The sequence below is a fragment of the Euprymna scolopes genome, chromosome 26 (genome assembly GCF_053919585.1).
Source record: "Euprymna scolopes isolate OS-2025 chromosome 26, ASM5391958v1, whole genome shotgun sequence".
Taxonomy (NCBI): domain Eukaryota; kingdom Metazoa; phylum Mollusca; class Cephalopoda; order Sepiida; family Sepiolidae; genus Euprymna; species Euprymna scolopes.
Window position 1 is genome coordinate 103,659,436 of NC_136507.1, and position 72,089 is coordinate 103,731,524.

The following is a 72,089-nucleotide window of genomic DNA, read 5'->3' on the forward strand; positions in this document are numbered from 1 at the left end:
GTGGTTGTTGTGATAACACAAAGTCATTTGCAAAGTTTATTGAAAGAAGTGGAGAGCGCTGGAAGTCTGGAGACTTGTTGTCACCCAGACTCCAGGGAACACCACCTGTTGTTATCAGTGAGTAATCTCTTATGATGACCTGTGTGAGAACTCCAAGTGAGTAACAACAACAACAACAATAATATGTTTTATTGATTGCACACATATATAGACGCACACATATATAGACACACACATATATTTTTTTTATGGGCATCATCACATTATCAAGGCCAAGAGGCCACTCGAGGATAAGGGTTAAAGAGTGTACAGTAGACATTGGACAATATAGTAATCATTAGTAATGAAAATTTGGTAAATTTGATAACTTATATGGAACGGCTCATCAAGAACTTATTTACGTTAGACTTGAACACAACCATATTGTAGTCAGCCGGAAAGCAGGAAAACGGAAGACAATTCCACAGGCGTGCAGTTCTAAGAAAGAAGCTTTGTTCATGGAATCTACGTTTAGGTTTAGGCACAGATAAAGAGTGGGGGGAATTATTGATAGTGTTTACAGCTAGACGAGTGTTTCTTGTGAAAGTTTGGCGAGGGGGGACTGTAGATTGAAGCTCAGTCGAACACTTTCCATGAAAATAACGATACATCAGAGACAAACTCGCAACATCTCTTCTGTGAGATAGAGGTTGCAAGGAAGAGAAAAGGACATCTCCTACGAGCTACGAAGTCTATTTTGAACTCTATCAAGGCAGGCCAAGTCCTTTCTAGCAGCTCCTGCCCAGATGTGGCAACAGTATTCCATCCTTGGACGTACCTGGCTCTTATATATATATATAGACGCACACATATATAGACGCACACATATATAGATGCACACATATATAGACGCACACATATATAGATGCACACATATATAGACGCACACATATATATGCAACAAAATATTCATACATTACATTCATATGGCTTCAACATTCAGTAAAATTGACATTCTAAGTAAAATTCTTCTGGAGGTTAAAGGTTCAATTCCAAGTGTGGGTAATACTAAGAATACAACTGTGAATTGCTTAAGACTTTTACCCGGTCATGACTGATGTAATGAGAGCATGCTATCCCCGTGGATTAAATAAAGGGTTCTGTTCGAAATTACGTGCAGATTCCAGAGTTCATCAGAATAATTCTAGAGTTCAACAGAATAATTCTAGAGTTCAACAAGATACATTTGAAGAAGGCTGCAGGTTATATCAACCAAAACATTGTGCAAATAACACTCAAGATGAGAACAGTAGTCCAAATAATCCAATTTATCAATCTCCATTTAAAAAATTCAGAAACATAAGACTAGGTCAAGGCAGTGATCCTGTATCCATACACCCGGAAATGACGTAAAAAAAGTTCGAAATGGAGGACGTAGAATCCCCGAGGATAGGTCAGCAGGAGTGATCGATATTTCAAACAATGTGTGGTAGAATGTTTTGATGTCATCCATGCCAATAAAATAGAGGCAGCAGACAACGATGAAGAGAAGCAGCGACAACAGGGAGAAAATTAACTCTCTGTCATTCTGCACACACACCCAACCTCACGACCCCACCATGTTGTCAGCGTTGTCACTAAAAAAAAACAAAAAAAAACAGTATTTTCGAATCATTCATTTCTGTTATGTATTATTTTAAAAGTGCAAGAGACTTTGTTTTGCATTTACATCTATTGTGGAGGCACACCTAAACTGTACAGATTTCAAACAAACCCTAATTAGCAATCCGGCAAGATTTTGAATAGCACAACAGACTCTAATTTTGGTGTCGTGACCAGGATCTGACTGACTTTTCTTTCACTCATCTTCGCAAGCCTGGACAGTAGACCGTTCATATCTGCCACCTGTAACTCCCCTTCTCTTTGTAAGTGTGATGCTATAGAACCAACTGGATTCAAAACCAGATTGTCAGTAGACCTCGTTATTCATTCCACCACCGTTACCTCCATTTTATGCTAAGTTTAGTTGTTTTGTTTACGGCATATCAACTCTTTTTTGAGTATTCAATGCTGAATTTAATAATTTTGGAAAAAGGTTTAATGCTTCAAGTTCTTTATATTTCTAACTATTTATTCATGGAGTTTGGTTTGAGTGTTTTGTTTTACAGCATATCAACCCTTTTTGGCTTATTGCATGCAGAATCGAGTAATTGAGGAAAAAGGTTTTGTTCTTCAAGCTTTTTATATCTTCAAATATTTATTCATAGAGTTTAGTTTGGTTGTTTTGTGGAGGAAAATCTTTACTTTTGGTTTTGATTTTGAAGAACATGATTGAGTTTTGCAAAGGTAAATGGGAAGAAAAAGAAAAGATGTTTCGTTGAGGATGCCAAATCAGCTACCACCGTCTAGAAAACAGGGAAAGTAATGCAATAATGATATGTCTTGAGGAATATGCCGGAATGCCCGCAGATGTTAACACGAGCGATAAAAATATAGTTTTTAATCTATTTTGTTGTTAAAACATAGCTTTAAGTAACACTGTTGCCCGGAAATAATCTCGGGTACTTCTACAGTTTATCGCCAAAAATGAAGACGCCATTTTTTCGGGCACTTGTCGTCAAAATCAGAAGGAGAAATCAGTATTTTAAGCCATGACCGAACCATGAAATAAATTTTAAAAATTAAACTAGACAATGATTAGTTAGTAGAAAGAACTAATTACTACGTATCCCAGAGTAGTATAAACACCCCCAACCTCCCCATGTTAAGAACGGCTTTCAATGTTGGGAGGGGGTGTTTATTCCGAAAGCCGTTCTTAACATAGGAGGTTAGGGGTGTTTATAATACGCTGAGGTACATAGTAATTAGTTCTTTCCAGAAGTAATCATTATTTAGTTTATATTTTTGTTATTTATTTCATGTTTATTGTTTCGGTCATAGTTTAAAATACTTCTCCCTCTGATTTTGACGATAGGTGCCCGAAAAAAAAAATGACGTCCCCCTACCTAACCTCGAAAGAATGCCAAAACAGATTTCACTCTGCATAATTCCGGTGACTAAAATAGGAAGTTACCTAAGTAAAATAATTGAAAACGAAACGTTATTCAATAATTAATAAACGCCCGGAAAAAATTACAAAGAGGATTTTTATCCTAAGACACCGGAAACTTCCGGTTTTTTGCATTCATCACGCATCGTATTTCTCGTGAAACAAGACGATTCACTTTTCTATATTTGTTTTGATATCGAAGGGTACGAGCAACAATGTCTGAAAGAAAGGTTTTAAATGTAAGTGAGATAACTTTATATCATTTTAAAACGTTTAATTGTTGACATTTTATTTGTCTCCGTCATAATTTTTTCTCTTTTATGATAATTTCTCGTTTTGTTAAAAATATCAAAAATATTTTTCACTTCTGTTATTGCGAACTCAATTTCATTTGCATGTTTAAGTGAATTAAACACTTTAGTCGAATATTAACGTAGTAATAATAACAATAAACTGAATATTTAGTTTCTACTACGTTTTTATACACAAACTATTTACACTGAAGTATTTGTGACACTGAATGCCTATATATGTCATATAATATGTCATCCTTCATGCCGGCCCATATTGGCTCGATTTTAAAACAAATTACGATGACAACCAAAAGTGAACTGTTATTACGTTTCTAAATTTTTGAGATGATGATTGATAATTCATATTATTTGCATTGTTCGGACTATAGTCCTCATCTATTCCGTCAAATTTCTACCGTCATGGCTGACGGCACGAGAGCATGCTATTCCTGTGAATTAAATGAACGGTCCCATTCGAAATTCCGTGCAGATTCCATTCCCGGGTTTTACAGAAAGATTCTCAAGTTCAACAAGATACACCTGAAGGAGATCGGAGGTTACATCGACCGAAACGTTTTGAAAAGATTTTGTTGAATTACTCCCGTCTCCAAATCGGGTTTCTCCCCCACCCCATCTATTTTGGGTTGTTTAAAACGAATTTGTTATTTAAATCTGTGAGAGAAATAAGTCTACTTACATGTTTGAGTGAGTGGTGGTGGTGGTGGTGGTCAGAGCGAGGTCGTTTTCCTTTTGGACTGTCTAAGTCAGGTAACTGTCGAGACCATATTTTTATACCTCCTACCAGAAGGAAGTAATTTGCATACGTTGGTTACAGTTTACTTAAAGGCATTGTTTTTTTTCTAGAGGTGGGGCTTTCAAGAAAGTTTTTGTGAATGTTATGTTACTAAAAGTTTTTTTCTTGCCGTGGTTACCTTAAGTTATTTGACTCCTGACAGAGTTAGGGTCGTGATTAAGGAATATTTCGCAATTTATTACTCCTGAACCTACTCTGATTTACCGAAAAACCCTTAGTGTTAAAGAATTTTTGACAAATCTTTGGCAAATTATTAGTCTGCAGGATATATTGGTATGTTATGACGTTTCTAGTGTCGGTGGAGTGGTAGGACTTATGGCTAGTGCTATAGTTTAAGGGATTTTTGTCGGGGTTGTTTCTGTATAAAATTAGCCCCCTCCCTCCTCATCCTGACTTTTTCTTTTTGTGATGCTAGTAATTGTGTATTTTACGAAATAAAAATCTCTTGTAAATGTCCGCTCAGACTCAACCGATACCTGACGTTGCCGTCGGAATATGCCAAGCGAAGCGCCATTAAAAACGTTCAGAAACCTGTTCACATTATTGTTTTTTTTTTTTTAATAGTATTTTAAAAGTTAACTTCAATTTTTATATTTTTGTTTATTAAATTAAGTGAAAGTAGAGAATAGTTACAAAACACCTTCCCATATTAAGAATGACTTTCTAAATGCTATTTTTGTGCCATAACATAGATACACAATTACCCACCATAGTTGTGTCAATACTGGATATTTACGAGAAATCTGGTTTATAATATGCAACAGTAACAACATCTGATTCGTACAATGCATCAAATTTTTATAAATAATTATAATCCATGTTTTAGTTTCACTATGGCAAGTGCCAAGAAGCAAAGGAATCCTTGCATCAATGTGAGCAAGATGTTCCAGCCCGACAACAACAGTTTCCCAATATATATATAGTTTCACCAAAATATTTGAGACAATAATTAACCAAGCTCTAGTCCATCACCTTACAGATGCTAAACTTCTGACTGACCAACAATATGGATTTAGACAATCCCGTTCAACAGCAGACATCCTAACTGTAATCTCAGAACGTATATACCAGTCACTGGACAAAGCGAATGAGGGTAGAGCGGTAGATATATTTAAGGCTTTTGACAGGGTATGGCATGAAGGTCTTCTCAGGAAAATCAAATCATATGGTATCACTGGAAAAATACATGACATAATTAAATCCTTCTTAGATAAGAGAAAAATCCAGGTTGTCCTCGACGGTCGTAAATCTAAACAATACAATATAAATGCTGGAGTGCCTCAGGGATCTATCCTTGGACCTCTGTTATTCCTAATATTCATAAATGACCTTCCTGACGAAATTGCCTGTGAGAGGAGCATATATGACACCACACTCTATAACAGACACAACAGGAAAACAAATGAACACATATCTAAAGAAACGGTAGAAGCACTAGAGGATGACCTGATCTGTAGTGGAATGGGGTCACATTCAATGCTGCCAAGACTAAACTTGTTTCCTTCAATAATTACAAGAAACCTGCTCTACCACCAATAGCAATGGCCAATGACTCTTTATCTGAAAGTACATCCTTTAAACTCCTCGGCCTAACGCTCTCAGGAAACATGAGTTGGAACAATTACATCGAGAGTATCATCAGGACTGCTGCGAAGAAGATAGGTTCTCTCTACCGTGCTAGAAAGCTACTAACGCCCGAAAGTATCCTGTACCTCTATAAGGCCACTATTCGCCCATGTATGGAGTATTGCTGTCATATTTGGGCTGGTGCATTTACCACTAGTCTCTCACTCCTAGACAAGATTCAAAAGAGAGTCGCCAATCTGATATGTCCTGAACTGTCATCTAAACTTCAGCCCCTGTCCCATCGACGAAATGTTGCAACCATCTTCCTTTTCTACAAGTATTTTAACGGTGAATGCTCTGACAAACTGCAAGCACTTGTACCCCCTCGACCTAAATACCCCCGACCATGTCTAACCATACATTGCTAAACTTACAAAACTATATCTAACCATACATTAACTCGTCTCTCTCGATCCAATACTGTAGCAAATTTAGCTGCTTCCACTGCATGAATTTTTACCTATACCCTCTCCCAGTAAAAATGAAAATGGAAAGCATAATAATGCCCTTTTTTAACCACGCTTGAGGAGTGAAAATTTTCTGTTGAAGCTAACCTAAATGCCCGATTTTTCCAGGAGATATTAACCTAAATAACCAATAAATATTAACTACCCATGCGGGGTCGCAGAAATACCTGGATTAGGACCCAGGTGCGGGGCGAACCCCCTCGGAGCTGATGGACCCGTAGGTCTTCCCAGGCCATCCGTCTAGGAGAAGGAAAACTCTGAAACTAAACCTAGGGGAGGGAGGCCTCTTCAGTCCTGGACGACAACCTTCCTAGAGCTGGTGACTCAAACAAATCACCGGTTAGCAAACCTAAACTGCTTAAGGAGGAGATAGACTCTGTCTATCGCCCGGCTTTCATACTCCTTCTTTGCCTATTGGCCAGGCGTAGAGGTACTATCACAGGGACTTGTCTGAATCACCCAGTGGTTGACCTTGTTTCCTGACTAGGGCAATGAACGCCGCTTTTCCCCACTCCTGCCACATCCCATCCCCCTAAACTGGACACAGTGGGGTGCTTCAGTGCCATATATGTCGGTGCAGTTGGACTGGGCTGGCTTTGCCTAATGGATTGAGGGTACCGGATTGACAGTTCCTGGCTGCTGTTTCCGACTGATAGTACAGGAGCCCTAACTCTTTGGTAGCGCTTAGAGCGGCTGCTCCATCAACAGTTGTAAAATATCGGGATGTTTGTAGTGCCATGTCGCGCATGGAAAGGGACCCTGCACTCATCCCCGGTGGGCTTTCCTGAGGCCACAATCCTGTGGGTGAGGACAGCTGATGGTCTACTTGTATTGCATGTCTGGTATTCTGCACAACTACTTGTCCAGCACCCCCTCACTCATCCACCCTAACTGAAACTTTTAAATAAAATAAAATGAAATGACAGCTCAAGCAAAAGTTACGTTTAAACCAGGACCAAACTCAAAGAAAACCAACCCGCCTCCTCCCTTGAGGCTTGCATTTACTAATATATGCGGGCTTAGAACTAACCTAGATGATGTTGAGTCATTTCTCCTTGTAAACACCCCGGATATCTTAGCATTAAGTGAAACTAACCTTCACTCCTCCATTCCCTCTAACCACTTTAACATGCCTGGTTATCTCCCACTCTACCGTAAGGACTCGGACAGACATATGCATGGACTTGGAGTCTATATTCGTAACACTCTCCCCCTGACTAGAGAAATAAAACTAGAATCAGAGGGCCAGGCCTTTATGTGCTTCAGACTAAATATGCAACACAATATTAGCTACTTGTATTTTCTCTACCGCTCTCCCTCAAACTAAGACTGTACCCTAATAAACAAAGTCTCAGACAGCATAGATATAGCACTCTCCCTCGATACTAGCGCACAAATACATGTATTTGGTGACTTCAATGTCCACCACAGTAACTGGCTAGGATTCTCAAATCACACAGACGTAGCTGGAAGCGCAACTCATAGCTTCTCTATATCTCATTCCCTATCTCAGTTGGTTACATTCCCGACACGTTTCCCAGACCAGCACGATCAACATGCCTCACTTCTAGATCTCTTTCTGACAACGGTTCCCAATGACTGTACAACAAATGCCCACAACCCACTCGGGAATGCTGATCACGCTGTGATAATGGTAGAAATCAGCCTAAATTCTCGCCCTAAAACTGAAGACCCACTTCTCAAAACAACGAGGTATTAGAAAAAGGCTGATTGGGAAGCCATCAGGGAGCTCATCAGAGATGCCCCATGGCAAAATATCTTTACTCTTCCAGCGGAACAGTGTGCAAATGAGACAACTGAATGGTTCAAAACTGCTATTGAAGCACATGTTCCCGCACGGAAATACTATAGCAAGCCCCACTCTCCCCAATGGTTTACTTCTGCTTGTGCAGCTGCCATTTGTCAAAGGCAGCATGCGTTCCGCAGATTCAACCGACATAAGTCCAGCTCAAATAAACAGAAGTTTATAGAAGCTAGAAATAATTGTAAGAGAGTGATAGACACAGCTAAGACAGATTACTCTGAAACCACCAGAAAGCGCATCGAAGCACAGAAATTAGGAACCCGGGATTTTTGGAAAATCTACAACAGCCTAGTAAATAATGGACAGTCAATTATTCCCCCACTAACAAACAATCATGAGGTTGCTTGCACGGCAACTGACAAGGCTAATCTGCTTGTCAGTCGGTTTGCCTCAAACTCCACACTGAACTCGGTACACTACTCACTCCCTGATTTTCCTCTGCGAACAGACGCCACACTTGACGATTTGAAAATCACCCCTTCTCAGGTACATGCTATTATAAAAAACCTAGACACCTCAAAAGCATGTGGACCAGATCTCATCCCGGCTGTGCTATTAAAAAAATGCTCTGCCGAGGTTGCTCCAGTTCTGTCGAAACTTTACAATAAATGCCTTAACGAATCTTGTTTTCCCGACTGCTGGAAAACCGCCTCTGTAGTACCAGTCTTCAAGAATTCTGGTGAAAGAACTGACACACTAAATTATCGCCCCATTAGCCTCCTCCCGCTTTTCGCCAAAATATTTGAGTCCTTAGTTAATCAAGCCCTAGTCCAGCACCTAACAGCTGCTAAACTCCTGACTGACAAACAATATGGATTCAGGCAAGCCCGTTCAACAGCAGATATATTAACTGTAGTTTCTGAACGTATATACCGTTCATTGGATAAAACAGAGAAGGGTAGAGCGGTGGCCCTTGATATATCTAAGGCTTTTGACAGGGTATGGCACGATGGTCTTCTAAGGAAAATTAGATCATATGGAATCACTGGAAGAATTCATAATGTAATTAAATCCTTCTTAAGTAATAGAAAAATCAAAGTTGTCCTCGACGGACATACATCCAAACAATATGACATAAATGCGGGAGTACCTCAGGGGTCTATCCTTGGACCTCTATTATTCCTGATATTCATAAACGACCTCCCTGATAATATTGTTTCGGAGATGGGTATATTTGCCGATGACACCACTCTCTATAACAGATATGAGGGGAAAACACATGAACACATATCCAAGGAAATGGCAGAAACACTAGAGGACAACCTCCAATCCGTAGTGGAATGGGGACAAAAATGGATGGTCACATTCAATGCTGCTAAGACTAAGCTTGTTTCCTTCAATAACTACAAGAAACCTTCTCTACCACCAATAGCAATGGCCAAGAACACATTGCCTGAAAGTACTTCTTTTAAACTCCTCGGCCTAACGTTTACAGGGAATATGAACTGGAATAGATACATTGAGAGCATTGCCAAGGCTGCTGCAAGGAAGTTTGGCTCCCTCTACCGTGCTAGAAAACTACTTACGCCTGCCAGTATCCTATACCTCTATAAGGCAACCATTCGCCCATGTATGGAGTACTGTTGTCACATCTGGGCTGGTGCATCTGCTGCTTGTCTCTCGCTCCTGGACAGGGTTCAAAAAAGAGTCGCCAACCTGATAGGTCCTGAACTGTCATCTAGGCTTCAACCTCTGTCCCATCGACGAGATGTTGCATCCCTCTGCCTGTTCTACAAATACTTTAATGGTGAATGCTCTGACGAACTGCAAACACTTGTACCTCCCCGACGTAACTACCCCCGACAAACCCGACAAGCTACTAAGTCTCATCCCTTTACAGTAGAGATCCCTAGGTGCAAGAAAGCCTTTTACTGCAATAGTTTCTTCCCCAGAACTGCGGGTCTTTGGAACTCCCTTCCGGGATTCTGCTTTCCCAACTGCAATGATATGCAGAAGTTCAAGTGTAATGTTAACAAACATCTTTCTACTCTTCTCCCCTCATAATGACCCCGCTAATTAATTCCCTAATAGTAGCCCCCTGCTTCAAAGTGGCACTGTGCCTTGTTTGGGGTGAAAATTGAATAAAAAAAAATTTAAAAAAATACCACCCCTTCACAGTAGAGATCCCTAGATGTAAGAGAGCCTTCTACTCCAGTAGTTTCTTCCCCAGGACAGCTAAACTTTGGAATTCCCTTCCGGATCCCTGCTTCCCTAACTGTACTGACATGCAGAAGTTCAAGTGCAACGTGAACCGACATCTTGCTGCCCTACTTCCTACACAGTACCCCTGATGCCCATGTCCCTGATAGTAGCCCCCTACAACAAAGTGGCAATATGCCTTGTTTGGGATGAAAATGTAATAAAAAAAAAAAAAATAAAAAAAAAAAAAATTCAAGTACAATCGGACAACCTCACAGATTGGAAACTCTACCACGAAGAAGTAGGCAACCTTGTAAGCACCATGCACTAGCAGTATCATGAATAAATAAAATACTCAAATTTAAAACAACAAAAAAATATCACTTATCTGTAAATTTACCGGTAAAGTCCAAAATGTAAATCCTTCTTTTTTCGATAACCACGTGTTTTTTTTTTTTTTTTTTTTTTTACGTGGAAGCTTAATTTTTGTTTAGAATTTTCCAGTCAGTGTATATTTTTATATTTAATTCCTGGTTTCCTTTTTTTCCGATATAAAAAAAAAAAAAAGACGAAACCCTATAATGCAGATTTATAGTATAATAAATAAAAAATTCAGGTATTTCTTTAAGATATTAAAAAAAAAAATAACATTGCATATCTTCGTCATTTCGTAATCCGTGTAAATCCAAAAATGAAAAATCCCAGTTTTCATGTACGATAGCGTAAAGGCGCCCACATTAAAAAAAAGGACGATGTTATCTCCCTTTATTCATATAGGGTCAATATGAAGCCACTCTCGAAAATTCCTTTAAAATTACGGCCAAATCTGTTCATTGCAATGTGGCCATAAAGTGGGTGCCCATTTGACGTAACATCATTATAGAAAAGTGACCCCCACTTTGTGACCATTTGTAAAATTTTTTCTCTTGGAAACTACTAGTTTCGTTTGCCGTATATATAAATGGTTATTTCCGTTTTCAGCGCCTCCAAAAACCTTTAAAAGTGGAAAATTTGAAGGAATATAATCCAATATCGAGATAGTGTTTTTTTACACTTATAGGCTTCCGTAGATAAGAAAGTGATAATTTTAACATCCGGTGTCTTTACAACTTTCTTGAAAGACACGCGTTGTCGCGATATGTGTTGGAAAAATCCTTCCATTTAAAAAATACATGGATTATAATACATAAATATGAATAAATTCTCATACAGGAAGATTAAAAGAAAGCATATCTTACTCATTAACCAGGTAAGTTCTTTATTTTGCCGTTAAAATAATTATCGTAAGATTCAAGTAATGTTATTGTTCGACAATCCGTGTAATGTTAAGTGAAGAAATCGAAGGAAAAATAAATAAAATTGTTTATTTCTCTATTAAAGCTTTTATGATATTAAAATTTGGTCTTTGCTCGTTTTATTGAAATAAAATTTACGGGTTTAAATTACGTTTTCATATTATTAAAATCTGATAGAAAGATAGGTGTCTATTCAAAATGGCGACTCAGCTGAAAATTCCCCCAAAATTCTGATACTGCTAACCATGCACTGCCTCATTTTGCTCACCTTTGGGAAAAATATTTCAAAGTTACATACGTGGTTTGAGAGAAAATCTGCTGAGACGGATCCTCTCGTTAAAGCCAAGCAAACCACACTTGCAGAACAAGGAAACCTGTAGATTTTCCGGTTGCCAAGAGCCAAACTCTGTGAACTGCTATACACTATGGACAGGTATGCCACATGCTTGATTCAAGACTCCCAAAACAGCTCCTTTATGGTGAACTGTCCAAAGGAAAAAGACCCACAGGAGGATAGTGGAAATGGTTCAAGAACAATCTGAAGGTTTCCCTCGTTTGGTTTGTATTCTAACTCATGGGGAAAACTAATCCAAGACAGATATACCTGGCGCGCTGATACAGAATTATTCCACAGGTTCCCAACATGCGGGAAATACTTCAGGACTCAAATCAGTTTAACAAGCCATCTTTAAACCCACAGAACAATTGCATGATCATGGTCATTTTTGCAAGCGATGAACGAACATCATCATTATTGTCAGAATTTGGTAAAATCATTCGGACAGTAGTAATTTCAGGGAACATCAAAAAGATGTCATATGTTGACATGAATATGGAAATGAGACCAGTGTAGCTTTTTTAGGTTAAACACTTTCTTTTTTTCTTTCTTCCTATTATATTGAACCAGTTGCCAAAAAGAAAGAGGAAGTCATCACAGATAAAAGGCAACAGATGAAGAGATGGCGGAACACCTCTACTCCAGATTGAATGTTATAACAACCGCTGCTCTTGATGCTGTTGAGTGCTTGTCTGTGGTAAAAGACCTTGATCCTGATCTGACCATAGATTAGCTTAGCAGGGCCATTGATAGGTTGATCTCAAGGGAAGCTCTAGCAATGATGAGATCTTTTCTGACATGATCAAGCACATACAAAGCTACCCTACTGCTTTCATTGCATGGTCCTCTATCAGCGCTGGAAAGAAGAGGTTGTACCTCAGGATATGAGGAATGCTGTGGTCATTACTCTCTTCAGGAATAAGAGTGAATGAATCAATTGCAACGACCACAGAGGCATCTCACTAATCAGTCTTGTAGGCAAAGTTTTCATTTGGGTCCTTGTGGTTCACCTACAGAAACTTGTTGAACGTATCTACCCTAAGTTGCAATATGGTTACTTAGCTGAAAAATCAACAATAGTCATAGTCCTAACTTTTCGCCAACTCAAAAAAAATGCGGAAAATAAAAGATCCTCCTGTACGTCGCCATTATTGATCTCACCAAGGTGTTCAATTTCAGAAGTGTGATCACGTCCTTTCATGGTGATATATGAAGGACTGAGCAGGTCAATATTTTGTCCTTCAGTCCTCGCATTCCATAAGTGATGTTCCTGACAAAGGGAGAAGAATTGGTGTTTTTTTTTTGGGGGGGGGGGTCAGAATCTAAACATTTAACATTTATCGTTGATCTTTTTTTTTTTTTTCGTACTTTTAAGTAGTATTATATCTTTTTAGTTCCTTAAAGCAAGTACCTTCATGCATTGTCTGGAGCGATTTCCATAAAAAAATAGCAACACTTCTGACCCCTTCAACATCAGTAGTGGAGTCAAATAAGATTGTGTCCTCGCTCCCACTCTCTTCAGGATCTTCTTCGCTCAGCTTCTGAAACATTGAGCAAGTCAACAGAAGAAATTTACCTGCTTATGAGATCAGATGCTTCACAGCCAGGACCAAAGTGTGTAAATCTCTTGTCAAAGATGCAGCAGTGATGACGTGTACTTAATGCAATCTTCAATTACTGATGAATTATTTCTCCATGGCATGCAAAGATTGTGTTGACCTTTAACCTGAAAACAAAAACATTCTAAGACAAGGTACTGAAATATCATCAGTGATCACTCTTAACACCCGTGATTGACGTGGTCTGTCACTTCACGTACCTCAACTGCACTATCACTGAATATCTTTCTTAAGACTCATTGATAGTGGAATCAGGAAGGCAATCATAACCCTTGTGTATTGGACAACTGCATGTTATCAATAAAAACCAAAATGGCAGAGTAAAAGGTGCTCGTTAATACAGTCAACAGATCAATTTTTTAAAAATATATTTTAAGCAAAAACAATATTATGCACTTAATTGTTATGTCGAAAATAGTAATATATCCAAAAATTACAAAAAATCGAGTAGAAAATTAGTTATAGTTAAAAGTATTTTCTTCGAAAAATTGGGTAAAATTGCATTTTTCTTAGACGTTATAAAGTAGACAGTAGGAGTCTTCACACAGGGGACATAACTCTGAAACCAGTACTTGTTCATGGCTGCAATATTTGTTGTTTATAGCGCTAGACTTTTTTTTTCACTAAAAACGCAATAGCAATTGTTGTACTCAATAAATTTTCGTAATTTTTGGATATATTAATATTTTTTCGGCATGACAATCAAGTATGTAATATTGTTTTTGCTTAAAAACAGTATATTTTAAAAAATCGATTTGTCGACTTTATCTTAACAAGCACCAAGTAAAATGTCTATCATGTATGACAGTAAGATTTGGAACACATACGTTTGGCAAGAAAAGTGTCTGAACACCTTCCACTTGCGAAGCATCATCTGTATCACAGGAATAACATGGAAAGACAGGATTCTTCATACTGAGCTCTCTAGCAGATCCTTCCAGCATGTTTGGGTTAGGGAATGCAGACGACATTGGTTGTGCTATGTCCATAGCATGTCATTTGACCACATTTCTAAAGATCTCTTGTATAAGGATCTGGCTTCAGGAAAGAGACTCGCCAGACAGTGACAGCTGTCATATTGCGATGTCGTGAAGCATCATCACAGAGCTTAGCAATCAACAAATCTAAATTAAAGAAACCTGTCTGAGGAGGAGAAGCTGACACAAGTCATCACAGAGAGGTGAACTCCCAGAAAGTGGGCCCTGTCGGTGGGGCGTTAGAATACACCGACTGCCCCCCTGCAGAGGGTAAAAGTCCCTCAGTGGGGGTCCTGGATATGACCTTAAACTATATCCAGTGGTGAGTCCCCAGCTTGCGGGCTTTGGGGAGTGTGCAGCCACCCTTTAATTATCATTGCTCCCAGGTCCACTCTGACCCGGAGTGGTAGTACCTGTTAGGGTCCCAACTATGGGTTAAACAGAAAATGACTTGAAAACAACAAATATATTCTATTAAAAATTTTTTTCTTCAAAATCTTTGGATTCGGCATTAAATAACCCGAAAAGGGTTGATATGCCGTAAAACAACCAACCAACCAACCCAGAAAGTGCCGGCTTAAGCAGACTGGAGACAGAACACACATCTAACCAATACGGCAAACACTGTCACTGTTAACCTCCACAGCCACAGGCATCGATGCTCCAGCCAAACAGATGATTAGAATGCTACTCGTAGTCAACACTGAATGGTGGAGGTCGATTTGACTATAAGGTCATTCCATACTTTTGATAATCTCAATTACTTTGTCTACATCATCTATACCTCTCCTCCCTTGATGCACATAAATGAAATGAAAATGAAATTGTGGAACTCACCAAAGATGGGATTAATCAGCTTCTTCTGAAGGAGGAAGTTCCATGGGAATATGAAATTCACAAGTGGTCCTCAGTCATATGTATATCCCTGTTGGGAGAGATGACAACATTAGATTTTTGCAACTCTTGCAGGAACGTGTCGACGTCCTCCTACATACAGTGCCTGTTATTTCCAAATTAATCACCTATCTGGTACTGACCAGGCTCGACGTTGCTTAACTTTTGTGATCTAGTGAGAACCGGTATGTCAATGTGATTATGCCGTTGATGATTATGATAAACTCATTTTCTTTTCATTTTTAAACCAATTTCTGTATTATTGATATATCTACATTCGATTTTCTAAACAGAAATACTATCCTCCGGATTTTGATCCATCAAAAATCCCAAAGTTACGATTACCAAGAAACCGGCAATACAGTATCCGTATTATGGCGCCTTTTAATATGAGGTAAGTTTGTCTCTTTCTTACATATTTTTTTCTCTGCATAATTTATTGTACAAGAAATAATTTTGAAAACATAACTAAGTCCTCAAGCACCAAAATCCCACCCCTTCACTGTTGAGGTCCCTAAATGCTGGAAAGCCTTCTACTCTAATAGTTTCTTCTTATCAACTGCTAGACTTTGGAATTCCCTCCCTGCTTCCCTCACTGTACTCACCTGTAGAAGTTTAAATGTAAGACTTGCCTTAAATAAGTTTACAGACTTTTTTTGTACAGGAATTTAAAATTATCGTAGACTCTTGAAAATTCAGTATGTTATTGCTATACATCTTATGAAATGACTGACGAGTTTTTATGATTTCAGGTTCAAATGAACAGCTACAGCAGAAATTAGAATACACCCTATTACAGCCTGATTGTCACAGCTGGTGAATTTGAAAATTGCAATCTGCACGTGAGGACACTTTAGAAGAATGATATGCAATAAAATTCTGTTTTTAAACTTGGAAAAAATGTCGCAGAAACATATGGAATGTTTCATACTGCTTTTGGTTCATCTTGCATATGGTGACTTGCAATGAAAGCTGGATCTCCGCCCCCTTAATTAAACACTTCATCAAATCTCCACACTAACGTAATGTACTTGCAATAACCCTTATCCCTGAGTGGCTTCCGGGCCTTGATAAGTGGTGATCACTGTGTAAAAAAAAAAAAAAAAAGATATGACATAAGAGATACAAGGAAGGCAGGGAGTCTGTAAGGATGATGAGAAGTTGGGGAGCAGTAAAGAAGTAAAAATACGAGAGTTGATTGGTCAAATAAAGAAATTCATGAATAATGAATAATAATCTATAGAGACAATAAGTACACAGTTGATGTCAGTGTAATTATTTGCAAGGAACTGAAGATGTGGAAGATTTAAGTGAAGTTTGTCTCAAGGATGCTCAGAGAACATCAGAAAGAAAGACGTCATGACAGCAGGGAGATGGTCTAGCTGATCAATTCAGATCCCACAGTTCTTGATGCTCTGGTGACTTGCAATGAAAGCTGGATCTACTGCTATGACCGAGAGACCAAGAGACAGAGTTCCCAGACCCAAGAAGGCCAGACAGAGGAAATCCACCCAGAAACTTATGATGATCTCATTTTTGACAGCACACACTGGGTTCCCACTGGACAAACAGTCAACAAGGAATACTATGTTGAGGTTTTAAGGGAGTTCAGGAAGAGATTCTGTTAGAAGAGGCCAACACTCTTCAAATCAGATCAGTGGCATTTCTATCAGGTCACTGCACCAGTCCACAACTCCATCCTTATCACAGACTATTTAACCAAGATGGGCATCAAGACAGTTCCTCACTCTCCCTATAATCCAGACCTTGCTCACTGTGACGTTTGGTTAACTCCAAGCGCAAGGAAAACCTTACAGTCTGTTATGAGACAGTTGAGGAGATGGAAGAGGCTATGACGAGGTCATTGACACACTCACACAAGAAGACTTCCATGGGGCCTTCTTAACGGTACAACAAATGCATTACAGATGGAGGCGATTACTTCAAAGGGGATTAGAGTTTCATGTGTGTACTATTCATAAAAGTGCCCATATGAAAAAAGTCTGAACTTATTGAAGGCATCTCATAATGTGAAAAAACATCTTGCTCATCTCCTTACATTTAAATGTAATGTGAACAAACATCTTGCTCATCTCCTTATGTCCAAGTTGCCTTGTTTGAGGTTAAACAAAAGTTAAAAAAAAAAAATTATAGTTTTTTTCATTTTTGTTTGTATTCATACATTCTTATATTGTCATTGATTTTTGACCAGCAAGGCTACCTGGTGTTGCTTGCGTTCATGTATAACAAAATAGCAGAGTTAGAAAAAAAACGTTTGTCTAAAATCTTTCTTTTAAAACTTCTCTTTACATTTTCTTCTGACAGTTTTCCCCTCTCTCTATCTCTCTAACTGCACCTCTCTTTCTTTTTGGCAACTGGTTTAATATAATGGGAAGAAAGAAAAAAAGAAAGTGTTTAACCTAATTTCAGTATTGTTTTTGAAACAACTGCCAGTACAGATAAAAAGGAAGTCATTTTACCCCCTCACCATTCCTGCATGCACTAATTTTGTCCCTGGTGACCCTAAGGGGATAAGTATTTATTTTTTCTCTATATCATAACCAGATTAGGATCAAAGTGAATCTGTCTGATTGCTTATGTGTATCTTGTGTAGTTTCTGACTTTTAGCCAAACACACGCATATGGACGTAAAGAATTATGAGGTTCTTGGCCTTCGGGGTCAAGATCAAAATCTCGTATCTGTTCTTCAGATACTACGCTTCAATTTTTTGTTCTCAGTTAGTGGAGGAGAAATCCTTCACGACTGAGACAATTTTTAATCTTTGTTCCTTTCTCCACATTAAAAAATCCCTTTTTTTGTTGTTTTTTTAATCAGATGGAGAAAATGGAAGTAATTAGTTTTAAAAAGAAAAAAAAATTCTTGTATTTTTTGCAACCAATATTAACGAAAAAAAATCTGAGATACATGGGTAAAAGTATTATTTTATTTAATGACCGGTGGTCTAAACTGACCAAACCTGTGGTCTAAACTTCTCAAATCAGAGAAAGCCCCCCCCCCTTTTTTTTTTTAATCAGACGGAGAAAATGGAAGTAATTTTTTTTTAAAAGTAAACAAAAAAAAGCTTGTATTTTTCAACCAATATTAATCATTGACTGCTGCTGCTACTCCCACCGATTTAATGCCTCTCACCACCACTTTGCCTAACGGCTGCTGATGCTACTCCCACCAATTTAACTCCTATCACCACTACTATTTTTGTCTCTGCTGCTACTCCTACCGATTTAACTCCTATCACCACTACTACTTTGCATTTCTTTTGCATTAAACATGGATATAAATACCACTAAAACATCCGCTGGGCCATAAGCTTCATTTTGGTACCTAAATTGCCTGGGTGGGTTGCCTGTAGGCTGACTTAAACTGCGTCACACACACACACCCACAGACAGACAGTACAGAAATTTATAATAGGATATATATAAATATTATTTTAAAAGTATTTTAATAGAATGTGCTCTGATGAACTCATTGCACTTATGACCCCTCGACAGACAAACCCCAACAAACCCGCTTAGAAACAAAATCACACCCCTTCACTATGGAGGTCCCTAAATATCAGAAAGCTTTCTACTGTAGTTTCTTCCCTTGAACAGTTAAATCTTTAAATTCCCTTTCTGCTACCTGCTTACCTGATTGTACTGATACGAAGAAGTTTAAATGTAACGTAAACCAACATCTTGTTAATCTTCCCTAGGCATGGTTGGAATCTATCCATCTGACACTTATTGTTTTTGACATTGTAGAAGTTTTTTTGTTTTTTTTTAAGCTCCTTACATCAAGTGGCTTCGTACCTTGTCTATATTCATAAAAAAAAAATTAAATATTTTCTACTTATTCTATTTACTTGTTTCTTATAATGAAATTTTTTTTTTTTTTTACATAGATGCGACACTTGTGGCGAATACATTTACAAAGGTAAAAAATTTAATTCCCGTAAAGAGACAGTTGAAAGTGAAGATTATTTGGGCTTAAAAATATTCCGATTCTACATCAAATGTCCGTGTTGTGTGTCAGAAATTGCATTCAAGGTAAAGAAATTTCTTAAATTCTTTTTAAATTATTTTATTGTCTTTTTTTTGTATATAATTATTCAATCAATAATCTGCAAAATGTTTTATTAACAAAATTTTGTAAACGATGTTTAAAATGCAAATATTCTTTGTTTTAAATCAGATTTTTTTTTGGTTTTGACTTTTATCTTTTTCTTATTAATTTTGGCGAACAAAATATTCATCATCAGAAAAAGAATGCTTCAAAAAATTAAACTCTTTTGTCATTTATTTATTACTAGTGGGGGTACCTGGCGTTGCCCGGGTATTTGGAGGTGTGTTGAGCATAAAAAAAAAAAAAAAAAGTGTTGGCAGACAGGCTCAAATCCGTGACACGAAGGCAGAAAAGAAAGTGAAAGAAAACGTGACCTCTTACCACTACGCTATCAAACCATAAGAAGTAAAAAGCGTTCAAATTTAGCGATGTCAATCAAAAAGTTGACTTTTAGCTAAGTGAATGAGTTCATGCTGGTGCAGAAATGAACGTTGGCTGAAGGCCAGTTAAATTTTCCGCCGTTTCATTTATTTGTTTCCCCACGATGTTGGGAAAACCAAGCTCCCCCCCGAAAAATGGAGAACTCTCAAATGAATAGCAATTGTCTGATATGAAGGGTTTTCCCCACATTGATCAAAGCTAATTGCTTTCAAGATGTCCCGGCATGAAAGGTCGCTGATGCCTTTGCATCAGTGAGTTTCGCTTTATTTATACGAAAAAGACGAACAAACACGCGAAAGGACGGAATAGCGGGAATTTTATAAAAGTCGATCAAAATAAATGTAGACACAACGTGTGTTCGCAAATCGTAGATATTATGATCTCGGGAGTATATAAAAAGTTGTAAAAAATAGTAACCCTCTCGAGACCCCCCCCCCCTCCGGCGCACGCCACTTTTGCATTATTTTAAAAAATTTTGTAGTGTTTCTGTCAAATGTTTTTTAAATGATGTATAAAGAAGAAACATGGCTTATTTGAACTTTTCTGTAGCCCATGGATACTATAGTGCAGAGGTCTCCAAACTACGGTCAGTGGGTCAGATCCTGCCCGCCAAAATTTTAAATCCAGCCCGCAGAGTTCTTCAGAAAAACATAAAAATATCCAGGAAAATTTTTTTATGGAAATGTGTGAAAATAGTGTGGTCGTTTCTCTTTTTGTTCAGAACATAATTAAAATAATGTTTTCAAGCTCTAAAACTCGGCACTATGGCTCCACCTCGTTTGAAAATTCTATAGTGTAATAAAATTAGCAGTAAAATAAAATTTTACAATAAAATTTTTAATTTAAAAAAAAAAAATAAAGGCTCTACCTTTTATTTTTTTTTTTTTTCACAATTAGTAATGTCGTTTAATTTTTTGAAAAACTCATTCTCTGATCTTTTATACAAAATTAATAATAAAAAACGTCAAGATAAAAATAAATGTACTGATATTTAAAAAAATGTTTGCATTGTAAACATAGCTTTACAAATGCATTTTGTCTATTTTTTATTTAACATTTTAAATATTTTTATTTAACATTTTAAATGTGTTTTATTTAACATTTTAAATGTGTTTTATTTAACATTTTAAATGTTTTTTATTTAACATTTTAAATGTGTTTTATTTAACATTTTAAATATTTTTTTATTTAACATTTTAAATATTTTTTTATTTAACATTTTAAATATTTTTTATTTAACATTTTAAATATTTTTTATTTAACATTTTAAATATTTTTTATTTAACATTTTAAATATTTTTTATTTAACATTTTAAATATTTTTTATTTAACATTTTAAATGTTTTTTTATTTAACATTTTAAATGTTTTTTTATTTAACATTTTAAATGTTTTTTTATTTAACATTTTAAATGTTTTTTTATTTAACATTTTAAATGTTTTTTTATTTAACATTTTAAATGTTTTTTTATTTAACATTTTAAATGTTTTTTATTTAACATTTTAAATGTTTTTTATTTAACATTTTAAATATTTTTTATTTAACATTTTAAATGTTTTTTATTTAACATTTTAAATGTTTTGAAGGTAATGAATTTTCACCAATTTTATTAATCTCTATTATACAAATGGAACTTTGTCTGTACGAGTTTGTTACCTATGGATTCAGAAACGGCTGAACCGATTCTTTTTAATTTCACACAAAGGCAATCGATGTATCTGGGAGTGGTCTTACATAGGAATGTATCTGATAAGTATCAACAATCGAAACAATCCCACTAAAGGAGGAAGTCTGATTTTAACCAAAGTCAACACTTTTATACAACCTAACATCACAAGTGAATTTAAGAAGTTTTATCACCATACAAGCAGAAAGGCCTAGCCTATAAAATCAACTTTTATAAGACAGGGGAGCGTTCATAATGAATGGTTTTTCTTTTTAGAGCACAATTGAACCATGATACTTGACTTTTGTATGTTTATCTTTAATTCAAGTGATTATGTAAAAATAGTTTCATAAAATCAACAGTTGGTTCTTTGATATGACAGGGGCGCATTCGAAATGAATGTTTCTGTTTAGAACACAATTGAACCATGATACTTGACTCTTGCATTTTAAACTTTAATTCAAGCCATTATTTACAGATAATTTTATAAAATCAATAGATTCTCTACAGTGCAATGTAGACTACAATGTATTGTAGACTGTCACTGTGGGGAGCAGGCAATCAATCGATTTGATTAAAAAGTGGACAATTTCACCAATTTCAATGACAATAAAACAGATTGTGGAACATTTGTTGATTCTTATTTAATCCTAGACAATGTTGGGTCACCTTGCTAGTAAATAAATAGAAATAACCTGTATTTTACACTTAAATAAATGTTTGTAACTGTGTATTATAATTGTTTTGATGAAATATCTCCTGCTAGAATTAATGTTGCATCGTTGAAGATGGCCAACGTGAGTTAGCCCTTGCTTTGACTCAACTCTTGTCTGATTAGATGATGATGAAGATCATACATGTAGACGATCAAATAAAACTTTCAAAGAAACAACAACACCTCGTCTGAGCTCCAATCTATGGTCCCCCCCCCCCCTTCGCCAAACTTTCACGAAAAACTCTTGTCTAGCTGCAACCACTGTCAATAATTTTCCCCACTCTTTATCTGCGCCTAAACCAAAATGTAGATTCCATGAACAAAGCTTCTTTGTTAGAACTACATGCTTGTGGAACTCTCTTCCGTTTACCCGTTTTCCATCTGACTACGATTCGGTTGTTTTCAAGTTCAATATAAACAAATTCTTGATGAACTGTCCCCTTAAGTAATCCAATTTACCAAATTTCCACTACTAACGATTACTACATTATCCCACTGACTACTGTACACTCAGTAACCCTTATCCTCGAGTTGCCTCCGGGCCTTGATAAGTGGTGACCCTTATGTAAAAAAAAAAAAAAACAACACCTTTTGTATAGTTCACAGGTTTATTCTATTTTTGTTTTAGGATAAAAGCCACTTAAAAAAAATGAACTGGAGTTGTTTAAAGTATTTTTCTGTTAAACTTGTTTAACTATTGAGACATATTTGCTTTGGAAGAGAAGGAAAATGGGAATGATCTCTCTTTTCTTCCAGTTCTCATGTAATTTCCTATGACAATCATCCACATTGACAAGTAAACAGCTTGCCGTATCCTACTTATAGTAAGGGTCATGATGCACAGAATCCTCACAGTTAGTAGCAGGAAAGGAACTGCTGACCGCTTCCAATGTTAACCGTCGTAATTTGTCTGTTACTTCAGCTTTGTAAAAAAATTCACATAAATGTTATAACTTAATATTAGAAATTGACTAAGAGCAAACGTTATAATCTGTTGACAGAACGAATGCTTTATGCCAAATTGATGGTTGAATATTCTTAAAAATTTGTGCTAATTTTTTCATTAAATAATAATTGCTATTAATCCCTAACTGTGCATCGGACAGATACCATAATATTTAGTTCGTTGCACCTTATCACAAAGATCTGTACAAAATTTCAGCCAGATTGTCTAGTAGTTTCCGATAAAAAATGGAATGGACAGACAGACAAATAGAAATACAATATAGATGGAACTAATTAATTTGAGATTTGTTATTTTGACTAACTAAACTCAATAAATGCATAAATGATAAACAGTTTGGAATACCCGTAGAAGCAATGAATTGGAAAGCATTCAACCAACGATCAGAGAGAATCAGAAAAGTTAGCGAAAAGAGGAGATAAATCTTGTCTGACTCCACAAAGACCACACATATGTTTAGTACTATTCTCCCCCCTTCCACTCTCCTCAAAAAATATAATGTAATCTATATTTGTTTTAACCTATTCTCTGGCAATGCCAAATATTTTATCTTCCTCCTCCTCCTTAATAATATAATGAAACTTATATTTATTATAGTGTATTTCCAGGCAATGTTGAGTTTCTTGTTTTCTCCTTCTCTATCTAGCATATACCATGTGTAAAATGTATCTGCTCTATCTTGATATTGAAAACTGACTCCCGAGCAATGCAAAATACTTCTAAAAAGTCTTTCCCTTCAACAATGCTGCATTTACAAACATCTTCATGTAAGATTGCTCTCTCTCTAGGATATTGATGACTTCTGGGCAACATCGGGTATCAAGCACTTTGGATTGACATACCACTTACTAAATGTAATCCAAATATTAATTTACTTGACCGATGTCACAAAAACAATCATCATTGTAAATGTTAATTAATGAGAAATGAATTACCCCCCCCTTTATAGTCGCTCTTTATCAGTTAAAAATCATTAAAACCATTTCCTCTCCAAAAAATTTCAAAACAATAAAAAAACATCTGTTTACAGTTTCAAATTGGCTATTTTATTTTATAATTTACAAAAGCCATGCTGAGTGGGCACTAAGTTTTTTTTTTTATTATAGATTCTTTTAAAAATGCAAAAAAAAACTTGGGCGAGTGAATTGACATATTTAATTAATAATTTTATATAAAAAATTATTCAGAAAAAAAAGCAAAACAATGTGTTGTGTGTTGAATTTTTATTGAAAAAAGAATGTAAATTTCTTAAATTAATCCATTTTAGCTTTAAAAGGTTAAAAATTAATTTACTAAAAAATTCTTTTAAATTCGTCATTATTTGTTTTTTATTCATTTTATTTATAATGTGTTTTTAAAATTTTCAATTATCGTGAAATTTCCACGGGTTCTGCTATTATTACTATCATGACTCCTGGGCAACATAATGTTAACAAGAGACAGAAAGTTCTTTCTCATGAGCAATGCTGCATTCAAACATGCCTGTCCTACAGAGACTGTTTGCACTTTTAGATTACTATATACCACTTACCAAATATAATACTATATTCTTAATTTTATTATTTCCATTTAGATTGCTATTGAAACCACTCAAATTAAATTAAGAATTCCTCCAGAGCATTACTAAAAGCACCTTTTTTTTTTTTTCAAGTTTCTTATCCCCCCCCCTTTCCTATAGTCTGAAGAGAAGCTTAAAAACCTTTAGTAAAAAAACTGCCAAGTAACTTGTGGAACAAATACATTGAAATTTCATTGTTTTTGTTCCAAATTATGGCTAAAAAACTCAACCCTACTTCTAGTGGGGCAGATTGCTGAAACAATCTTTCATTTGGTGATGCAAGCACCAAAATTGAAATTTGTCAGATTTGCTTCTGCAGCCATCTTGAAAACTGGCAACCATCTTGAATTTTCTGCTGGCTAACGTTTTTTTCTTAAAATGTATGTTTTGAACGTTATTTGTGCCAGTTTTGGCGGTGAAAGATTCTTATGGAATATTGAGATAACCTGCCCCACTATTCTCTCAACAAAATTTGATTCGTAGCCCCATTCAGAGTGCACTTAGAGACTTGGGAACACTTTGTCTTCCCTGGTTAATTTTACATAAGAATACACTTTTTGATTTTATGTACATTTTTTTTTTAACTTTTCTATAGGATATGCACAAATACACACAGATATTGAGTTTAAAATGCTAGAGTCGTTCCAAAAGTAATGCCACCTATTTTTTCCGCCCAAATGGATCAGAGGGAATTGCAAATTGCATTGTTATGATGACTGAACTTGGGAATTCATGACCTGAAAGTTACATCTCTCTGTTGCAGATATTGATTATGTGAGACTCTAAGAAAGAAATGCATTATTAGATTCCTTTAAGCAAAAAAAATTATATCGGCACCTGTTAAACATTTACAAAGCTGATGCAGTTGATGTCAGCACAGTTTGGAGATGGGTTCGTTGATTTTAGAGTGGCGAATATTTCTGTTTAGAGCACAATTGAACCATGATACTTGACTTCTGCATTTGAAGATTTTATTCAACCTATTATATAAAAATAGTTTGATAAAATTAACAGTAAATTCTCTACAGTGCAATGTAGACGACAATGTATTGTGGACTAAGTCTCTGTGGGGAAGCATGTGAAGTTTCCTTCTGGTAGACTGCGGTGGATCCCTAACTAGAGAAGCAATCGATCGATTTGATTAAAAAATGGGCGTTTTCACCGATTTCGACGACCATAAAAGTATGAAAGGGTGGAACATTTGTTGATCCTAATTCAATCCTGGACAACGTTGGGTTTCCCTGCTAGTTAGTAATGACTAAAAATGGGTTAGAATACACAAATTGAAAGGAAAAACTTATTTTATTTAGAAAGGGAAATATTGACTCTATAAGTAAAACACTGAATACATGTTGTATATTTTAGAAATCAAAAATAACTGTACATTCAAGATAAAATTTACACATTATGATAAAGAGCAAAGCAGTTCACACAAAGATCTACATTGCATTTTTTGCCAATAAGTTAGTGACTTACTATTGCAAAACTCATACAAGTTAATATATCATCGAACAAATAGAATTTTAGCAAATTTCTCAAGAATTTTAGGAGTTCGAACAATTTTCAGAGAAAAGGTGATGAATATAGATGAATTTTTATCCTTTCTTCAGAGTAATTATGTAGTAATATATTATAGATTTTAAAAAGAAATTATTTGGTGTCCTATAAATTATATGACAGTGGGGCTTAATGAGTGTTAATGAATAAAACATTCTTAAAATTATTCAATGAAACTTTGCTAACTTCAATTTTATAACTTTGAAATAATGAAAATATTCAGCTACTTACATTTGTTTGTCCAGCGACCAATTGATAGACATTATGTAAAACTTTCATGTCATGCAAACAATTAAAACTTTTTTGTTTATTATTTTTAGACTGACCTGAATAATACGGACTACACACTGGAAGCCGGTGCTAAGCGAAATTTTGAAGCTGCAAAATTAGCTGAAGAGATGGAAGAAAGATCTCGCAAAGAAAAGGAAGAAGAAGAATTGAATAATCCAATGAAGGTAGGTTTTCATCTTATTGTCATTAAAAAATGTTAACTATTCTGTACTTTCATCTAACAATTTTTGTGGTTGACGTGTAGCAGCAACAATTACAGATGACTGTAGAGGCCAGAAAGGAGTTATCTCCCTTTCGCTCAGACTTTGCATAAGTCGAGTTATCCCCCTTATAAAAGGACAGCCGAATCGCCATTATGTGTTTACACTCGTTCGCGGCGACACGCTGTCGGATTGGAAAACCAGCTTGCTTAACGCAAACCTTACATGGCGCTACGAACATATTGTCACTTTAAAACGTGAAATACTTATATCGCGGCATTGAACTGAAGATATCGTTACACTATGGAACAAGAAAACGTTTTCTTATTACGTCAACTAGTCGAGTTACAAAAAGAAAACATCGAATTATGGAAGGACATCTTATACGGACGAGCGAACACGCCGCTAACAAAAAGAATGCAGCGACCTTCTATAGGTCTGGACTCAACAGAGAGCGAATGGGCACTCTTTTTAGACACCTGGTCACAGTACAAGGAGATGTGCAGACTCGAAAATCCAGCTGCAATTCGGAACGAACTGCGAGAAGCATGCACACCGGAAACGAACAGGTTACTGTTTGAGCTCGTTGGACCAGAACGACTCAACAATGCGGCAGAGGAATACCTGCTTCATCAAATACGACTGGTGGCCGTTCGAGGCTTACACAAGGAAGTCCACCGACAAACGTTTCACTCCATGAAGCAAAATGAGGGTGAGTCAGTAGCGGTGTCAGAAATTTCGTGAAAATAGCGAATAATTCCACCCCATCTTTCTAAGCTTATAACTCCTCGAAAAATGCAATTCAAGCCCTAATTTTTTTTTTCAATTAAAGGAGCAAGGACCAAGATTTCATTAAAAAAAAAAAAAAAAAAAAAAAACGTGTTTTTTTTTTTAAAAAGGTTTTAAACTTCGGACTTTACAGGTAAAATTCTATAAGAACACTATGTTTTTTTTTGTTTTAAATTTGAATATATTATGTATTGACCTTTTCTCTTCAATTTGTGAGTAAATAATTATGTACTCATCGGGTTCTAAATTAATTATTATTAGACATTTACAAAATGGGAGGCGTGAATTATTCGACCCCCTGTCTTTCCAAGCTTATAACTCCTCGAAAAATGTAATTCAAGCCCTAATGTTTTTTTTCAATTAAAGGAGCAAGGACCAAGGTTCCATTAAAAAAAAAGAAAAAACAAATAACGTGGTTTAAAAAAAAAGGTTTTAAACTTCAAACTTTACAGGTAAAATTCTAAAAGAACACTATGTTTTTTTTTTTTTTAAAATTTGAATATATTATGTATTGACCTTTTCTCTTCAATTTGTGAGTAAATAATTATGTACTCATCGGGTTACTAAATTAAGTATTTACTTTTTAATAGACACTTAAAAATTGGGATGGGGGGGTTCGTGAATTTAAAAAAAAAAAACGTTTGTCTAAAATATTATATTCGATTTATTGGAAAGAACATAAAATTTCATATTGACCCTGAAAATATCGTAAAAATAGAATCAATAGAAAAATTTTGATAGATTTTTAAAAATTGAAAAATATTGAGTTTAAAAATTGAAAAATATTGAGTTCGGAAAATTCATTACTGTTTTAAAAAAAAAAAAAAAATATTTCTATTACTTTTAAAACAACTGTAATAGTTTATTTTGGAAGTATAATCCATAAAGAAAATAAATAACCCACTTTTAACAGAGAAATTCCGAGATTTTTATATTGTATTCGCAGTTTCGTGTTAGGGGTGTCAAAAATTCCTACAAAAATTCTGATACCGCTAGTGAGTCAGTGACCCATTTTTTATCGAGGTTACGTGGCCAGGCGAAATTTTGTGAATTTCGTATTCAGTGTCCGAACAAACCCACTTGCCGGCAGCAGGTTAATTACTCAGACGATATGGTTGCCGGGCAAATGATGGCAGGGTTAAGAAATATCGAACACCAGAGAAGGGTACTGGCAGAGGCAGCTACACTTCCTACCTTGGATCTAAAGTTTTCACGGTTGGTTTGCCTGGAGGCAACAGACGAAGCAACTCCACACTTTTCCGATACCACACAACCTCTCACGATGTCTGGGGTACAAAGGTCGAATCCAGTACAACAAATGCATGAGACAAAGGCCCTGTCGACCCCATGGGACACCAAACCTTGCAACGGTTGCGGAAAACATCACACCGAGGTGGATCGATGAACCGGAAAGATTGCCCAGCAGTGGGACTCAAGTGCCACTTTTGTGGAATAGTAGGGCACATTAAAAAGGTGTGCCGGAAAATTAATAGATCCAAAACGGAGGCTATAAAAAGCGGGGAGTCGTTCATGTTTTGCACCACGGATAAAGCCCCTACTCACAGACACAATGAGAGACAACCGGCAAACATTCCTCACCTTGAGTGGAATGGGAAACAGTTCTAGGTGGGCGCCCCAGAACCGCCCCCCTCAGTTACAGCAGAGGTAACTGTAATGAACAAGTGCCATGCGACCTTTGGAAGGGTGCCAAAGAAGCCGATGAAAGTGAGCACCCACGCCATCCAAGCCTTCACGGACACAGGAGCCCAAACTTGCTCTGTTGGCCCCGAGATTCAAGGACTCCTTGGGTACCCAAATGGGTACTTGGTTCCAACTACCCATCGGATAAGGGGTATAACAAATAGCCAGTTACACATCAAGGGGGTCCTGTTCTTACATATTAAGGTGGGATCAAGAGAAACACGACAGGCAGTGTATGTGTCTGACAACACATCCGAGCTCTACTTATCACAAACGGCACTTAAGGAGCTGAAATTATTGCCATCCAATTTTCCTACATCATTATCGCAAAGCAGCTCAGCGGAAACAGAAGAGACGGCCCCTTGCGGGTGCCCGCGCAGAGCACCGGCTCCGAAGAAACCAGCAGCAATCCCATTGAAGCCAACCGACATTAACAGAGAAAAATTGGAGCAATGGCTAAAGGAACATTTCAAGGCCAGCGCATTCAATACCTGTCCACACCAACCACTCCAAGTAATGAAGGGTAAACCCTTAGAAATAAAATTCCTCCCAGATGCAACACCGACGGCAATCCACACACCAATACCTGTTCCCCATCATTGGAAGGAAAAGGTGAAACAAGATATAGACTGTGACGTGGCACTGGGGATAATCGAACCTGTACCGGTAGGCACACCAACTACTTGGTTCTTGAGAATGGTGGTCACACCAAAAAAGGATGGGTCCCCAAGGCGGACGGTGGACTTACAAAAGTTGAACGAGGCGACCATGAGGGAGACGCACCACACTTCGTCCCCATTCAATCAGGTCTCGGTAATACCTGCACATACCAGGAAGACTGTACTCGATGCGTGGAACGGTTACCACAGTTTACCGTTGTCTCCAGCTGCACGAAACGCCACCACGTTCATCACTGAATGGGGTCGATACAGGTACTGTCGAGCCCCTCAAGGATTCCATGGATCAGGAGATGGCTACACCCGTCGATTTGATGATATCACCATGGACATGGCTCGAAAAACTCGGTGTATAGATGACAGTCTCCTGTGGGACAACTCAATGGAATCCTCATTCTGGCACACAATTGAATATATAAACCACTGCGCCGATAGAGGGATTGTGTTTAACCCAGACAAGTTTCACTTTACTGACATGGAAGTGGAGTTCGCAGGGTTTCAAGTAACAGCGAACGGGGTCAAACCCACAAGAAGAATGACTGAAGCCATCTTGAGCTTCCCCACCCCGACAAATATTACTGGGGTTAGGTCCTGGTTCGGACTCGTAAACCAAGTCTCCTATGCATTCTCACAAGCGGAAGTTTTGGCCCCATTCTGAGAGTTGCTGAAAACAAAGGACAGGAAATTTTATTGGAATGAGACATTGGAACAGATATTCCAAGAATCGAAAAAAATAATAGTGAAAAGGATTGAAAAAGGCATCCAAACGTTTGAAATGAACAGAGCAACAGGACTCGCGACAGACTACAGCAAAACAGGGATATCGTATTTTCTGTTTCAAAAGCACTGTAGATGTGAGGGGGAATTAAACATGAGTTGTGGGGATGGCCATTGGAAACTCATCCTGGCGGGATCCCGTTTTACCAACGACGCGCAATCACGATATGCACCAGTGGAAGGTGAAGCCTTGGCTCTGATCTATGGGTTGGAATCATGCCGCATGTTCATACTCGGATGCCCAGACTTGGTGATTACAGTGGATCACTTACCGCTCGTAAAGATATTTTCAGACCGAGCCCTGGAGAATATAAAAAACCCACGCCTGTTAAACTTCAAGGAAAAGTCACTCATGTATAAATTCAAGATAAAACATCGACCGGGGAAACTCAACTTGGCCCCTGACTGTGCATCTCGGTACCCAGCGGGCACCCCACCAAGAGACCAGGACCAATCCATTGACACTGCAGTCAAAGCTGCCCTAACATCGATGTACGAGAATGATACTACGTTAAGAGCCATCACATGGGGAAGGATTGTGGCTGCGGCAGCCACAGACGAAGAATGCAGGACTTTGAAAGAACTGATTCAAAATGGCTTCCCCCAGTCACGTAACAATATCCCAACCGTAGTTCGAGTCTTCTGGCCTATGCGTGAGGAGTTATATTGCCTGGAAGGAGTGATCATCAAGGGGAACAAAATCCTAATATCTCGACAACTCCGCGCAGAGGTATTGGAATCTCTTCATTCCGCTCATCAGGGTGTGAACGGAATGCTGGTGAATGCGAGACAACGACTATTCTGGCCAGGGTTGGATGCTAACATCAGGCAAACAAGAGCCCAGTGCCGCACGTGCAATGAAATCGCACCATCTCAGCCCAGGGAACCCTTGATGTCCCCAGCAGACCCGGAATTTCCATTCCAACAAGTGGTGGTTGACTTCGTCCAGATGCAGGGTAGACACTTTATAGTATACGCAGACAGGTATATGGGATGGGTTGAAGTGGCCCTAATGACGTCAGGAAGAGCCAAGACGGTGTGCGATACCTTGAGGACTTGGTTCTGTACCTATGGCGTACCGGAAGAGATTTCATCGGATGGTGGACCACCATTTGAATCCCAGGAATACGACTCCTTTTTGAGGAATTGGGGCATACGAAAACGTACCTCATCAGCGCATTATGTCCAAGGCAACGGCCGCGCAGAGTTAGCCGTCAAAACCACGAGACGTATACTGGCGGACAATACGGACAGTTATGGACGCCTGTGCCATGATCGGGCAGCCCGAGCACTACTGACCCATAGGAACACGTCTGTCCAAGATCTGGACATGTCCCCGGCCATGATGCTGTATGGTCGGGTCATTAAAGACCACCTTTCTGTCCTGCGGGACAAATACCAAGTTCGAAAACAGTGGACAGAAATAGGCAAACTAAGGGAAGTGGCAATGGCCAAAAGACACATGAGGAACGAGCAGTATTACAACCAACATTGTCGCCCACTCCAGGAACTCCAGGTAGGAGATTACGTCCAGATCCAGAACCAGGACGGGAACCACCCACGTCGATGGACAAAGACGGGGAGAATCGTGGAGACCCAGGGGTACCGAGTCCGGGTCGATGGAAGCAATCGAGTGACATTGCGCAACCGTCGGTTTCTCCGCAGAATACACCCGGTAGTGGATGGCCCTCATAACATCAGACAAGAAATCCCGAACCCACCTATAAATGTGGAGACCCCACAGGCACAACCTCCGGAGGAGGCAATGGAGGTGGAACAACATGCCGACACGGAATCCCCAAGCGAGCATGAGGAAGAAATGTAAGTGGAAGATACCACGGGAGGAGATACCCAAAAATACAGTCCTCCTCCGTTAAGGGAACCGTCAAGTCGGAGGACGAGAGCCCCAAGGGGTTTGTCGCCGCAAATGCGGGGGAAATCGCACGAGTATTTCTCCACATAAAAGATGACCACAACAACTTGCTTTTGTGGTCACGAGGGGGAGGGGCACGTAGAGGCCAGAAAGGAGTTATCTCCCTTTTGCTCAGACTTTACATAGGTGGAGTTATCCCTCTTATAAAAGGACAGGCGAATCGCCATTATTTGTTTACACTCGTTCACGGCGACACGCTGTCGGATTGGAAAACCAGCTTGCTTAACGCAAACCTTACAATGACCACAACAACATCAGCAACACCTTGTACAATTTGGAATCTATTTGGTTTATGAACTCAATGTTGATTGGTGCAAACATACAACTTCCCTTCTGGTTTGTCCACTCAGAGGCTAACTTCAGGTGACAGAGTTGATAAAAGTTCCTCTTTTCTTAGTCAAGACATTGTACTGACAACAACTCTATATCACTCAGACCAACTCTCAAACTTTTCTCTTGGGGTGCTACAGCCCCCCCCCCCCTATACTCTCCTTGTGCCTTTGACCTTGTGTTCAACTTCTTACAAAGGGATATATAGTCCATCATCACGACTGCCAGACCCTGACTTCAACACTTGTATGCGGTACACATACAAAAACCTGCCAGCATATAATTAAACACAGCAGCTATTGCTTGCATTCCTATACATTAAAAAACAAAAACAAAGAAAAACATCTATATGCTGTACATACCTGTGACAAAATAAAAATATCATATTCCAAAAATTATGTAAATTGATTAATGATTTTTTTTATATAAAAAAATTGTTTTTAAGTGATTAATCGGAATTTGTAAGCATTACAACATAAATCTTGCCAGTTTGCATTATTGTTGAGTTATCTCCCTCTGTTTTTATTTAGATTGTTTTCAAAATGGTGGACAAGACAACTGCTCTTCATTTACTAATAAAATTTGATTTTCTCATTTAAAAATACTATTTAATCAATTTATATGATTTTTGGAATATGATTTTTGTTTCACCATGGATATGTACATTATACAGATTTTTTATATTTGTTTTTTAATATAACAGAATTATGGAAAATTACTTAATATTCCATTTACTCTGGGCTCATCAAAATGAAACTAAGACATTTTGAAAAATTGTTTTTGTAACAACAAAATTGAAATAACTTGTTTTAATAATTTGTTCGCGTTGAAATTATTTTTGGTTATCTTTTGATTGTTTAACATGTCACACAATAAATCTCGGGGGCTGACATGTAAATGGCTTTACTAAGATCCATATGACTTTTATAAAGAAGTTGATGGCTTGTCTGGCATTGGCCACCCATGCAAGATCTGGGCTGCATCTATGAAGGAGGATATGAAAGAGTGAGAACTTCAGGAGAGGGATACTATGGCAAACAGACATCTGAGTAGCTGCCAAAAGACAAACCCATGCAAGTCATATCTACAACTGGTCAATCAGTTAAACTAACCTTCAAATGGCATATGTCAAAATTTGATCCATAGTTTATAAATTACTTTATTAATAAATTTAATGAAAATATTCAAAACGATGTAAAATTCTTAATGTTGTGTACTGATGAAAAAAAAAATTGCTCATACCAAGCAATGGTTTGATAAGTATTAGTTGGATTCTGTTGAAAATAATCATTATTTTTAATAGTATGCTGATTTGAAACGTGATGACATTCTATGCTGATTTTAAACACGGTTGTACAGATGTTATATATTATGTACATGTCTAAACTTGTGTATCGTCTAGTGATATTAAAACATTTTAACATAGATAATTTTATCTGTAGATAATTATTTCGCTATGATAACATTTTTTTTTTTTTTTTACAATAAAAAAAAAAAAATGATCACAATAATCGTTGACTAGCACACCTGCCAATATTTAACACAGAGACAAATGATACTGAATGCTCAGGTTGCTAAAATTTGGCAGTTACATTTCAGAAAAAAACTGAATAGCTAAACCAGCTCTGCAAATAACTTCTGAAATACAAATTCCTATTACATTATGACATACCATCAAATTATGTGTTCTGGCTTTTCAGGGTAATAGTCAACCAACATCTTCCCTAATTTTCTACGGAGCGCTACCAGGACCGGTGACAAGGCAAATCAGTTCCTTCATTTTTTTCTCTCATGCCTATATCTTTCCCGGGCATGTATTCTTTTTGTATTACATTTTAATGAAAACAGCTTTTTTTCACGCTTCTTTTAATTAACCCTTTATGACCTGAATCATGATGTAGATGATTAAAAAATATTTGTTAATTTTAGTTAGTTTAACAAGTAATGATACTATGGCTGTCTTCAAACTGGAAAAATTATGAAGTTCAGTAGTTGAACTACCACTGAGAATTTTTGTATTTTATAAACTTAGTTTGATTATTATCCGTAGAGCTTGAAAAAAATGTTTGTGATAACAAACGAAATCCTTGACTCTCTGAGACAGATTGCAGCATACTGTATGTAAGCAATGGACAGTTACAATCTGGAGGTATTTGGCATCTACCAAGGTACTGGACTAATATGTACAAAGCGTGTTTGAATCAATTCCCACTTTATTTATGCCGTTATATTCATTTATTTATGACTGAACAAATTAGTTCAATCAAGTCATAAAGGTTTAAGAATTATTGAAAACACTTTTCCAATCTTTTTTTTTTTTTTTTACGAATTATTGAAAACACTTTTTGCAATTTTTTAAAGTTTATAAAGTAATGCCTGCCAGAGAACTGTGCATCAACAAAACAATAATGAAAGACTTATTTAACGAAACATCAAACATATTTAAATACAATGCGATTGATAGTAACATGTGGCTTAATCACCAACAAACAAATCTACTAAAAGTGTCTTGATCAAAGCAAAATGAACATTCAATGCAGAATTTAAAAAAAACTTTTTTTTAGAATTTCATAAACATATTTCTTATAAAATTTAAAATAAATAAAAACTTATTTTTTTTATTTTATTAAAAGTGCCACTAAAGACAAATTGTGTTATTTTTATCTATATAATTTTGTTAATTTTTATTAAATTCGATAATTTTATTAAATTCAATAATGCCCTTTTTTTATATTATATTTCAATAAATCACTTCAAAATACAAATATTGAATAACAAAAAAAGAAACAAAGGAACTGATTTGCCTTGTCACCGCTTCCAGTAGTGCTTTGCAGAAAATTAAGGAAGGCGTTAGCTGATTATTTTAACCATTTTCTGGGATTTTTTATTTTATCATATAGAGATATAATGAAGGGCTTCAAATTGGAAAGAGAAAAGAAGCCGAAGAAAAAACTTGGAAATCAAAAACCTCCACCAAGTCAACAAAAATAACAATTTACAAACGATGAAAAAGAAAATGGAGCAACCAAAATGAAAATTATCGCTTAAGAAGTTTTAAAAAGTAAAATGTGCATTGTGAGAACGAAAGTTGCATCTTTTCCAAAAATGAACTTCAATAAACAATATTTTTTTCACCATTTTGAATCTTTTTGAAATTAACGTCTCGTTACAATATAGATTACAATAAGTCCATAATTCATCTGTAAAACTCAAATTTCTGTTAAATTCTTTGTATTTATTATCTGTGACGAACTTTTCAACTTCAATCCATTTTATATTTTTTAAAATTCTTTTAAGTACTTTCTTGACATTTAATAAAAAAGAAAAAGAACAAAAACAAAAAGACTATTCATGCAAAGTTTGGTGGTGTTCTCTTCTCTGGTTCTTATTTCTAATCTGATTTTCTGTAGGTCTTGGAAAACCGCACAAAAGCTAGCCGTCAGGAAATGGAGCAAATTGATGCGTTAGAAGAATTAAAGGATTTGAATATGCGACACGCCACTGTAGATCACGAGACGATGCTTAAACGACATCGAGCGACGGAAGAAATTCTGAAGAAACTGCAAGAGGAAGAAGATGAAAAGTTTATACAGTAAGTAATTTGTTTTATAAAGCTTATCAACACGTGTATTCTTTTTGCAGACTATTATCCTCAGCTTCATAGTTGTTTCGCCACTCTTTAATTGAAAGCCATATTTAATTTTACAAGTAACTAATCTGTACAAGTCTTGGGGATGAAGAATTTTCAGTAGGTAGCTGTTCTGTACAGGTCATGAACTTTATAATTTTGCAGGCAAAGAGCAAAAGATCTTTCTCATGTTGATACACAAAGATTATGTGCTGGAATTCTAAAAGATTCAATATTTTTATGGAGCAATTCTGGTTTCTGATTGGTTGCTACCAGAACATGGCTCCATTTGATTGGTCAGTTCCTATCACCTTCCAATTTTCAGTGATCATATCTTTCCTCTTATATCAAAAATATTGCAACAACTACTTTTTGACCAACTCATCCTCTGGCATTCTTTATATCAAAGAATTCCAAAAATAAAAAACAAAAAAGAATAATGCTCATCAACTCTGTTATCTTCATTGTAACAAGTAACAACTCAACTCTTTCTCTGGAGATAAAGACGCAGGATTCCCAACTTAAATGCACCAAACATTGATGCTCTTTTTTTCCTTTCCCTTTACAAAACTCAAAAGACAAAATCAACCATTTTTCTCTACAACCAAAGTAAAATAAACAACTTGAAACAAAAAATCTTTTTTCTAAAGTTATCAGATTCTGCATTAAATACCTCAAAAAGGGTTGATATGCCATAAAACAAAGCAACTGAAATAACCATAGCCTTCTGCCTGCGCAACCACAGGAGAATCAAATCTCAAATAAGAGCAATGTTGATCAGTGGGACTTCCCAAACAGGTTCACTCTGTTTACCCAACAACAAAAACTCCGGTGACCAGGTGAATGGATTATCGGAGGATCTCAAAGTGAGACATCGGGACAGGTGGCACCGATCTAACAGGCGAGGTGTCCGTAGTTGAAGAGTGTTTTGTAAAGGCATGCTCTAAGTGAAACAGGGAGAGACCAATAGTGGAGAGAAAGGAGTGATGATAGAGGGTTACAATAGAGCCCTTACAACCAAGGACCATCTATATCTGTGGCATTTGTAGCAGAGCCTGTCAATCCAGGATAGGCTTGCACAATCATGGCAGACACTGCAATTCGCCAACAGACTAATCTGAGGCATAGAATTTCATTGTTTGTATTAAATATGATTTGACAGCAGAAATGATTGTGAATTTTGTTAACAATTTCATGGCCAGCATTTTTGAGAGGGTCATCTTGTATATTTTTAAGATGAATTTCAGCTTCCCAGACTGTCTAACAAGTTCCACCCACTGTCACCTCTCTGAAGTGTTGCATCCTTGTGCTTGTTTTAGAAGTACTTTAAAAGAATGTGCTTCAATGAACTTGTTGCACTTGTGCCACCTCAACATATCCCTCAAAATACCCCTGACCAACTCAACTAGCAGCAAAATGACACCTCTTCACTGCAGAAGTCCCAGACGCCGGAAGGCTTTCTACTCTAATAGCTTTTTTCCTTGACCTTTTTTCATTTTGAAATTCTCTCTTTACTTCCTGTTTTTCTGATCCTAGCTACATGTAGAAATTTAAATGTAATGTGAACAAGCAACTCCCCACCTAGAATGCCCCTATAAATCTAACCTCTAATTCACAGTAGTTCCTTATGATTCAATGACAGTGTACCTTTTTTGAGGTGAATTGAAGTAAATTTAAAAAAAAACAAAAAAACTTATAAGTCTGAGCTCCAATCTATGGTCCCCCCGCGCTAAACTTTCATGAGAAACACTCGTCTAGCTGAAAACACTATCAATAATTTCCCCCACTCTTTATCCTTGCCTAAACTTAAATATAGATTCCATGAACAAAGCTCCTTTCTTAGAACTGCACACCTGTGGAATTCTCTTCCATTTGTCTGCTTTCCGGCTGACTATAATATGGTCATTTTCAAGTTCAATGTAAACAAGTTTTTGATGAGCCGTTCCCCTCACGTAATCCAATTTACCAAATTTCCACTACTGACAATTACTATGTCATTGTCCCAATGATCACTGTACGCTTATTAACCCTTATCCTTGAGTGGCCTTTGGGCCTTGATAAGTGATGACTCCTTTGTAGAAAAAACAAAACAAAAGTCATACTCTAATATACACACACTGCCCCTAATCATCATGAAATCTGTTATGAATTGATAAATGGTTTGGAGGAAAAATACAAATGTGGAATTAATGTAACGTAATCCTATACTTTACTTTAGTAATTCCTAAAAATAAAACTAGAAATGATAAAATAAAAAATTTGGTCATCAATTTTTCTTTTTTTATTAAAAAAGAAAAATTGATGACCAAATTTTTATTAAGCATTTATTACCGTTACTTTCGGCACCACTTAAAAAAAGTCTCTGCACGCGTTTTTCTTTCTTCCGACCACATGTTTGGCACAGCCGGCCCATTCTCGTCATTGTCTTTACACGTCCATTTTCTTTGACGTCCACTTTTCTTCTGTCCTGAGTGCGTGGTGTATTTTTCAGTCCTTTTCTTCTTCTCGCACACACTTCCTAATTTGCAGAAGCCTTTTTTTTTTTTTTTGGCTACCGCTGCTAACCTCTTCCCAAGCCAGCCATCCTTCACTGCTGCTGATATTTTCCCACATACTCATGTGTACAATGTTACATTAAGTGAAACAAAATACAGGGTGTCCAAAAAGTCACTGAAAGGTTTTGAACTTTAATAGATTCTTTATTTTTGATGAAATCTTTGTGCAATTTTAACACCATCTGACTAAGACATTTGGGAAATTTAAAATAAAAATAAAAAATGCAAAATTCAAACAATCTTTATTTATGAAAAATAATATCTTTTAAATGTTGCCTATTTTCAGCTTAGCATATTTGCGCCCTTCCCAAAACATTATTCATGATAGATTGCAGAATCTCTGTATTGCGATTTAATGCCCGTATTTCGTTTCTGATGTTTTCCTTCAATTCTTGCTGAGTTGGACTATCTCTTACATGAAAATGCCGTCGATAAGCTCTTTGAATCAAAACAATTGACTCCTGATTTTGGTAAAACAATTTCACAACTTGCGTACATTGTTCAATGCTATACTTAATCATAATTAATTTCCAAAATATTATCTGTAAAATATCTGAAATAGAGAAAAAACATAATCATTAATTGTAAAATGACAAAGATTTTCAACCCTTCAGTGACTTTTTGGACACACTGTATATTAAGAGAATGGTTGAACATCTCTTTGAGTGCCAAGTATTAGACTAGGATTGTCCTAACACCTGAAACGCATGAACTTCCGGTATTTATAGTGAAGAAGAAGAGTTCATGTAATCCGTAAGAACATCATCCCCCTCTTCAGTATTATCTTTAATTTAATAATTGTCTGAATATCGTTTCCTTTTAAGATTAATAACAATAAGATCTGGAGACTTCCATTTCCTTTTAAATTGTTGCTGTTCTGTGGTTGCTTGGGTAATTTTGATGTTCATTTCTCCACTTTTGGCTTTTTTAAGGTTCTCAAATAAAAGTTCCTCGTCACCAGTATTGTGAACCGATAAGGGACCTGGAAGAAAGAATTTGGAATTAATTAAATTATGTTTAAGAAAATATAAATGCAGAAGATTAAAATAAGTAGTTGACCAGCAGACTATCAAGTATTAGACTGGGGTTGTCGTAACACCAAGAAGCATATGCTCCTGGTATTTGTAGTGAAGAGGAAGTCCACAGGCAACTCTAGGATAAGTGTTAAGTTGTAGAAACTTGTATTTTTATTATTTGGGAGGTAACTATTTATCAAGGCCTGGTAGCCACTCTAGGATAAGGGTTAAGTGTTGATTAGATGGCGAGGCAACATGATCAGTTACGGTGAAACTTGGGTAGGGCTAGATTATTTAAGAGGACGGCTAAACAACAACTTAGTTACATTAGATTTGAAAATGATCATGCTATAGTCAGCCGGGAAGCAGACCTAAAGTATTGTGTTCCACAGATGAACAGTCTAAGAAAGAAACTCTGCTCATAATTGAAACAAAGTATATTAAAGAAAATATAAATACAACATATAAAAAAAGAACAGTTGCCCCAACACCAATAGGTATGTCTTTTGGTAGTTATAGTGACAAGATGTTGGTTTACATTACATTTAAACTTCTGCATATCAGTACAGTCAGAGAAACGGGTAGCAGGAAAGGAATTTCAAAGTCTAGCTGTTCGAGAGGAGAAACTTCTGGTAGTTATAGTGAACAAGAAGAGTTCATGTAGTCTGCAAAGGGTACCAAAAAAAACAATGTTTAAATCTTGCCATAGTTTGATAACAATTGTTTTTATATCTCTTTTACTTAATATTATGGCTGTCACCATGTTGCCTACAGTTAAAACATACTTATATGCAACATCTAATTGTAGAAGTTAAGCAACATTGAGCGCATCCAGTTTTTACATGAGTGACTATTTATAAATACCAGTTGCTGTATATAAAACCCTCCACCCAAGTATGAAAACTGGGTACCAACATTGCTGGAAATGTGTAAGTGACAAAAGACTATTGTCCTGTCACAGAGATGGTTCTGGTAATGAATTTAGTTTAATCTTGTAAGACTAGACAGGCTGAAAAGAGTCGGGTGTTTCAAATGCTTCTTCTTCTGAGAAGAATAGAATTCTTCATTGGTTGTATCCACTTGCTTTCACGTCCATATCGAAATTCCTTGGTTTCTTACGCAAGTTGATCTTTTGTATAAAGCTCACAAAGATTGTGTCTCAAGATCAAGGATCATCAACTTATTTGCCCCTGCAGGTTGGATCATGTTATAAAATGTTTAAAATTAAAGTAAACATTGACTATTTAGAAAAACAAAATGGAATCTTAAAAAAAAAACGCCTAAAAAAATAAGTTTTTTTTCTCAAAAAAAACGTCAAAATATTTCAAAGTGAAAAAAAAAAATCATAGTGAAATGGATGAAATTATTATATTATTAAAATTTTCGTATCTGTTTGTCCAAGCTGGTAATGGGGTATCCTACCGGATGTGAGATATTCACCGGCTATGTACGGCCATGATCAAATGAAAAATCGAAATTGTGATTCAAACTTATATATTTCAAGGTTAAGAATAGTCGGGTAAAAATTAAATCTATTTTAACAACAATCAATATTTGGTATATCCTCCTTTTGCCTTCATTATTTTTGAATATTATTGGCTAAATTGTTGCAAGTGGTAGGATTTATTTTCTACCTTCATGAAGTTTGGCCTCTAATTCTTTTTGCGATGAACATTTGTACATTCTCACTCTTTTCCCTGGTTTCAATGGGATTTACGTCTGGAGATTGAGGGGGCCACTTTATTACTGTAATCCCTTTTTTTCTTAAACCAACCATTATTATTATGTTTAAGTGATTTGTCCATGCCCTTAGACTCTACCCCAACCACTAACCAAAGTTACACGACACAAGAAACTTCCACAAACATGAAAAATATAGTCATACAGACTTTCTAAAAAATGGGACAATAATTTATCGGATGTGTCTGAAAATCTTTCCATCTTGTTGCCCACTTACTACACATTTATTACTCTTAGACATGAGACTAATCAGATCTTAAAAATGTCTTCCTACAGCCAATCTGAAGCACAGAAAATATGCACGTCTGCAATATTAAAAAAAAGACCTGTTTCAATATTTTGCACCTAATTCTTGCTAATTGATTTAAGATTTTTTTTTACTCTCTTATTTTCACTACAAATAAGCCCTATTTGATATAAACGGTTACTATTTAGGATCGTGTCTTACAGGGGATTGTGGGGAGTTGAGTAGGGAAATGTCTGTTCACATTACATGTAAACTTCTGCATGTTAGTGCAGCCAGGACAGCAGGAAACAAGAAGGGAATTCCAAAATCTAGCAGTCCAAGGAAAGAAACTATTCCAGTATCTAGAGAGATCAACAGTGAAGGAGTGGGATCTTGCTGCTTATCCGATGAGTTGGGTGTATTTACATTGAGGGGACACAAGTGCTGCGAGTTCATCAGTGCACATTCCATTAAAGTAAAAGTAAATCAAATGCATCAGCTTCCAGCCTCGGTCTCTTTTAGACCTACTGCAAGGGAACATGCAACCAAATTCATGCTTACCGTCTGGAGGGACACGACATACTACAAAGTTTGTTTACGAAATCAGACAGTGACAACGAATAAACATGTCCGCAGAAATTGTCTTACACTGAACGTTGCACAGAATTTACTGAACTTACAATTATTAAATTAACCTCAATACACAAGACATTCAAAGAGAAAGCACGTCATACTAAATTCTTTATTTTACAGGCTGTCTAAAGATATCGGCTTCCTGACTTAAATGCTTTAAACGTTGATGTTATTGTTTGGTTCCTACAAAACTCGATCACATTCTGCAAAGCCAAAAAACAAAAATTGCTCTACAAAACAACCAAACCAAAACGCCCAAAAGTATCCTGTACCTCTATAAGGCCACCATTCGCTCATGTATGGAGTATTGTTGTCATATTTGGGCTGGTGCATCTGCTACTAGTCTCTCACTCCTAGACAAGGTTCAGTAGAGTCGCCAACCTAATAGGTTCTGAACTGTCATCTAAGCTCTGTCCCATCGACGAAACGTTGCATCCCTCTGCTTGTTCTACAAGTACTTTAACAGTGAATGCTCCGACGAACTGCAAGCACTTGTACCCCCTCGACGTACATACCTCCGACAAACCCGACAAGCAGCATTGTCTCCTAAGAAGTGTGGGACTGAAGGAGTAAATTAAAGATTTCTCTTACAATGTGTTTTTATTATTTGTATTGAACTATTTAGCACAATATTACTTCTGAGTATTAATTTATCTCATTTGGGTCAGTTCTATATTTAAAATACAATGTACACTTTTTTATGGAAATGTTAAACTCATATTTGCTGTGTTTTATTGCCTTTTCTGTCCCAAAAACTAATTCGTTGCGCTATCCAGAAAAATATCAGCTTTATTAAAACATTTTTATTGATTAAATATATTTCTTATTCCGTGGAATTTCCACAGGTCCTGCGAGTAAAATATATTTGTATTAGTGATGGGACGATTCCTGATTCCATATTAAATTTCCGATTCTGATTCTTTAGAAATCGTTAAATATTTAACTATAAAGTTGTAATTTTTTCACAATCACCATAAAAACACATTAAAATGTGCATAAAAAATATTTTGTGTGGGGGTGGTATCTTTAAATTTTGGTTTTACTGGTCGTTTAAAATTAATAAATATTTTATTATTACGAGTAGCAATGGAAGATTTTTTTTTAAAAACGAAATCAAATAAAAAATATAATTAACGGAATCGTTTTTTTGCATTGGAAAATACGCACAATTTTTTTCTGATTCTGATACCACAAAAAGTTATGATTTTTCAGATTCTCGATCCTGATTCCGATTAATTGTTGCAACACTAATTTGTCTGAATTGTTGCCGTAATGTGTACAGAAATGTTAAAGTTGAAACATTCTTATCCATGCCTTCATTGTTGGACGTGTGTTTCTACAGGATCCTTCGAAACTAAGGGCATACCATCCTATAATTAAAACTTCTTAGTTATAATTTTGCAAAAGGACAAACTCTACTCAAAACAGAAGATGGTGGTCATTTATTCCATGTAATCTTTGTTCCAAATTGCTGACCAGTGGGGGAGGAGGAGGAGACAGAGATTGAAATCACTAATCAATTATTTTTGTCAACCCATGTGATTTTCATGGCTGAATTCCTTGCATGCTTCCCATTACCCTATCCCTTTGAGCCATGTGATGTCATACCCATTTCTAGTACATTCTCTCTACCTAAGTGATTTTTTGACTTTGGATCAACAAGTTGATTTCGGCTAAACTTTTAGTGGTCTTCAATTCTTCTTATTGTCAACTAAATTATATACCAGACTGAACACACTCTCAATGCCTTGAGTCAGATTTTGTAGAAAGGCAGCACTGAAACTCGAAGGTCCCCAGGCGTTTGTTTTTTATAAATGTGAGAAATTAATAATTTCATGGACATTAGTTGGATGCAAATGGTGGAATTACACAACAAATTAATAAATTTGTAGCATTTTTTTTCTGGTGTCGTTATGAAAACAGAAATTCTGAAATTTGAAACATTTTCTTTTTAAAAACTGAATATACTCTTTATACGTCATTAAATAAACATTTTTTTTTTTTTTTTCAAATCTTTTTTGTTTAGTTCTGTGTTTGGCAAACAAAAGGATCATGTGAAGAGACTTGATGATTCTGATGAAGAACTTGAACCTCCGACCACAAAACGTTTTAAGACCAATAAAGCCACAGACATCTTAACTGTAAGTCGTCCTGCAATTCCATGAAACAATTTTCCATTTTTACTTGTCATCATCATTGTATTCAGTTTACCAAAGTACATTGAAGGGACACAAGGCGGGCATATATTAAGTTGATGTTTTCTTTTCAGAACATGGAGTACAAGATGGTAAAAAAAGCAAATTTGCACAATTTTCTTATTTCAGTTCAAGCTAGGCTGAAAAGTTGCTGAAGCAGCTTACAATATCAATGAAATATTTGGCCCAGGAACTACTACTGAACACATACAGCACAATTGTGGTTTAAGAAATTTTGTGGCGGGGATGAGTCTTGAAGATGATGATGAGGGTAGTGGTCGGCCATTGGATGTTGACAACGGTCAGTTAAGAGCCTTAGTTAAAGCCAATCCACACACAACTGTTCGAGAACTTGCTTCTGAATGAGACGTAACGTATACAACGATTTCCAACCACTTGATAGAGATTGGAAAGACAAAAAAAAGCTTCATAAATGGGTGCCTCATGAATTGAATAACAACCAAAAGAAATGTTGTTATAAAGTGTCATCTTCCCTTCTTTTACGCAACAAGAACAACCCGTTTCTTGATCAGGTTGTTACTTCAGATAAAAAGTGGATTCTTTACGACAACCAGCGACACTCAGCTCAGTGGTTAGATGCCTACAAAGCTCCATGAAGCCAGAGTTACACCAAAAGAAGTGCTGAGCGTTTGGTGATCATCCATTACAGTTTTTTGAATGCAGGTGAAACCATTAAACCATTACGGTGGAGAAGTAGTCAACAGATGGATGCATCAGAAACTTTGACAATACTCAGCATTAGTTAATAGAAAAGGCTCAATGCTCCTTCATGACAATGGCATACTGCACGTTGCTAAACCGACACTGCAGAAGTTGAACGAATTGGACTACGAAACTCTGCCTCATCTGTCATACTCTCCAGACCTCTCAGCTATCGACTACCAATTTTTCAAGCGTCACTTTTTTTTTTTTTTTTTTTACATGGAGATCACCACTTATCAAGACCAGGAAGCCACTCAGGGATAAGGGTTATTGCGTGTACAGTAATCAATGGGATAGTATTGTAGTAATCGTTTGTATTGGAGATTTGATAAAGTATCTTAAGGGGCGATTCATCAGGAATTTGTTTATGTTGGACTTGAAGACATTCAAGTTGTAGTCAGGTGGTAAACAGGCAAACGGAAGACAGTTCCACAGGCGTGCAGTTCTAAGAAAGAAGCTTTGTTCATGGAATCTACATTTTGATTTAGGCACAGATAAAGAATGGGGAAAATTATTGACAGTGGTTTCAGCTAGACGGGTGTTTTTCATGAAAGATTGGCGACGGGGAGGGGCAGAGATTGGAGCTCGAACGAGCACTTGCCATGAAAATAACGGTAAAACAAAAACAGGCTTGCTACGTCTCTTCTGTGGGAGAGAGGTTGCGGGGAAGAGAAAAGGGCATCCCCCATTAAGCCACAAAGTCTATTTGTCAAGGCAGGATAGGCTGTTTTTAGCAGCTCCTACCCAGATGTGGCAGCAGTACTTCATCCTGGCTTCTGTACAGATAGGGAATTGCATCAGTAGTGAGATATCTTCTGGAGCAGTAGAAGAATCCCACCATTTTCCCAGTGACCTTGGCAACAGACTTGATGTACATGTTCCATTTCAGATCAGGAGTAAAGGTCAAACCCAGAAGCTTGTCAAAACATAGAGCCTCCCCAAGACGAGAGCCATCCATTTCAATTGATGCCAGATGGGGATCGAAGTGTTGATGATGTAAAGATAGGAGCTTGGTTTTAGATGCATTAAAAGTAACCAGCCACCTCTCCCCCCATTGTACCACGTGCTCAAGATCTGAGGAGAGAGAATCAGAGAGAACTTTGGCATTTACGGCCTTTGATGTGTTGCCATAAATGGTTGTGCCATCAGCATAGATGTCAACAACTGATTTAAGTATATGTTTTGGGAGATCATTGATGTAGATCAGGAAGAGAGTTGGGCCCAGGATGGACCTCTGAGGGACTCCAGTATTAATACTGTGGGCCTCTGATTTCTGTCCATCAACCACTACTCTTATGAGCCTATCAGAGAGAAATGATTTAATGATTGAGAAAACATTTCCAGTTATACAGTAGTTGGAAACCTTGTGAAGTAGGCCTTTATGCCATACCTTATCGAAGGCCTTTGATATGTCAAGAGCAATTGCCCTAGAAAAGAAGCCTTTGTCAAGAGATTCACTAATCCTATGAGATATAACCATTAGCACATCTGCTGTAGATCTAGCAGAGTGGAAACCATATTGCATGTCACTAAGAAGGTTATTTCTGCTGAGGTGGTTGACTACTTCTCTATTCAATATGGATTCCAGCAGCTTACTCATGACACACAGGCGACTTATTCATCTGTACTGAGAGGGAGATGACTTATCACCAAAATTCTTAAATAGAGGGCATACTGATGAGGTTTTTCAGGGTGTTGGAAAGCACTTCTCCTTAAGGCAACGCTTAAACAGTTTTCTAAGTATGGGGGCAAGTTTTGGTTGAAGCTTTTTCAACACGATAATTGGAATGCCAGTTAATTTACTGGAATCAAAGTTCTTGATTAGCTTGGCGACCTCACGCACAGATATTTGTATGTTGCATAGAGTGTTGTTTGTTATAGGTGAAAGTTGATGGCCTTCGTCGCATAGGGTAGAATTAGCTGCAAAGTTCTTGGCAAAGAGTTTGGCCTTGTCTGATGCTGACGAGATGACCTCAGGTCCATTGATGATGGTTGGGATAGAACGCACGCTTCTGTTCAGGATCCTGTTTGCAATTTGACAAAATTGGTCAGCTACTTTGGATTTAACAGACTGAGCATATAGCTCTCTTGCATTTTTTATTACTCTTTTTACAGTGGTTGCTAGCAGTCCTGAAAGCAGCTTTAGTCTCAGTGCATCTATTATGTTGGTAGCTATGGAAAAAGTGATTTCTGTGCGCGATGGCAGCAGCACATTCTGGGGAGAACCATGGCTGGTTGTTAGGTTTTTGTTGGAATTTTTGAATGGTATGAATCGGTCTATGTCTATAATTCACCATTCGGTCAGGTCTGACACTATAGAGGACACATCCTTTTTAAACATGGAATGCAGAGGTAGATCAGATATAAATGTACGGGAGCTATCCCAGTCAGCCGTAGAGTATCGATATTCAGTACGGTGGAGAAGTACGTCTGAAGACTTGTTGTATTTCATTTTTATCTTAACTGATACAACGGAGTGGTCGGAGGATCCCAGGGGAGATAGAACAGAACATGAACATAGCTCAGGGGAAGTTGTGAGAAAAAGGTCTAGAAGGCTTGCATACTGACCGGTAGTATCGGGCACACGGGTGGGTTCGTGAACAATCTGAGTGAGGTCATAGGCAATGGCAAAATCATGACAGAACCTCCCCCTCATCATCTGTCTTATTTGAGTGGGTCAGCCATTCCACGTTATGGACATTGAAGTCACCACAAATGTGGATGTTAGCTGAAGATGAGCATACAGGATGTGGTCAATTTTCTCAGATATACTTTTAAAGTTAGTAACCCCGCTGTTGTGGGGGCGATAGAGGGCAAATATGAATGCAGTGGTGTAAGCAACTGCAACCCGGAAGCACATATAAGGTAAATTAGGATCTTCTCTGGAGATATCCCTACCACACAGAAAGCCATCTTTAATGTAGGCACATATTCCATACCCATGGCGATCTTGGAGGTCAGATTTAGATGTTAAGTTAGAGTATCCATTAATTATGAACTCATCTAGGGAAGTGGTCGGCCCTATGCCAGTTTCGCTTCGAAAGAATATGGCCGGTTTCGTCTCCTGTAATTGGGTTTCAACCTCTGGAAGGTTGGAACGTAGACCCTTGATGTTGGAGAAGGAGACATGGTAGTAGGGGTCTATGTTGGAGGATGGGGTTCTAGGTTTATTCGTGTTTTTTTTTTTGTTTTTTTTTTTGAGATATTTCATGTTGAGGTTTTGGGATTTGTGGAACAGGTCGACAGACTTGGTTAGAGCAGGACAGAGAGGGAAATTAAGAGAGAAAAAGACAGGAATTTTTTTTTTTTTTGTAGCACATAAGGTAAAGCTGTAACAATTACCCACTAGTATGGCATCGAGAGGCCCCACCAGAAACTACTGCATGGTCCAGAATCCATTCACCAAATGGCAATACAGCAGCCCCAATACTTTGCACCTGCTGATAGGACATCCTCCTTAGTGGTTAATCCAAGGTTCGGATCCCTGACTATCAGGTGAATAACGTCAGCCCAGATGAAACGTTTACCTCCAGCACCCTTACTAGTGACTTGGCCACAAGGATAGATATAGAAACAGAAGATTTCCAACATCTCAGGTTACTGTCACGAAGTACTACCGACCTGAAAAGCAGCTTTTTTTTCACCCTTTGTCAGAAAAATCACTCATTGGAAATGAGGACTGAAGGACAAAAAAGGAGAAGAGAGAGTTACTGGAGCTGGCGATAACACATCCACATATCTACTCTTCAATAAAAAAAAAAAAATGTACGAGGGACTTATTAATATCTACTTAATATAAGTCCGTTGCTCCATTCCCAGTTTAGGACGATATTTGAAAATAGTCTCCCCTCCCATATTAATGTGTGGATGTTTTTGGCTTTATCTTCGAGTTATAATGTTCGAGCATTCTAACTTTACCTTATAAGTAAAATATGATAACGGAACTTTTATCGATTTGTGAGGTTGGGTTATTTTGTATTAGATTTGGAGAACTCATTTAAAAACTGGTTAAGAGTAATACCGTTTGGGTTACGTATTAAGTTTAGATTAGTTAAAAATAATGCATACTGCAGAGAAAAAGCCGCGTTTTTCTGAGTTTAGATAATAGTGCAGTTTTAATTTGGAAAATTCTTTCTTTTTTTTTTCGTTTTAAATATAAGAAAACCGTAAAACGGTTAATAATACAAAATACAAAAAAAAGCTTGTCTCAACAACTTTCTGAGTTAGAAATGTTTCAAAGACCTAAGTGATATCAAAAACGCCTTCAGAAAGCAAGATTTTTATGTTACTGTCTTAAATACACTTAATTTGCATTGGCATGGTGTTCATTCTGTTTTCCAAAAATCAAAAATATGCGTGTACAGAAATGGCCACCACTGATAACGGCTATAGAATTACGTTGTTCAATATCTGGAAAACTACTTGTTTTTAATCTAATTTTAAATTGTTCGCCAAAGATTAGATGTTAGAAGGCAGTTTGGTACACAAGTACGCATTTAACAATCTTCATTTATGCGCAGCGTAAACATAGTGCAAAAATTTGTTTTCATGAAGAAATTACTGAGTAGCCAAAAAGTGAGTGTTCACTTTACTTTAAATTTATATAAGAAAAGTGATTTCCAACTTTTTGAAAAAGTAATTTATTCATATCATGAAAAGTACTTCTTTCCCCTGAATTTGAATTTGATGTTCATTTTCAGCACCCCCAAAAATCTTTAAAAGTTGTCATTTTAAAGTTTTTTGGGGAGTTGTAAAGACACTACCATTGACCAAAATTTCTTATCAAATAATAAAACAAATATTTTGTTCAAAATACTTAATTTACTTTTAACACTAACATAATAATTTAATAAATTATTTTATATGATAATTTAATATTTGATAATACAAGAAGTGTTTTCTTTTTTGTTTCGTAATAACACAAGAATTGTTTAAACTAAATTCATTCTTCTGAATAAAATGTTTGCTTTCTTTGATAATACATAAGTGTTTTTTTTTCTATAATAACATAAAAAGTGTTAAAACTAAAGTATTTTTAAAACATACGGTCTCAAATAAATAATATATATATATATATATATATATATATATATATATATATTAGTGACATTTTACTATCTGAGATTAATAAGAAAAATGTCAAGTTTAAAAAAAATCGATTTTTTAATAAAATATTTGTATCTTAACAAGGCCTTTTATTTTTTTTAACTCCAAAAGTTGAAGTGCTCTGAAAACGAGCAACCGTTGGCGTTTCTGCAATTTATTTTTCTACATAGTCACCACCATTCTCAATACACTTTTGCAAGAAATTTAATGACACATTTCTGCTTCTGATTAACGTCTATTACATGGGTTGCTTTCTTAGAGTCTAACACCATCAATATCTGCAACAAAGAGATGAAAGTTTCAGATCATGAATGTATAAGATTTTCAGGAAAATAAAAAAGAGGAGACATTACTTTTGGAATGCTGCTTGTATGTTGATGCCACTTATGATTGCTTTCAAAATTTACCAGTGATGTTTTTCCTCCCTCTGCTAGTTATTTCAACATTTGATAGTGTCTCTAATCTCTTCAAGTTCCAAAGCCGCTCTGTAGTACTGAGTTATCATACATTTTGTAAATATCACTTCTAAGCAGTAAACGTTGCCGTTGTCCACGCTAAGAGTACCCTTTCCTACCTTGACAGGGTACAAAACCAACTTCGAAATTGTTGGAGATGCCCCTCCATGGAATTAATGGACTATCTCATGACATTACTTCCTTTGGTGACGTCACTTCCAGTAAGGAGTACCGGTGCCCGGGAGTAAAAGATTGGCACGCAGCCAAGGAGGTCGTGTGCAAACGCCCTACAGTTGAGGAATGGTATTGCTGAACCTGCTTTTGCCTGTAATATATGTGAATACATGTTCGTTCCTAAAAATCCTGTGTTCCTTCTTTTTATTACTATTTAATCCCATAACAATCTCCAACTCTAGTGAAAAAGCTTCTATGTCAAAATTTGAAAAATTACAAGAGAGCGAAGGAGAAAGAAGCAAGGAATTTAATTTTGGCTTCAGACATCAACAGAAGTTGTACATGTGTAGCATAGCTGGAGTGCTTTTCAATCGCTTGAGTGTATCAATTTCGTCAGCAGAATTCAATAGTTGAATTTTTGTAGTCGCAGTGGTGATGTGGCAGCTGAATTTTCCAGTATATCTTCTCTTTATTGGCACCTTCTTACTTTTTGCTAACATCTCCTGCAAACGTTACAATAATAATAATAATAATAATAACAGTAATAATACATGTTTGTTCCTAAAAATCCTGTGTTCCTTCGTTTTATTACCATTTAACACCATAACAGAAATCTAGTAGTTAAGGACCTTTTATCCTCCCTACTTCAACTTTCTCACAAAAGAAACGTGAGTCTGTCTCTGCTCTATCGTTATTTTCATGGCAAGTGCTCGACTGAGCTTCAATCTATTTTTCCCCTCGATAAAACATTCACAACAAACACTCGTCTAGCTTCAACAATTGCTAACAATTTCCCTTATTACCTATCTTACCTATTACCTTATTACCTATCTTACCTATTACCTTATTACCTATCTTACCTATTACCTATCTGTGCCCAAAACGAAATGAAAATTCTATGAACAAAGTTTCTTTCCTACCTGTCTGTGGAATACAATACCATCAGGCTGCTTTCCAGCTGAACAAGGTCGATTTCAAGTCTAATTTAAACAATTTCTTGTTGATCCATCCTCCTAAATAATCAAATCTTACCCAAGTTTCATCATTACTGATCATTACACTGTTGTCTTCCCAGACCACCTGACACTCATTAACCCTTATCCTTGAGTTGTCTTAGAACCTTAATAAATGGTGACAGCCTTAGTAAAAAACAAAAGAAACCTACTGAACCTTCTTCAATTCTTCTATAGGGTGTTTTATTGAGGCAGCAAACTTTAAATCGATAATTGTTTTTTCTTTAATTGCAAATTTGGCAATTATCGGTTATTTTGATTTCAACTTGGTTTGCCAATTCATCATGAAAAGCCAGATAAATAATACGATTAATTTATTGAGAGAAACATTTAATGAATGAGTAATTTCACAAAATGGACCTGTGAACTAATCACCTCGCTTGTATGATTAAACTCTTAGTAGATTATTTTCTTTGAGGATAAATTCCACGTCTATGCTGATAAACCAGACACCATAGACCATTTGGAAGATAATATTCAGTGCGTTATTGTTGAAATACAGCCCGATTTAATGTTTAGAGTTTGTGAAAATTGAACCTTTTAGATTAAGGTACATACATGCAAGCCCAAAATTTTATTTAAATAACAAACTCTAAAAATTAATCTTTCGAAAAAATATTTGTTATTTGTTGAATAAAAATATTTGTTATTTGTTGAATAAAAATATTTTTCTGTGATTTATTTTGATCCCCTGTTTGTTTGTTTGTTTGCACTTTTTTCAATAAACACTCATTGAATTTTTCTTTTTTTTTTTTAATTAGTCATGGTGAAAGTAAATTTTGCCTGAACAGATTTTCCAAGATGACTTTAGTTGCTCCCCTAGGAGGCATTATAGGGGGGAAAATGCCCCCAAATTGTTGATCCATTTATTTGTTCGCACTTTTCTCAATAACAACCCCTTGGATATTTTCAAAAATTTTGCACAAACATTAGCCATGGGGTAAAGTAAATTTTTGAGTCGTGGAGAGGAAGCTGCATGCTCAGCTTGTTTTAATTTAATGTTCACCACCTCTGAAGGAATAAACCCTTTATAGCAGAATACTTCTTTTCATATCAGCAATTACTCAGGTCCCAGTCAAAAATAAAAAAAATATTCACCACTAAAAATAATGTGTTAACTATCAACTTATTTTTGTTTAGTGCCTATTCATCATATTCTAAAAATCACATTAAATGATCGATTTAGTGTTGTTACAGAGCATGTATTAGTGCATGGGAAAATATCAGCAGCAGCTGTAAGCTTGCGAGGATATTAGCAGCAGTAGCCGAAAAAGACACATATGCAAATTAGGAAGTGTGCGCAAGCTCGTGTGACAAGAAATGTATGCTTAGGATAAAATCAATTGATTGACATTTATTGAATTTTTCAAAAATGCTCAAGTGGAAGTCGACCGAACAAGTTTTCTCATCTTTCTTTGAAAGCAAATTCATATGTTGAAATTTTCAAAATTAATGCAAAAAAAAAAAATTAAACAAAATTGTTTTCTACTTTCAGGAAGAAAGTCACACCAACTCTGCACTTTCTAGCAGCAGTACTGAATCCAGTGAAAAGAAGCCATCCTGGGAACGCAGTGTTGGCCTTTTGTCCTCCAAAAATTCCTTAACAATGTTGGTTAAGAAAAATCCGAAAAGTTTAGAGGAAAATAAAAACAAATCAGCGGTTGAAAAAGTTCAGAAAGTTTCCGAGACTGCAAAAGAAGTTTCCGACTCACAAGAAATTTCCTTCCTTCAACAAAATGTTGATGTTAGAAATATCCCTTTACCAAGCGATGTACAAAAGCCGTATCCACATAAGAATAAAACTATTCCTCCAAAACCTTTACCGAGCGACACGTCAACGGTGGAACCACATAAGAGTAAAACCATACCTTTACCGAGTGACACACCAAAAACGGAACCGCAAAAGAGCAAAACCATTCCTCCCAAACCTTTGCCAAGTGACACGCCAAAAGTGGATCCAGATAAGAGTCAAATAATTCCTCAAAAAACATTCACACCCAATTCTACTTCCGGTCTGGGTTTGTTGGGAACTTATTCGGACACTGATAGTGATTCATGAACTTAACAAGCATTTTAAAATCTTCTATAAGGTACCTTCCCCCGCCCACTCCAAAAATGCCACCCACGCAATGGTTAATAAGATTCCAAATCTTTTCTGCAATGCAATCATATTTGAAACAAATAAATTTCAGTCTATGACTGACTTGTCCACTAAGTTACAATCATGAATGTCCAACAGTTTTTGTTCTATCACCATTCAATAATATGCTCTTGATTTTTTTTTTTTTCATCTTAACCCCAAAGAAAGCATATTGCCATTTGCACATAAGGAGCTACTATGAATGACCATTTTTATCGTCATCGTTTTGGCAGAATTCTGATACAAGTATACATTTCGCTAATTAAGATTTAGCCAGCCCCAGCTACAAAGTGTTTTTTAGGTGATCCATAAGGTGCAACTTTGTGTTGCACACATCTAAAATCAAGCTTCTCTCTTTACATCATCAACATTCTGATCCACATCTGGCATCAATTTAAATGAATGGTTCTCGTCTTCAGGAGGCCTCAAGTTTTGACAAGCTTCTGGGCTTGACAATTACTCCTGATCTTAAATGGAACACATACATCAAATCTGTTGCCAGGGCCGCTGGAAAAATGGTGGGATCTTTCTATCGATCCAGTAGATATCTCACTGCTGATGCAATTCTCTATCTATATAAGAGCCAGGTACATCCAAGGATGAAATACTGTTGCCACATCTGGGCAGGAGCTGCTAGAAAGAACTTGTCCTGCCTTGATAGCGTTCAAAATAGACTTCGTAGCCTCGTAGGAGATGTCCTTTTCTCTTCCCTGCAACTTCTACCTTACAGAAGAGATGTTGCGAGTTTGTCTCTGATGTATCGTTATTTTCATGGAAAGTGTTCGACTGAGCTTCAATCTATGGTCCTCCCTCGCCAAACTTGCACAAGAAACACTCGTCTAGCTGAAAACACTATCAATAATTCCTCCCACTCTTTATCTGTGCTTAAACCTAAACGTAGATTTCATGAACAGAGCTTCTTTCTTAGAACTGCACGCCTGTGGAATTGTCTTCCGTTTTCCTGCTTTCCGGCTGACTACAATATGGCTGTCTTCAAGTCTAACGTAAACAAGTTCTTGATGAGCCGTTCCATATGAGTTAACAAATTTGCCGAATTTTCATTACTAATGATTACTATATTTTCCAATTTCTACTGTACACTCTTTAACCCTTATCCTTGAGTGGCCTCTTGGCCTTGATAATGGGGTATTGCCTTATTGCCTAGCCACCCGACGGTTTATTTGAGGGTGCATCTCCTCCAGTGAATTAAACATGCCTCCAGATACCAACCTGGAAATTTCTATGACTTGTTGTGGTGCATACAGCATCTAGTTTTCCTAAATGGTCACCCATCTGGTAGCGGTCATGCTCATCATTGCTTAACTTTGGTGAATTGGCAAGAACCTATGTGTCACTGTCAGTGTGCTTGTGCCGACCATGTTTATAAGAGGTGAGCAAGATATCGGTTTACATTACATTTAAAATTCTGCATGTCAGTACAGTCACGGAAACGGGTAACAGGGAGGGAATTCCAAAATCTAGCAATCAGAGGGAAGAAACTAGAGTAAAAGGATTTCCAACATCTTAGGGACTCTACAGTGAAGGGGTGAGATTTTGTTGTTAAATCGGTTTGTTAGAGGTATGTAATATCTATCAAAATAATTCCAAAACAATTTTGGGCATGAAGGAGGCTATCACAGCCCAAATCTGAACAGTATCAAAAGAGGAAGGCATTAGAGTTGTGTGTTGTAAAAGTGTGATTGCAATGCACGTGTGGAAAATATAATTGAATGTTCATAAAACTGTTGGACACTCATAATTGAAACTTTGGTGGACTTGTCGGGCACTGATTGAGGTTTATTTGTAAAAAGTATGGTTGGATTGCACAAAGGATTGTATATTTTATTAATGATTCCATAGGTGGTATGTTTTTTGTTTTGTTTTTTTAAGAGGGGAAATGGTCACTTTGTATTGTACCAAAAATACATTGAAATATTCTGATTTCAGGAATATTTTTGGTATTTTAATTTTTCTATCAATTTTATTAAGGTGTAAATTTGTAAGAAAAGTATATAAGAATTCTTCTGAAACTATAAATTAAAAAAAAATGCTCTTATACAAAAAACAGATAATGTTTAGTATGTGTGGTGAGGGGGATTGACTTTTTGATAATTTGTGAGTTTCCTGAGAAATTGTTTCAAGAATATTCCAATTTTTTTTTATTCATTTTTTTTTTCTTCAATTTTAAGCATGATTTAAAAAAAAAATATATTTGCAGCAAACCACAACCAGGTGTTTTGTCAAAAAGCTTCTCCGAAGCTAAACATTGTACTTTATGTTGTGCTTCCTTGGCCTTTTGGCTTGGAACAAAGTGTTGTATCTGTACTGATCCTACATTTGGTCTACTTTGTCTTCGGTCAGAAGTAGAGTTTCTTCCAGACTAAGGCAAAGTTAATTTTTGTCTCAATCCAGAGCGCCATTTTTGGGGAGCTGGATTTTCCTCACACTAAAAACTGATCTTGAGTCTAACTTTGCTCTCGTGGGGAAGCAAGTAAATAAGAACTCTTCTAAAGGTAAATTTGAAATGTCATTGATGGGAATATAAATTCTCCTTTAGCGGAGTTTTTCACCGGCAACACCTGACCGTAGTCACACACAAAAAAGGTATCATCATCACTCTCGTCTCGCCAAAAGAAAGGAAACCATTTGTATCTGTGTTTCAGCTCCCTTGAACGACCTGCCAGAGAAAGTTGTAATGATGTCTTATGGTTGTTTCAATCCGTCGTACATAACTTGGGTACAGCTCATTCTTAAGTATGACGTCCAGGCAGCAAATCCTTCAAAAAAGATATCGTTCACCTGCAACGCGTTTGGATGTTTACGCAATTCTCCACACGTACCTACAAAGAATTGCTTCAAATTCTAAATCTGTTCTCAATTGAGCAGCAGAGGATACGAGGAAACCTGATTCTGACATGCATCATCATCATCAACAAGAATTTAAACTTTTTGATGAGTTTTTCACCCGAGTGCCAAGTTGTGGTCTCTGCGGCCACCCACACGAGATGTACCACACGAGATGTACCATCGTTTTTGTCTCAAAAGAAGAATGGTAGGCTCAATATAATTTCAGATAAAACTGAATAACAATGAATGAAAGGCTTGCGACAAACCCATTTTGATCAATTATTGTTGATGACTACATACGCCTCCCATTTCTCTGTTGATTGAGCCCTCTTACTGCCATCGATAATTCATAGATCTTCCAAAAAGCATCAAGCACTCTAGGTAGTTGATAATACATATATTAGCATTAATAATTCCTTTTTTAAATTGCTAGTGGTGGCATAATGAGTAGGATCACGGTCTGTAAACAGATCTGTCAAGTTTCGTTTTCAACTTGAAGCACTTCCTCGTCTAACGTGACTAGATTGCTGTAATGTTGCGAAACAATAAAACTGAATAGAATTGTTTCGGCTTCCTGGAACAGCCTGAGAGATGATGCCTACCATATTGCAGCTTATGGTCGCCTTGGACAAACATTTAGACGGTATATAGATGCATAATCACGTTGACACACCAGTTCTCATTAGATCACCAAAGTTAAGCAACCTTGAGCCTGGTCAGTAGCAGATGGGTGACAAATTTGGGAATTTTAGATGCTGTATGTAGAAGGGCCGATACCTCCCCACAAGAGTTGCAAAAACCTAACTCGTCTTCTCCCCTAATGGGAATATATGCGACTGGGGACCGCTTGTGAATTTCATACTCTCATCAAACTTCCTCCTTTGGAGAAAGCCGGTTAAACTCACATAGGGTTAATGCCATTTCAAGATATAGCTGCAATATCTTCTGTCTTTTTTGACATGGCGTGACGTACATAGCATTTTTATTGATTGATTTCGGAGCAGAATTGCCGAATCACTATATTCATAAGTCGCACTATTTTATTAAAATCACTTTTGCATTTTTTTTTTTTTATCTCGTTTGGAAATGTACAAAACTTTTCTCCTTTCACAAAAAATTGTCTGTGATGAATCAGATACAGGAGGCGTTCCAAATGTAATGCTTCCTATTTTTATTCCACCTGAATTGATCAGAGGGGATTACAAATTGCTGTTATGATGACTGAACTTATGCATTCATAACCTGAAAGTCTCATCGCTCTGTTGCAGATATTGACAGTGTAAGACTCCAAGAAAGCAACCTCTGCCATGAACATGTGCAAGAAGCAGAGATGTGTCGTTGTATACCTGGCAAAAGTGCACTGAGAATGGTGGTGAATGGAGTACAAATGGCTGCTCATTTTAATGGTACCACTCCTGTCTTTGTAGTTCTTCAATTTTTTGAGTTAAAAAAAACTAGGAGGCTTTACTTTTGGAACAACCCTTGTACTGTGCTTCTGTTTGAATAATTTGTATAAAGCACTAACAATAAACGACCCACAAAAATGTTGATATGCAGTAAAAACAGACCAAAAAATTTGCTTCTTCTTTTTTTTTTTTTTTTACATTTTATAATTCTGCTTTTTAATTTATTTTTTTAATTTTGGGGCTTATCCAGAATTCAACCTAATAAAAAAAAATACAAAAAAATCTTGACGCACGTATATGTCACCGAATGAATTTCGTACTCCCAAATTCATGTAAATTTATTATATCGATTTTTTTTTGTTGTTGTTTATTTTTAAACAAAAATATTTAATTTTATGAATAAACGAGTTTATATTTTGATCTACCATTTTTTTTAGATAAAGGGAGAAAACTCAGTTCAAACTATCAAGATTAAAATCAAACTTGTAATGGATACAATTTACTATTAAAATCACTAGAAATAATAAAAAAAATGATGTTCTTAGTTAAAAAAACAAGTACTTGATTGATTTGCATGATTTTTGGAATATGACATTTTTGTTTCATGACTGCTATGTACATCATAAAGATTTTTCTTTAATTTTTTTGTATTTTTAATCAAGTTCAATTCTGAACAAGAACCAAATGTTTTTTTTTTTTTAAATTTGTCGTACAAATCACCATGTTTAGATTGTCCAGCCATTTGTTGCACTGGCAGATAAAAACACAAATGTCATTTTTATATTAAAACACTTTTTGGTGCTTGTGCAATATGAGATTTCAAATAAATGCATTTGAGGTAAAAACACACTTACGTACTTACTTGTCATGTCAAAATTCGTAAAAATTACAAAAAATATTGAGTAGAAAAATAATTTATTTATTTGTGGACTCTCCTCATCTTCATAGCTGTTTTTATTCCACCACGTTTTGGCCAGCTAATCCTTTGGCCTTCTTCAGGTAGTTAACTGCGACGGGATAGGAATACTGTCTCTTAACTGTATCCTCAGTAATTACTGCCTCACCACGTTTTTGGCCAACTAAACATCTGGACTGCTTTGAAACCGCTATCTTCAGACAATGTTCACCTGGAACCATAGAGATTCAATGCCTCTATCCACTGCAACACGGTCCCCGAAAAACGTGGTGAGACAACAACTATGGAAGCCAGTAATTATGAAGATGAGGATGACAGTCCTCAAATAAATAATTAAATATACAAATTACTCATCTCAAAGGATTCCAATAATAAAATAATATAGAATAGAAAAATAATTACAAGTAAAAATCAAATTTTAAAAATTATAGTTTTATCATATTGACTCATGTTGAAGAGTTCTTAAAAATCTAAGGGAGGTAACTGCAATGTATGCTTTTGACAAATCTACCATTTTAAAATCAAAGAACAATTCCAGCAGATTTCTACTTGATCCTCTTTTGTAATTTTGATGAGTTTCAGCTTGACAAGTAAGTTCGCAATAGTGTTTTTACTGCTTTCCTAATATATTCTATTATCTCTGCGATTGACATTCAAAGGTTATCTAATTTGCATACTACTTTGTTAAAATACCTCTCATTAATTAACTATTCATTGTTATTGTTTTCTTATTTGATGATTTCATTTTATAATAGTTTTAATCCTTATTCGGTCTAAGCCTCTCCCTCCTCACGTGATTTAATTCTGAATATATTTACGATCGGTCATAAAATAGTTTTCTCTAATATTATTATTATTCTTAACAGTAGTAGTGTAAGACCAGGTGCTACCTTGCTTGACAACCAATCGCTGATCCTAACATTGTATGGCCTGGATTTCTTCTCTTTCTTCTTCTCTTCTGACCATGTCGTCATCTCTCATGTGTTGGCGGCTGCTGAGGAGTGTGCACAGGTTCACGAGTATCTATATATTAATAACATAATAATAATAACAACATATAATAACATAATAATAATAACATATATTAATAACATAATAATAATAATAACATATAATAACATAATAATAATAACATAATAATAATAACATAATAACATAATAATAATAACATATATTAATAACATTATAATAATAACATATATTAATAACATAATAACCTTTAATGCACGTACATACGTGTGTCATGGTTTCCAAATAATAAAGTATTCGATTGGGCGATCCTATTTATTAAAAAGGAGGATAGAATGTGATAATATATCACGAACATTAAATTATTAGTACATAGATATGATAAGTTAGTGTTCGTAGCATGTTATAACCTTCTATCCTCCTTTTTTAATAAATAGGATCTCCCGATCACTGAAAACAAAATGTAAAAAAAAAAAAAAACAATTTTTTTTTTTACATTGTGTCACTTTTGGGTTGTACATGAAACTAACATATACATTCTTGGTCTTCTGACAAAGATCTAAGGGCAGTATCTGTTCTGTCTAAAGATGGTATAATGATATTGTGGAGTTTTCATTCTCACTGGGCATCCATGCAATAGAAATGTCACAGACTCCTATAAGGATATTGGAGATAAACTGTAATAACCAGATGTATTCTAACATTTCATTAACCAGATTACTTAGATAAATAATTCTACAGTTTTAATAAAAGGGTTGCAATAATATTGTGGGGGTCTCCATTCATGCTTAACGTCCACAGAATATGAAAGATGCTGCTGTGGAATTTCCACAGGTTCTGCTGGTAAAATTAAATTAAATAAAACAAAACTTAAAAAGAAACACAAACTCTGACATATTCTACAAATATCAGTTGCATTCTAGATGTGTGTGTGTGTGACACCATCGATCTTCAACATGTCATGGTCCACATCTGTGTTCTGTCGAGGCCGTATTCATCAGTTGTTGTCAGCTCATTTCAATTTCTTAAAGTTCTTTTGGTTTGGTGCAAGCCACGACTTGCCTTCTACTGTGTCCAACTTGAAACTCTCCTCAACTTTGTCGTCAGCTGTCGTGAACCCAAGACTGTCCACAAGCTGTCATCAACTGTCCCAAAACCTACCGTCATTCTAAAATAACTCTAAAATATATTGACCTTTTGTTTATATTACTGCCACACCTTGATTAACAATCCTACTTTAGTTTCTTTTGTGTTCCTTTGGGAACAACTTCCTTACTATTGTTCTGCTGCTAAAACTGTTTTCTCCTTTTTTTCTCTACTTCCCAACATGTCAATAATATCATAATAGAAGTGCAATACTAATACAGGGCATGATAGAGAAATGGTTCCATACTTTAACTAGGGTCCAACAAAGAGGTCTGTGACACTGTTTTACATTTTCCAGAACACATCATAACTGATTCCTTAAAAGTTATCTTTGCTAGTAAAAAAAATAAAATAAAATGCAACACTCAAGAACAACAAGTATCAATCAAGAAATATCAAACTCGAACACAGCATTTTTATATATATTTAAAGAAATAGTTTTATTTAACATATAGACTTAATAAACTTACAGAATAGAAAGTATTTGGCAATAAAAATACTCCTAGAAAGGAAAAAATCCAAATTATGCTAAGTAACAACCAAGCTATGAGAGGTTAGATGGAGGCTTTTACTATCAATAATTTCCTCCACTCTTTATCTGCGCCTAAACCTAAACATAGATTCCATGCTTAACTTTGATCTAATGGGAACTGGTGATTATGACATATATGTACAGATTGATAGGCCCTGAACTGGCATCTAAGCTTCAGCCTCTGTCTCATCGACGAAACGTTGCATCCTTCTGCCTGTTCTACAAGTATTTTAATGGTGAATGCTCTGATGAACTGCAGACACTTGTGCCCCCACGACATAGACACCCTTGACAAACCCGACAGGCAGCTAAATCCCACCCCCACACAGTAGAGATCCCTAGATGTAGAAGATCTTTCTACACCAGTAGTTTCTTCCCCAGAACCGCTATACTCTGGAATTCGATTCCAGGTCCCTGCTTCCCCAACTGTACTAACATGCAGAAGTTCAAGTGTAACGTGAACCGACATCTTGCTGCCCAAATCCCAACATAGTGCCCCAGTAGCTGCTGCCCCTGATAGTAGCCCCCTACACCACATTGGCAATGTGCCTTGTTTGGGGTGAAAATGTAATTAAAAAAAAAAAGAAGAAATTTATTGAAGAAGATAGTTTCTTTACATGAACATTTAATAAACGTGTTTTGTTACATTTCAATGCGTACAAAGGATAACTATGTTCGTTTAGATAAAGAAATAATACAAAAAAATAATACTTATATTATTCAATTCTATAATTATTATTTGATTCGATAATTAGCGAAAAGGCAGGCAATAATTCTTATCGATAATGCTTAAAAAAATGTTGAGATATCTAAAAGATTGAAACTGTCATGGGAGCCATGAGGAAGGCAGCTAAAAGGAATTGAAGCAGACACCAGAAACCTCAGTCAATGAATTGGTCTGAAGGAAACCCTAAGAAAAATGGATGTTCAAAGAGAGATAATTGCTAGTGGATCTGTTCTAGAACAGTAGATATGCCATCGTAGAATTTACACAAGATCCTGTTAGCATCAGGACATTTACCAAAAAATTTAAGTTGTGATTTTAGAAGCTGATTTTATAGAAGCAGACATGAAAGTTTCATCCTAATATTAAAAAAATATGCTTTAAAAATTTTTTTTAAAAATGGAAAAGGATGGTGTCCATCAAGAACGATAAGAAGTTATTTTTTCCGATTTTGCTGAAATTGCCTGTCTCTCTCTTTTTTTTTTTTTCTTTATCTTTTTGCCTTTTATTTTTGGTTGTTTTTAAAAACTTGCCATCAGCAGAGATAATGGCTGTCTATTAAAAAAATTAACTTTGCAGTGTTGATGATTGCATTATATATATTGCTAGGTTTTTTACTTCAAACGATTTTCACTGCTTTTTTAGAAACTAACATAGGCAGATGGAAACTTGCTGTTCCATCCAAGAAAGCTTTACCTGTTTCCTTCCCTACAACTCACTAATTGACTCTTTCCTTGTTTTCACCTTTTTTTCCATAAAGTCTTGCTGCCCAACTCCCCACATAAATTTGATAAATGTGATTTCTTTTCACCAGAATCTGAAAGAGTTCACAAAACATGAAAAGAAAAAAGGTTTGTCATTTCTTATTCGAAGCAACTTGGCTATTCTCAGTAATTTCTTGTTGTTAGATCAAGCAGCTTCCATCTCTGAAATAATAACACCTTTATTTATTTTATACTAGCTTTGGTGCCCGGTGTTGCCCGGATGTTTGGAGGAACGTGTTGAGCAAAAAAAAAAAAAGTGGTAGTAGGCATGCAGGCTTGAACCCGTGATGCAAAGGAGGAAAAGAATGTGAAAAAAAAAAATCTGACGTCTTTGCTGTTGCATCCATTGCCGAACTGGAAGTGACATAGGTTTAAATTAAAGCTAGACAATCGAAAAGAGGCGAATACTTTTGAAAATATCGGTGAAAAAAGTGACCCCTCCCTGTAGAAAAGTGCTCAGTTGAGGGTTAAGGAATTAATGTTTTTGCCCAATTTTTCAATATTTGTCGTCCAAAGGGTCGAGTTTCAAAATGATACCAATCTCATGAAAATCCGTCGCCTCTGTCGAAAGTTTTTGCAAGACATACAGACATACATACATGCATACATTTAAACAGACAGGTGAGATTTATATTATAGATTTAAAGAGAAGTAATCATTTGTACTTTGTTATTTCCCTTGACAGAGAGCAGTTTAGAAGGCAGAGTTATCTGCCCATATACATTTGGCAGCTGAAATTAGGAAAAGAATATTCAATGGACATTTGCTCAGCGACAAACAATATATTTTGAAGTAATTCTTTTTCAGTTAATATTTATGTAATAAACAAGTATGAGGGTTGTTCTCAAAATAATGGCTCTGGAAATAGACGTACATATGGCAGTTGAACTTGAGCCGATGTTATACTTTCATTAAAACCCAGAAGTGGCTGTCAAAGAACTTCCACAACTTCACCAATTCCCCAAATTTACTTTCCCCTCCTCCTCCAACTCAACTGATTGCAACCCCATGGACTTTACGCAGTTTAGAAAGACACCAACCATATCACCTACCACACTAAAGATTGCCAACATTAAACTGGTATTTGAGCGTCACCATGAAGGGCACATGCTCAAGGTTCAGATTCTGGCATGGAGGTAGCATAAGATGGCTTCTTGGTGTGACCTTTATTCAACAAAGAATCCTCTATAAGATCCATTTTGAAATTTGAAAATACATCAATTATTGTTCAAGATATGACATTTTTTCTTTCCTTTCATTTTAGAAAGAAAAGAAAAAATGTCAATTTTATCTCAAAACATGTTATACGCGTTGAAATGTAACAAAAAATGTTTATCAAATGTTCATGTAAAGAAACTATCTTCTTCAATAAAATCTGTAGATATACGCCATAATCAGGTTGATACACCAGTTCCCATTAGATCAGCAAAGTTAAGCAACATTTAGCCTGGTTAGTACTAAAATGGGTGACCATTTGGGAATTCTGTATGTGCACTTCACTTATCTCAGCATTGTTTCCAATTGTCCTGGATTTCTCCTTGCGACTGGACTCAAGCAGTGCCGATTCAGGGGAGGTGAAGTTAGTGATTGTGCAATCCTTGCCTCACAATTATATGTACACCCACACTTACAGGGAGTATCGATTGTCTTTCGAAGCTAAACGGAGGCTTTTTTTTTTTTTTTTTTTTAGTATTTGTGTAAGTTTTAAACGTTTTTAATTTTGGAGTAATTTTCTTTAGGTGCATGCACGGATATGTTGTCATAATTGGAAGCCATTTTCTTTCTCATAGAAGTTCCTTGAATTTGTAAAAAGTCTGCCTCCTGGTTGACTATAATATGGTCGTTTTCAAGTCTAATGTGAACAACTTGTTGAAGAGCCATTCTCTTAAGTAAATTATCAAATTTTCATTACGATAACCGTTAACTTTTATCCTTGAATGGCCTCCTGGTCTTGATGGATGGTGACTATATGATGTAAAAAAAAAAATGTCTGCGATATTAAATTATCTTACCTAAACACTGCTATTCTGAAATTGTGACCGTGGGCTGCCATCAGTGGACTGTTTCTTTTGTATCAAGCGGTCATAAACATTTAGATGCTTTCAAACCGATATAAACGATGGCACAAAAATAATGAAATTTAAAAAGAAATGTCACCTTTTTTTTTTATTATTAAAAGTATTTTATTATCTTCAGTAATCAAATAAAAAATTTAATTTTCATTTAAAAAATTATTCCAGCAAATGATTATATATTTTTACTAGCAGGGTAGAGTGGGGCATCTTTGCAAGATTGTAAAATATGCTTAGATATTATATTTTCATTTGTCCAGATTTCGTATATATTACTAGTGGCAGGGGTGTTTGGCTTTGCCCGGTCGTAAAATACGCTTAAATATGATATTTTAATTTGTCCAGATTTCGTATATATTATTATAGAGTCGTGATTTCAAAAGTAAAAAAAGAGTGCTCTCTGCTTGTGTTCTGTATGTGCTCCCTGTATATCTCTACATGCCAGCTAAAACCGAAACTGTAACATTCAAAGCTGATGACGTTATCGCTGTACCAACTTGACACGCATATGAACCGATTAAAAATAAACTAAAATGAATGTACAACAATGTTTTCAATTTTGACCTATTGTTGACCCCTTAAAAACTATTTTAATCAGCTAAAGAGCCATAAAAGAACCATAAAAGACCCATAAAAGAACCATAAAAGACCCATAAAAGGCCCATAAAAGAATGGCCCATAAAAAATCTAATCATTTGAGGCCCCCTAGCAATGCTCTGCAACTTTTAGTTCTGAGGTGTTCGTTCACACCTGACCTCCATAGAATGGAAATATGTCACAAAGTTTAAAAGGTTTTTTAATATAGATCCACAGAATATTGTGATAAGTGTTTCAGTGTGAACAGGTATGGTATAATAAATTATGGGGTTTATCTATTTTATTTTTACTTTCATCATATTTTGCTTTGGTTTTGATACCCCCAAATTCGAAGCTATCTCTTTACAACCCTTTCTTTTCATAACCTATCATACTTTCATAAATCAGAGTCTATTTTCTGTAGGCTGTTTTTGAACCCAGTCAACGATGGGTACTTTTGCTAGTATATATATATATATATATAGAGAGAGAGAGAGAGATTAGAATGAATTTTAAAATAGTTTCAGGACATTAAAATTATACAGATCGGTAAAAATTAAATTTAATGCGTTTGGTAAAAGTTATTAGTTTCATTCACTTTCTTGGTTGTTAACTATACTGCTATATCATCTTTTATTGGTCTTTCTAGGGTTAAGTCTGTCATGTCCCGTTTTTAATCAATGTGTCTATAGTCTGTCCAACTAATGGCAAAAAAAAAAACGTTTCAAAATCTAGTGAGTTATTCATTTCAATTGTGTTCATGCGGATTCCATGCAGATGCACCAGAGTGTTGCTTCCTCTACACAGCTGATGGCTCAGGATTGCTCCATCTTCATCAACAGCGTTGGTGACCCCGATTCTCTCTTTTAACTCTGGGAATCAGATAAACGAGGAGCCATTGTTTTGATGCTGGCGTGGATCCAGGTTGTAGTTTTTAATCAAACGTTGTTGTACAAAACTTAGGCCAAGAAATTCATTGCTTCGCCTGGCGAATGCTCAAGAGGATGAAATGCGGGGAAATTCTGTGTAGTTTAATTGCCATATATTTTTTCAATAACTTACTTAGCATATATATATATATATATATATATATATATATATATATATATATACTTTTTAGTTATTTTAATATGAAACCTTAACCCACTACACAATTCAGACACTAAGATTTGGAACTCATGAAATTGCAAATAAAGGTGTTATATCTCTATCTGTCTATCTATCTATCTATCTATATATATATATATATATATAGATAGATAGATATATATAGATATATATATATATATATATATAATTAAATGGGAATTAGTAAAAAAAAAAAAAAAAACTGAAAAAGTGCTCAATACTATTGTAGAGCAAAAAAATATTTTTTTTTATTACCGTTTTAACTGCTTAGTTACACATGTTTCCACCTTCGGATTAAATGATCTGATAATTTCATCAGACCACACAGATTTCAAAAGTTTATTATGGGGAAACAAAAAGATAAAGAGCAAAAATGTACAGATTCAAAAAACAATTGAAAAAGAAAAAAAAGAAATGTAGAAGTAGAGAAAAGTGATATATTGATATATATATATATATATATATATCAATATATATATATATATATATATATATATCAATATATATATATATATATATATATATATATATATATAATAATCCCAGCACCCGCCTGATAAACCCAACTAAACCAGAAATAGGTAGAATTAGCAAAACAATACATTCTAGAGTAAACAAACAAATCAAACAAGACCTAGAACTAAACCAGTGGGCAAATACTACCGAAGCAATCATCTGGTTTAAAAATATAGAAAGATAAATGTACGTTCATATAGTTTGACATCATAGACTTTTATCCCTAGATATCCGAAGAACTTTTTAACATTGCCCTAGAATTTGCCGAAGCATACACTGATATATCCTCAGAAGAAAAATGTAGAAAAAAGGTTCTAATAAATAACGAATGGATAAAAACTACAATGAAAAATTCGTTTGATTTGGTGATGGGTGCCAGGGATTCTGCAGAGGCATCAGATCTTGTGAGATTATTCATTCTATATACCCTTACAAGCATATTCGATACTACGGGTATCGGCCTATATAGAGATGACGGACTAGCTATAATAAAAAACTTCAACAAAGTCAAGGGAGAAAACTTTAAGAAAATCATGCACAAGGAAATTAAAAAATTAGGCCTAAAAGCAGACGTATCAGCTAACATAAAAATGACAAACTTCCTGGACGTCACGTTAAACTTAGATAAAAACACATATGAACCATACTTAAAAGATAACGCTACTCCAATTTACGTAAACCCTAAGTCCAATCACCCACCATCAATTATAAAACACATTCCTAACTCAATCGTAAGTAGACTCAGTAATAACTCCAGCAATGAAAATGCATTTAACAGGTTAACCAATATCTACGAAACAGCCCTAAAAAATAGTGGATACAAAAATATCGATATCAAATATAAACAACAAAACACCAATAACTATAATAAAATTAAAAATAGAAGAAAAAGAACTATAATTTGGTATACGGCCCCATACAATCAAATGTTAAAAACAAAACTTGGCAAGAAATTTCTAGATCTTATTGAAAAACACTTTCCCGCAACCAACCCCTTACACAAAATCTTCAATAAAAATACCTTAAAGTTATCCTACAGTTGTTGCAAAAATTTAGAGATGATAATTAAAGCACATAATAACAAAATATTAAATAAAAACAGTGTAAACTACAACAAAATAAACAATAAAAAAAAGTAGACACCATGACAAAAATAAAACTAACACTAGCAGAAATAATAATAATAATAATAATAACAAACCAACCCGGACAAGAACAACCATACCATAAATAAAAATACTAATAACGAACAAGATAAATGTAACTGTAGACACCGCAAACTTTGCCCAGTTCAAAATAAATGTCTAACAAAAAGCATAGTTTATCAGGCAACAATATTTGCAAAAGAAAACCTGAATAACAAGAAATATTATGTAGGCATGACTTCCTTAGATTTCAAAACCCGATACTATGACCACAAAAGTACATTCAACAATAAAAAACACTGTATAAAAACAACACTAGTGAATAAATACTGGGAACTCAAAGAAAGCGGACATTCGCCGGTAGTCGAATGGAAAATAATAAGACAAGCTACCACGTGTAGGCATTTAGACGACCCATGTAAATTATGCCTTCATGAAAAATTTGCTATCCTGTACTTTAAAGAACCCCAACATCTATTAAACTGTAGAAGAGAAATAGAAAATAACTGTTCACAAAATAAAATTTACTCTAGGATAGCGATACAAAATAGTTTTAAAACTAACAAAAACAATAGAAAATAAACAAATAAATAAATTAAATAAACATTAATATACATAAACGATCACACATATATGTATGTATATATATATGTGCATATATGTATGTACACATATGTATATTTATATATAAACTAAAGAAAAAAAAAAAAAGAAAATGTCTGCCTTAAACCACTAACCTAGTTTTAAAACAGATCCTTTGTTCGATAAAATGCATGCCCATTGGCTGATAGGAAGGGGCGCGGTGGATACTAGAAAGCTGATTGGCTAACTAAATCCTCAACAGAAGAGGACCATATAAAAACGATAAACAACCACAGAATTCGCGCATAAGCCTGACGAATCCTAGAGTGGATCAAACGCTGAATATTCAGTGTAGCTTAATCGCCATATATATTTTATAAATTACTAACTAGCTCTACCTACGTATTGAGCACATTTGAAGTTAATACTTAGTTTATGCATAAATCTATACTTTCGTATATTAATTTTATGTGACTAAATGAAGTAGTTATATATATATATACACACACACACATATACACACATATATATATATATATATATATACACACACACACATATATACACATATATATACACACACACACACACACACACATATATAATATATATATACATACATATATATACACACACATATATATATATACACACACACATATATATACACATATATATATACATACATATATGTATAGATATATATATACACACACACATATATATATACACATATATATACATACACACACATATATATATATACACACACACCTATATATATACACACACATATATGTGTATATATATACGCACACATATATACACACATATATATATATACACACATATATATACACACACACACATATATACACACACACACATATATATATACACACACATAAATATATATATATACACACACATATATATATATGACTACTTCATTTAATCACATAAATTAATACATGAAAATATCATTTTATCCATAAATTTTTAGTATTTACTTCAACAGTGTTTAATACATAGGTAGAGCTAGTTAGTAAATTATGAAAATACGTATAGCAATTTAAGCTACCCAGAATATTCCACATTTCATCCTCGTGAGAATTCGTCAGGCTTATACAAAAACTTATGTGGTAGTAAGTAGCAAATCCCATAGAAATTCCAGGGTAGTGGCAATTTTTAAAAACACATCTATACTCTTATAAATTTTTTTTTTTGTGTATTGATATTCACATTAAAACCCCTTTTTTTTATTTATTTAAAAACGAAAATACAACTTTGTTATATATGAGTCGTGGAATTGCATTCATCTGCAAAAGATCTAGCTAATTTGCATATTCTTTTAAGCATTCATTTTACTTAATTCCCTAATAGTTTTTTTCGGTTTTCTTATAGGATGATCATCTTTAGTTAACTTTTACGTGTAATTATATTCGTGCAAATATTCTACATGTTTTATACTTGCGTAATATTTGCATAAAAAGGTTATAATAAACACAAACCTATTTTTATATATTTTATATCGGACAATTATTTTCAATTATTATCAAAATAATAAAAACAGTCACATCTCATCTCAAAAATGCAGATTCGTATACATATTTGTTTAAAAAATTTTACCTACCAAACTCCTCTCTCAGTTGTTGGTTTACAGACATGAAACTTAAAATATAGGGTATCTGAACCCATGCAAAATTTTATATTTGGGGGTTAGCCGGGGAAAATCAGAGCAAAAGTGTGAAAATTAAAACAACAGAATTTGCCAGGTGAAGGTTGAACAACAGCATTACGAACATGTATGCGTAACGTAATAGCTATTGGTTCAGGTTTTAATTTTTAGCCTTGCAGCAAACGTGTCTTCATAGCTCAGGCAGTAACACCAAAAGAAAAAGTAAATCGTAAGCTAAACGTTTTGGTTTCGATTCTCAGTGGTGGCGCACGAGTCATTTTCTTTTTTTACTTTTTAAATCATTACAATATATTGGGTCCAATATAATATAATAATATATACGAAATCTGCATTAATCAAAATGTCATATGTGAGCATATTTCACGACCCGGCAATGCCGGGTAGCCTGCTAGTTATAAATAAAATGAATAAAAAATAAAGCAAATAATGATGAATTTAAAACAAATTTTTACAAGTTAAAAAGAATTAATTTAAAAAATTTAGC

At 35.7% G+C, this 72,089-nt stretch overlaps 1 protein-coding gene across 1 annotated transcript; it reads left to right on the forward strand.

Moving 5' to 3' along the window:
* Positions 1-3,140: 3,140 nt before the first annotated feature.
* LOC145248324 (splicing factor YJU2-like) lies at positions 3,141-56,729 on the forward strand. Its single transcript, XM_080110233.1, has 7 exons — positions 3,141-3,267; positions 15,608-15,708; positions 19,220-19,364; positions 26,602-26,736; positions 36,390-36,571; positions 44,804-44,918; positions 53,939-56,729. The coding sequence occupies exons 1-7, from the start codon at positions 3,244-3,246 to the stop codon at positions 54,500-54,502; spliced, it is 1,266 nt and encodes a 421-aa protein (XP_079966359.1). The 5' UTR covers positions 3,141-3,243; the 3' UTR covers positions 54,503-56,729.
* The last annotated feature ends 15,360 nt before the right edge of the window (positions 56,730-72,089 follow it).

What these genes read in the sequence shown, in the direction of transcription:
- LOC145248324 (XM_080110233.1), top strand. Translation starts at nt 3,244, where the DNA reads ATGTCTGAAAGAAAGGTTTTAAAT. An exon ending in CTGAAAGAAAGGTTTTAAAT is followed by an intron (nt 3,268 to 15,607) that starts GTAAGTGAGATA and finishes TTTTCTAAACAG; the next exon opens with AAATACTATCCTCCGGATTT. An exon ending in TGTCAGAAATTGCATTCAAG is followed by an intron (nt 19,365 to 26,601) that starts GTAAAGAAATTT and finishes TATTATTTTTAG; the next exon opens with ACTGACCTGAATAATACGGA.